This window comes from Mesoplodon bidens, assembly GCF_964165515.1.
Source record: "Mesoplodon bidens genome assembly, chromosome: 5".
Classification (NCBI taxonomy): Eukaryota; Metazoa; Chordata; class Mammalia; order Artiodactyla; family Ziphiidae; genus Mesoplodon; species Mesoplodon bidens.
Window position 1 is genome coordinate 144,565,198 of NC_138161.1, and position 69,260 is coordinate 144,634,457.

At 52.3% G+C, this 69,260-nt stretch overlaps 1 protein-coding gene across 3 annotated transcripts; it reads left to right on the forward strand.

The window, feature by feature from the left end:
• Window positions 1-10,321: 10,321 nt before the first annotated feature.
• On the forward strand, window positions 10,322-54,598 carry KY (kyphoscoliosis peptidase; the record flags this gene model as incomplete). 3 transcript variants are annotated; one of them, XM_081235210.1, is made up of 11 exons in its annotated part: window positions 10,322-10,457; window positions 13,726-13,788; window positions 18,042-18,104; window positions 28,192-28,266; window positions 30,031-30,093; window positions 33,272-33,354; window positions 37,371-37,479; window positions 39,768-39,885; window positions 47,893-48,081; window positions 49,645-49,835; window positions 53,703-54,598. In XM_081235210.1, the coding sequence occupies 11 exons, from the start codon at window positions 10,322-10,324 to the stop codon at window positions 54,596-54,598; spliced, it is 1,986 nt and encodes a 661-aa protein (XP_081091336.1). The 3 variants fall into 3 exon arrangements, with proteins under 3 accessions (XP_081091336.1, XP_081091337.1, XP_081091338.1); XM_081235211.1 differs by lacking the exon at window positions 18,042-18,104 and having other exon boundaries at window positions 28,192-28,290; XM_081235212.1 differs by lacking the exon at window positions 18,042-18,104.
• Between the last annotated feature and the right edge of the window lie 14,662 nt (window positions 54,599-69,260).

The following is a 69,260-nucleotide window of genomic DNA, read 5'->3' on the forward strand; positions in this document are numbered from 1 at the left end:
ACTCTCCTCGCTGGGGCTCTATTAGGTCCTCACAAGACCCTGCCCCCAGGAGGAGGACTTGAACCAGAAAAGCAAACAAAGCTGAACACTGAACTGGCTGAGGTGCGGTAGGTCTGGCCTGAGCCTACATCCGTGCAGAGAGGGTCCAGGGCCAGGAATCTTCCAGGAGGACCCTGAATCTGGAGCAGCCACCAAGGGAGGCTCCAATTCCGTGTCAAACAGATACGACCTGGCATCAAACTCCAGCAGTTGTGCGTGTGCCCCCATGACCTCCTGCTGAGTACCACAGGAGCCGATCGGCTTCGTGGTTCCTGTCCACATGCACAACTTCAGGCAACACCGTCCCGAAGTGAACTGTCAGATGGCACGCTCTTCGATTGTCCTAGACCGATTCGCTTCAAGCTCTCGCTCTGATGCTTTGTGATAGCAAGCATACTCAACCCAGCCCTGCTCTTCAGGTTTTATTCATGTTAAACAGATGCCCTATCTGAGACCCTGTCCCTCATCTCCAAAATGCATGTTGTTGAGATAATTAAGACAAATGAGAGCACTTAGCACAGGGCCTCGCAGGCAGTGGATATTCAATGCATATTTCCTTCCTCCCTCCCTCCCCACCCCCTCTTCTTCCCTCCCTCCTTCCCTTTCCCTCCCCCTCCCTTCCTTCCTTCCTTCTTTTCTCCTTCCCTCCCCCTCCCTTCCTTCCTTCCTTCTTTTCTCCTTCCCTCCCCCTCCCTTCCTTCCTTCCTTCTTTTCTCCTTCCCTCCCTCCCTCCCTCTCCCTCCCTCCCTCCCTCTCTCTCTCTCTCTTTCTTTCTTTCTTTCATCTTCCCCCCAAAGCAGAAGCTAGTGACCTTCGTTGACCCTCCTTCAGCCCTGTCTCTTCTCCTTGTCCTGCAGCAATATTCTTTCTGTCGCTCCTCTCAGGATCCTCTTAAATTCCACTGTTTCCTTCATACGTGGATCTGCACACTGTTTTCTAGGTCGACTACAAGAGAGACTCATTCACCTCTGTGTGCCCACCACACCAGACTCAAGGCCTGGAACGCAGTGTCTGGTTCTAGATGGAATGCAGGAATTGGCAATGGGATGGGGCTGGAGGAGTGGGTGAATGAGGGGGATGGGTCTATGCTACCCTCAACAAGACCAGAGTTCTTGAGATCAACAGCTGTATCCTTGTCACTGATCACTGCCTCATTCCAATGATAGAGTTCCTGACACAGAGTTAGCATAGAAAAAAAAAGTTTTATGGTTTATAAAACGGATAATGAGTCTTACACACGACTGACTATCATTTGGGGAAAAGTGGAATGTACTGGAAAACAACAGTAAACCTTGATCTAGGACACTGAGTTTCAATCCCAGCTCTACCACTTCCCAACTGTGTGGCCTTATCCAAGTGCCTGCACCTCTCTGAGCCTGCATTTCCAAATCCTGTGAAGTCAGGATAATAGTTGGTACCACTCAACTATCTCCTGAGGCTGCAAGGATTATATTGGGCATGGGTTCCACTCTGGTCCTTTTGAAGACCCTGCCACCATGAGAGCCTTGATAGCCAAGCCCCAAAGCTGAACATCCATCCCACCTGCTCACCGGAAGGTAGAGTGGGTCCGTGGGGAGGGGACCAGCAGGCTGCAAGAGGTGAGCCTGCTCCACTTTCAGGCTTCTGTAACCAGGGATATGCATAATCGCCCTGACCTCAATCTTTCTCTGTGAATTATGGAAAGAGAGTTCTCTGAAAATGAGGCATGTGCAAAAAAGTTCCACCAGGCTCCCCACCCTCCCCTCATTTCATCCTTCCCAACTGAATAAGGACCATGGTTTGTTAGCTGTTGCCTTCAGCTCGCCTTGTCCTGTGCCTGCACACGTGAGACTAAAAATACCCATGTCTCCTATTAGAGGCTCTGCCCAGGAACAGGAAGGGCTGGAGCCCGCACTGACACTGAAAACCGGCTCTCTTGTGCCCCCTGGGATCTAGGCCACTGGGCCTGTCCCGCTTGGGGCAGATGGGCACCAGCTTCCTCCCGACAGTCCCCAGGGATCCCCAGTAATGATCAAAAGGCTGTCCTGACTTCATGTGTGTGTGTGTGTTTTTTATTTATTTATTATTTATTTTTGCTGTGTTGGTTCTTCGTTTCTGTGCGAGGGCGTTCTCTAGTTGCGGCAAGCGGGGGCCACTCTTCATTGTGGTACGTGGGCCCCTCACTATCGCGGGCTCTCTTGTTGCGGAGCACAGGCTCCAGACGTGCAGGCTCAGTAGTTGTGGCTCATGGGCCCAGTTGGTCCGCGGCATGTGGGATCCTCCCAGACCAAGACTCGAACCCGTGTCCCCTGCATCGGCAGGCGGACTCTCAACCACTGTGCCACCAGGGAAACACTTCATGTGTGTTTTTGTTCAGATATTCCAAAGCCATTTTCTGGGAGTCTCCTCACCACCCCGTCAGACAGCCTCCCACCATGAAGCACGAGGGCTCGTCCCCAAGGGACACGCCTCACCAGGAGCACAGCTCTGGGCCCCGCAAGTGGCCCACCCAAGTCTTAGCCTGCTCCCGGAAAAGACATCTGTGCCCTTTCTGTTAAAATACGCAGGACGGCAAATGTGTGAGGCTTGGTGTGAGCACCGGGCCCGTCTAGAAGCCAGAGTTGGTACACTGGTGAAACTGTGTGAACAGATTTCTTGCTCCTTTGTTTCTCTGCCAATAAAACAGACACAAAGGCATCAGCCCAGGCTTGGGTTAGAGCGAGGACGACATGAGTTCACGGAAGTAAAAATGCAGAATTCTGCTCGGAAGTAGGTGACGGCGGGTGGACGAACTTTGAAGCAGGAAGTAGGTGTGAGGACGCCTTGCTTCCATCGGAGAGAGAAGCGGATCGAGGAACATGCAGGGGGCATTTCAATAGCTCGGCAATAAACACTTGGTGAAGCTGAAGAGGTAATCTCTCCATGGGCTTTCATGTGCCACTGGATACCTCTCTTGGCATGGCCTGAGATATTTTGGAAGTGATGATGAAAGACAAATTGATTTTCATCATATCCATCCACAGGAAAAGGCCAAGAACGGCAGCGAGTATAAAGACTCCAAAATTTAAACTACCTGGAACTTGGATGTGGTCCTTCCCACAGGTGCATCTCATTGTATGCAAGAAAGGGGGTCGGAAGGAGCCGTGGACAGAAAAACAGGGACCAGTGATGAGGGTGTCATGGACAGAAATACTGACAGGGAACGGCTGACGGGCCATCGGGGAGAGACATACCAGAAAGGTTGAGAACGGAAACCGTGTTTAACAGAAATGTCACAGCTCTGGCTCCCGGCTGCGGTGAGGTGGGGCGGCTGCGTGGGACTGAGCAGCGCTGTCAGAACCAAACTCTCCCCAGATCCGTGCTCCAGATGGTTCCACCAGGAGCGGGGGAGGTGCTTTGAGAGCTGCTTGTCCTAATTTAACCTCCTTCTCCTCCATCCCCTGAGGGTCCGAGGGAGACACAGAAGAGCAAGTGCTACCAGTCTCTGGACGGCTGGTACCCCTCTGGGCTAAAGGGAGAGGTCTTGCTGGCTGGGAGCACACATTCCACCCCATTTGATTCAAACATTTATCGAGCACCTCTTGTGTGCAAGACACATAGGAGGCACAGGAAGGGGGACTCAGGAATGAGGAAGACCATGAGTCGGCCCTCAAAGACCTTAACGTGATCCCAGCGTGGCCACGACCTCACCATAGACTTTGCTATGAAATAGAAAAGCCCTAGGTAGTTTGGAAGAGTATTCTTTTTTCAAACTAATATATAAATATTTGTGCCATTCCAGTAGGAAGAAGGAACTAAGGATTCAAACTATTTAAGGTTTAATGATTTAACACACACACATAAATTTATGTAAAAAATATTGTTCAATCTCGGTGGTAAATTTAAAATGAAAATTAGAAAGAGTTACCATGTATCAATTTTATGATGACAAAGGTTCACACAATGACAGTATTCACTGCTTGTGACGGTCTACAGGGAGGTGGACGTACACAGCTAGTGAGATTGTAAACAGGCACGATTTCTCTGGAAAGTGATTGGACATTATATCTATCTCAAGCCTTAAGATAGTCATAACCTTTGACTCAGTAATTCCACTACCTGGAATCTACTTCTAAAGAAATAATCAGAAATGTGGTCAAAGGTATAAGCACGCAGATATTTATCAACATATTATTTATAAAAGTGGAAAATGCAAGACAAACTAAAAGTTCAACAACGAGAAAATAGAAAAATGGATTATGGTACATTGGTATAGTGGGTGATGAAGCAGCCCTTTAAATTAGGTTTTGAATACCTTTTAGTAAACTATTCACTACCCGTGTTGAGACCAAAAAAATCATGAGACCAAACTCTATATGGTGTGATCCCAGTTTTATTTTTTAAATAAGTATTTACACATATATATGTGTGTATATATGTATATACGCACACACATTTATTATATATGTTGTAATAATTATACGTTGTAGTTGAAGGAAATGCTAAACAACAAAATGTTTAAAAGTGATTTATCCCTAGATGATGAGATTGGGTGATTTTATTTTCTTCCCTATATAAGGCTTGCATTTCCTAAATTTTCAATAATGAACATGAGTTTGGCAGGATGGCTTGTTTCACAGACCCCTCTAGGGAGCCCTGCAGGGGGTGGTCCCGCGCTCACCTAGAACGGTCACCTGTGTGTGAGGGTTGAGCTGGGTCTGCCCTCCAGCTGGAGTGGAGGCCCCTCGTGTCACCTGCCTGCTCCACCAGTGCCTGGCCCCTGCCCGTGCTCCTGCTCTGAGCCTAGCTCCCCACCTCACCTGGGCACTTCGCACCACACTCGCAGACGCCCCGTCATCACACAGCCCAAGTGTGGTGTTTGACAATCTTTTCACACCAGCATCCCCTTACCCAGCAGCCTCTCCAGAAGCCCAGCCCACAGTATGTACCCTCAGGCGTCCCCCTCGTGAACACCCCCTGCTCTCCCTTCCCTGCTGACAACATCCATCCGGCTCAGGTGGGCGGCAGGAGCCCCACCCACTGCAGGCCTCCCCTCATGCTGCGCCCCTGCTGCTCTTGGGCTCCTCCCTGTACCAAGGCATCAGCCAGACCACCCTGCTCTCACTTCCTGAAGCGTGTCATCTTCTCTCTCACCTCCAGCACTCTCCCGGCCCCCCACCCCCTCCCCCACAGGCTGTTCCTCAGCCTGGAAAGTCCTCGCCCTTCTTCTGGGGCTCTTCCGACTCCGTCACCACCAAGAACACTGTTCGGATGTCAGCCCCACCTCATAGCCTTCCTGGACCCTCCTCTTTAGGAGGACAGGTACCCCCTCCCTGAGCGCTTACTGTGTCATTTCATCATGATGGCACTGCCCACAGTAGGGTCTCAAGAACAAGCTGCAGCCGGTGCCAGGAAGCATCCTCAAGACAAACCCAGCAGACATGGCAAGGCTCCTTTACAGATGAACCGTCCTCTCTGCAGCACACCTCCTAATGATTGTGCAAATGGCAGAACTCTGTCTCCGTCTCCATCCCTCACAGCTCCTAAAGGCTGCTGAATGTTCCCGACCACCAACTTCGGTCTATTGCCACTGCCACCAGTTCTCACCCACTGAGATGGCACAGGGCCTAAGAAATCTGTCCTCAAAGGCCCAACTCAGGGCTTGAGCTCAGAGAATTTTCCCAAGAACCTCAACAGATGTCTTGGGCTCCTGGCTCAAGCTGTGTTCATTATGACCATTGAAAGCATCTCCCCTGCAGGCTGACGGCTGTTCTTCCCCTCGGCTGGGATGCTAGGCATCTCACAAACATGTGATGGTCTCGGGGGCAGGGGGTGGTTCAGCATATGAGCTTTGGAGTCATACAGGGTATGGTGTCAAGGGTTAGGGCATCAGTGCTATGTATGAGACACTGTGGGACCTTGTATAGGTCTCCTTAGGTCCCTGAGCCTCAGTTTTCTCATCCATAAAATGGAGATAATACAGAGGCACATCCCATTGGATGCACACCGTGTTCACAGAGTATAGGTGTTGGGGGACGGGGGGAAGGAAGAAGAGCTATGCTGAGCCACACTCCGCTGCACAGATCTGAAGTCAGTAGTGCAAGAAATGGATTCTGTGGCTCACTGAGTTTCTCTGCAATGGCAGAACAGCGACAGAGGACAGTGACACAGGAGGGAAGGCAACTTCCTGCTCCAGGAGGGGGTCAAGGAGGCCTCCAGTTTCTTCTGTCCCCGCTCCCCAACTGTGGAACCACACCCATGAGACCCTCCTCAGACCAGGACACACAGGGGTCTGACCAGAACACAGGAAGCCACTATAGCTTTCTTTAATTAAGCTATCGCTAAGCACATTATCTCAACTCCCTCACCCATTTGACAGATGAGGAAGACTGAAGCTCAGAGAGGTTAAGTACATTCCCCAAGGTCACCGCGCTAGGAGGGAATCTGGAAGCATACATTTTCCTGGCATAAGTGCTCCAGTGGGAATTGACGGGTTTTCTAAATTTGATGAGTGTGGGACCAGAGCTGGGATAATTTTCCAAGTCCTGTTAACTATCGGGATGGATACAAAGAGAGGCACCACAGAGAGCTGGCATCCTCTAGGACGTCCAGGAAGTAAGGTGCCCAGGAAGGCTTCAGGGTGGAGGTGAGGTCGCACGTCAGGCCTTGAAGGATGGCTAGACTGGACTTGCCAGGGAGGTCTAAACAGTCTTCCAGGAAGAAATGAAAGCAATAAGGAAGACTCAGACGTAGAAGCAGCCAAGCCGGGCTGGTCACGACTCCAGGAGAAGCCCACGAGGTTTCTGGGAAAGACGTCTGGTCCCCCGTGCGGCTGTTTGCCCATCTCAGGGGAAGCGAGCGCGTTAAGAGGCGGGGACTTGGTCTGCTGCGCTTCCCCGAGTCTCCCCACCCTCAGTGCACCCCTCCCCACTGCACCCATGGAGAAAAGCATGCTGTGTCTACAGATTGCTGGCTAAGAGCCTTCCATGGGTTGGCTTGCCTGTTAGGTCTCTATAGAAAAGGGGAAAACTTGCCTCTTGGAACCTCTAAAGAAGTAAGAGTTAGGACAGGTGGTCCCTGAGGAACTACTATGTTTGAGGAAAAACAATAACGTGAGTCAGAACACAACCCCTTCTGGCAAGGGCAAGCCTCCTCCCATCAACCACCCCCCACCGCCAAAATAGCAAAGTGGGCTCGGGGTTCAGAACCACTCAATTGACAAATCCCCCCTTCAAGCAGAGGGGTGACAGCAATGTGGGTGACAGCTGGATGTATCTGGGTATTAAATGTGACAGAGGATAAGGGAGACAATACGGCCATTTGACTGCTCTTTGTCTTTCGGTGTCCTGAAATTTCCAACTCATTGTGATTAAAATAATTAAAGTTCTGCCCTAGAATGGAGATACCCCCTGGCTTGTCAGATCCTAAGACGAGGGTGTAGATTAATTAGCTGGGTCAGAATACTGAGGTCCTTGAATCCCGTGTTGTTCAAGCTGGTGGCAGGATGGGGGGGCGGGGGGTGCAGAGCCAAGCCTGGCAGCAGAAAGGCCAGATGTGCTCGGGGAGCAGGGGGCATGGCCGTGGCTGCGGCGCGTGCGAGTTGGCAGCGAAAGAGGAAGACATGGGTCTGTAGAAGGAGGCTGGACTAGGGTGTGAGTCATAGGCCGAGTGCCTGTTCTGTGTCCCGCTGGTTGTAGGAACAACTGGAGAGGGATTTTAAGCAGAGGGTTAGACCCTCTGACGGGTAACTCGTAGCCTCAGTCTTCAGTCCTGCGCCCCCTCCCCTTTCCCCATACATCCAGATGCCCTCATCCACATCACCTTCCCCGTGGTGTCTCCCTCCCAGCCCAAAACTGATGAGGCTCTGGATGAGGGTATGGGTCACCTGAGACCGGGAATGGGGGAGGGAGGGGGTGAGGAAAGCATCTCTTCTTTCTGCTCACGCTTCTGGCAGGACCAGAGACTGAGGGCCGTGGGTGGGAGCCTCGCAGAGTGGGTCCACGTTCTGGGCAGCATCAGGATCCAGGAGCGGCAGCATCTCCCAAAGCAGTCAAGGCAACATGGCCCCTATATTTACGGGTTTTTTCCAAGGCAGTGTTCTCGCTGTATTTTTGTCCCCCAAGAAACATACGTCAACAACTGGAGTTGTTCTGGGTTGTCACACTGGGAAGAGGGAGCTCCTGGCATCTAGCTAGGTAGATGCCAGGGATGCTGCTAAATATCCTACAGTGTACAGGACATCCCCCTACAGCAAAGAGTTCTCTGGCCTCAAATGTCCATAGTGCCATGGGGGAGAAGCCCTGCCCCAAAAGATCTGTTTTCAAGTATTCTGGAAAGGCAGGGTGTCCCAGACCATCTTCCTGGAGCTCAGGCTAGCACCACCACCCTCCCCCCTGCCCCAGGTCATCATCCCCTCCCCCAAAGGCAGCTATGGAAGGTATGCCATGGTGAGTGAGTTCCTAAAATGACACTCCCAGCAGGACAGTAAGCATGGGGGATGGAACACAAATGTCTGCTGAGGGGGCTTCAGCTCCCTGCCCTCCCCACGCAGCCTCATTCAGGTGCTGCACAGGAGCTTCTGTTGGGATCCGCACCCTCCAAGGACTTAGCCCCGGTGGTGAGGTGATGCTGGGACCAGAGAGCTGCCTGGGCAATCTCCAAGACCCCAGCAGCTTCAGATAATGAATAATCCATAGTTCTTACTTCCCTAGTCATCTAGAGAGCAAGGCTTAGCCAGCCTCCCAGCCCTGTGTGTGTGTGTGTGTGTGTGTGTGTGTGTACATGCCCACATGCAGACAGGACAGGGAAGGACAGGGCTTGCTGCATGAAGAAACTGCCTTGCGAGTCATCACCTTTACTGGTCCTGCGCTCAGCTCTCTCAGGACTCCAGTCAACACTGCCGGAAGCCAGTGACCGCTCCTTTCATCGGATGCCCGGTGGGCAGTGGGGTGGCGGTGATACAATGGGGTGGTGGTCTTTCCATGTGACTAACCTGTGAGCCACAGTCAGCGAGGAAAGATCTTCAGGGTCTGAGAGTTCAGCTTTGTGACCCCCAGCTTTGTCACTTCACCTGTCCCTTTCCTCGCCCTTAGAATCAGGTAAGAATGCCAGCTACCACTTGAAGACCACTTACAAGGCTCCAGGCACCTCACATGCATGTCACTGTTACAGCAGGACCTGCGTTATGCCCATGATACGAGTGACAAAATGAGGGGAAGTGGCTTGTCCAAGGTCACAGGGGCAGCAAGTGTGGAACCCAGGCCTGTGCCATACGGTCTGCCTCCAAGAGGTAGCGGGAGGTCTCAGCGGCCACACAAGGTAGAGTCACTTCACTCCACAGCAAGGAGGGTCCCAGAGCAAAGGTCTCCACGCCTACGGTATTTCTTAACGGTGGAAACTCAAGTTAGGGGACTGACCCCAGCCCGGTAGGCCCACAGTGCCAAGGGCTGCCAAGCAGATGCGCTGTAAACACTCCTGAGTCCCAGAGCCAAAGGCCCTGTTGCCGCTGGCTGGGCAGGCCAGGCCTCGCTAAAAATAGACGGGCCCTCAGGTCCAGCTCCCTGACTGCCAACCGAGGCCGGCCGTTCCCTACACCCAGCCTCCTCCTCTCCCCCTCCCCCTTCCCCAGCGGGCTAGAGCCAGGCTTCTAGAAGGTACAGAGATGTTAAGACTTTCACTCCAGACCAGGCAGGGCTGTTAGGCTGACGCCCAGTGGGCAAGTTCCAAGTTCTGGTGGGGCCATAACGGGGGAGGGGGTGTCCTGACCCCAACGCCCCACACATCTCCCTCTAACGAAGGGAGCTGTCAACCTCCAAGCCCACCCGGGGAGGCAGTGGAGCCAAGGCCAAAACTTGGCCAGTTTCTCCACATTTTGCAATTGAATCTGCAGCCCCCTTGCCGTTTCTCTTTTCCTGCACTGATTCCCCCTGTTCACAGCACTGTACAATTTCTGTATTTGCCGCGGCTTTCGGAGATCTGCTGCTGGCCGTCCCAGAAAGGCCCCGGGGAGCGCGGGATGGGGCAGCGCCCGGCCGGCAGGGGCGGGAGACAGGGGCGCGGGGAGGGAGGCTCCGGAGAGCGGCCGGACGGGAATTTCCTTTCAAAGGTGACTTACGGCCTCTTCATTAGCGTAGCGCCCTCCCGGGCGGGCCCTAATGGCGAGTTTGGCAGAGTCAGCGAAACGCGGCGCGGCGGCCGGGCGGCAAGGAGCGCCCTCTCCCGCACCCTCGCCGTCTCCCGCGCCGGGCAGCGGCGCGCACGAGCCATTTGCAGCTCAGGCAGCCTCGCGAGCGGCCGCCGCGCACTGGCCGGAGCTGGCGGCACCATGGAGCTGAAGAAGGACAGCAACGCCGTATCCATCGACATGCTGCTGATCGTGCACTCGGAGAAGCAGCGCGCCGCACAGGGCGCGCACTCGGACCGCCAGGCGGACCCGGGCGCGCCTCCGCAGCGCAGAGGAGGTAATGCGCCCCCAGCCAGGGCCCCGGCCCCCAGCCCCTGGACCTCCTCGCCCCAAGGCCCGCCTGTTGGGGGGGCGCGCCCCCGAAAGAGGTCCCCGAGGCCGACCCGCTCCCCAAGGCTGGCTGCGCCTCCGCGCTGCGCCTCTGGCATCCCGTGGCAACGCGCAGCCCCGCGATTGCCCCGGTTGACACCCAGTACAGGCCTGCCGTGCTTCCGTCCCCCCGTGAGCAGGTTTCCTCCTGGTCACTCTTTGAAGGGTGCAGATCAGGTTGGAAGATGCCCTGGAGGAAAGGGACCTCGGGCCTGACTCCTGTGTGCCCGAGGCCTGCTCCCCACAGGCAACATTGCAGGGCACAGGGGACCCAGGGGGATTCGTGTGCTGAGTCAGACTTTGAGGTGGGACCCTCCCTTGGTGTCCTTGCACGATTCATGGCCTCACTGTCCCCTTTCTTGAGCCCTCTCCCAGCCTCCTACAGTAGAAGGCATGCCAGGTGTAAAAGGCACACAAGCTTGGGTAGGGTTAGACTTGAAATCTGCTCTCCCCACTTTGGCTTATCTGTTGATTCTACTTGTCCTAGAGACTTTCTGGGGAAGGGTAGACTGGTAAAATAAAGCGACTTTTCATAGAATGATTGTGGAAAGCAGGGCTCTGGCCTCTGTACTCTCCAGAGAACGGGACACAACGTGAAGAGAGTAGAGATGGATAACAGTGGCGGTTAAATCAGCCCCTCATACATCTGGGAACCCCCTGGTCCTGAGTCTCTGAGGAAGCCCTCAGGAGCCCTTGAGGAGGCTGGTGTGAGGGCACACTAGACACACTGTGTCCTGGTTCTTGGGGAGCGAAGCTTCACAGCCCTCAAGGTAAAATGACCTGCCCCATCTCCCTCCCAGCTCCAGAGCTCCTTGAAGTCTGTCCACAGCTCTTCTGTCCCCAGAGCCCCTATGCACACTGAACAGGCACCTTCCACCTACCCTGCTGAAGCAACGGTGCCATGCGTGGCTTTGCCCCCCGCCAGCCCCACAAGCTGCAGCTGCCCCGTAGCTCCTGGTGACCTCCTGGGGAGGCAGGCAGGCGAAAGAAAAGAGATTCTGGAGAGCTGAGAATGTTGGCAGGTGCCCCAGTCTCCCAAGGGATTTGGGGCCCAGGAGTTGTTTGGGTTAGTTGGTTCTTTAGTTCTCAGAGCTGCCTCTGGGAGAAGGGGAGATGGCCCGTGCAGGGGTATTTGTAATGAGGAAACTGGCAGAGGCCGTTGGCCTTCCTTGATAGAAATGCGGCTGCCCCTACTGCACGGACTGCGGTCCGGAAAGCCAGAGGCCCCCCACGAGGCGCAGCTCCAGGTTAGTGCATGAGTCCCCTCCTCTCTCTCCCTCTCTGATCACATCTCTCCGAAAGGCTCTGACACTAGAAACAGAGGGCAGAGAACACAGAGAAGGCCCAGAGACCGGGGCTGCTCAGAGAAGTGTCCAGCCCCCGGCATAAAGCCTACATGAGGCCAGACAGATGCACTTCACACTCGTGACCGTGACTCAGGGAAAGAAGACCGCTGTTTGCTGAGCCCTCTCTGCTGATATTTTTCTCCAAATATTTTCCTGACAGACATTTCTCCCAGGCGCTATGGCAGCGGAGAGACCTGTGTCACTTATTGACGATCAGACAGTTCTGCACCAGAGCAGGGAAGAGGGAGTGTGTGTGACCTCCAAAGCCCGCTGGGCAGCAGTGATGTCCAGGAGACACCTGGCTAAGCCAGCCTGCGGGCCCACTCCTTGGGACAAGCTAAGGAGGGGAAATGCTGGACAAGACTAGCTTGTTCCAAGGCCTCCTGTTGGTGCACAGAGATCCAAAACCCACCCCTCCCCCACTTCCAGGCATCTCCTCCAGTCTCCTCCCCGCTCCAGGCCCCCGGCTGGACAGGGAATCTTCCCCGGCTCTGCAGAGGAGGGCCCGAGCTCTGCTTTGAGAAAAGAGCAAAGCTCGGTTACTCTCACATGCAGAGGACTGAGTAAGGTTGTGACCAGGCGGCTTTCTGTTGTGTCCTTGTGGCAGAAAAGAGTCAGAGGGACAAGGAGGCATTGAGCATGTGCACTGGGAATTTGGGCTGCAAGGCAGCAGATACTCCCTCCCCTTTCTTGCAGGGCCCTAGCATTTCCCCGGCAGTTTCCTTAGAGCCGCACTTCTCCAAAACATGCCTAGAAGCTCTCAACTCCTATTGTATATTCCCCCGGCCATGGAGGAGGTAGCCTAAAGCTGCCACACCAGGTCTGAAAAAGCTTCAACGCCTTAGGTTTTATCCCCAAAGTGGATGGGATGTGTGCATTCCACTCCCCAAGTGTCAGTGAAGTTTCCGCGTGGTAAGGCCCAGACACTGACTATGGAGAGCTCTGCGGAAAAGAAGGGTGTCAAGAAAGGACTGGGGGCGCTCAGAGTGGTGGAAGGGGTTGGAGACCCAGACTGGAGGCTGGGCTTCCAGGAACATGACCATAAGCTGTGCAGAATGGCTGGTTTGGTGAGGAAACCTCCGCTGCCACCAAGGAGCCCGAGACGCTCCTTCTGCGCCAGGAACTTGAGATTATTGCAGCTGCTTGCGCTGCCAGGACGTTTGCCAGTTCTGTGCCAGGAACCCGACCTTGCAGCCATCACTTCCAGCCGCCACCAGAGAGAAAGAGAGAGAGAGAGAGAGCGGTTCCATTCGCTTCCCTGTTGCCTCACTAGGTCCCAAGAGAGAATGGGACACAGGTTCATTTCAGTGGATGCCTCGGCCACACAGGTCCATGCTCTAGCTGCAAGGGAGGCCGGGAGAGCAGGCAACCATCACGTTCCGTTCCCATAGGGATCCATCAGTTTCCATCCTTGCCCACCCCCCACCCCACATCAGGACTCTAAAAGTAGGAGATTCACCACATACAGAAGTAGGCAGGAAACATGAATGGCAAATGTCTTCACAATAATGCTTCCATATTTATGCAGTGGAAATGTGGGAGTGACAAAGGGGCACCTCTGTTGTGAAAATTCTCCCTGAATGATCCTGATAACCAACCCGCCACCCTTGGAAACTACCGTGGTAATATTTTTTTAATGTTTTGAATGTGGAGGGTTGCGTTCATTCCTCCAAGTGCACTTCATTCGTGGGCAGCCTCCCTCGGATCCCGGGAGAGCCAAGTTCCACCAGCCCCGCTTTAGCCCAGATCAGTTTGCAACTGGTGCCTCACACACTTGACCTGAGTCTCCCCACCGCAGAGAGCCTCATGCCGGTCCTTGTTACTTCACAGGGCTTCAAGGTGTTGGAAACGGAATCCGGAGATGGCAGAAATTAGAAAGAAATGACCTACATGGTAAATTCTCTCATTTTCATTTTGTTTTCTTTCCGATCTCTGGAATTCAACACACTGAAAAATGCCTGGAAGCATTGGGTTTCACTTGTTTGAGGACTAGTCTAGACATCTAACCACTCAGACAGTGGCTGCTTGTGATGCAGCCAGGCCTCTGGGGCCACTGTGACCCTGGAAAATTTTCCTTGGCAACAGGTCCACCAATTTCCTGGAGGGTGTGGGGGGGGGGGGCAGACGGCGCAGTGCTATAACCCTGAGCACCCACTTGTTCGCTGGCTGAGCTATAAAGAACTTGGCATCATTTGGGATGGTGGGTTTAGGTGTGTTCCCATGGGAGGTGGGGCTTCCCAGGTCATGCGTCCCATGCATCTTGGGGCACCCATCTTTTGAAAATATTTCTGAACAGAGAAGACAGCGGCCTGCCTTGGGTGGTGTACTCAAGGCCTTGGGAGATGCCGCTCAAGGGTTCTGTGGCTCCTGGCCTGGGATCCAGAATACAGTAAGATCTGAAGAAATCAGCTTCCAAAGCCTCTTTATGGGGCCAGGTGTCTTTCCCCCTGCAGGCCCAGGATTTCTCTGACCATGCCATGCATGAACCGTTATACTGGGCCTTATTCTGTGCCCTTATTGTGAGGTTTGTAAGCCCGGCCTCCAGGAACAAACACTGTGGAACTGCACTGTGGGCATGTGAGAATTCCAGTAAGAATCAGGCCTCCATTCCCAGAGCCCCAGTAGGGGATTCAGTCAGATTCCAACTGTGTGAGCCCCAGGATCGGATGACTGACTCACCAAATGCCAGTAGGAAGGGACCCACCCCCCCATGACGCTCCACAAATGGGGAAACAGGACCCCAAGCGAGCAAAACAGAACACCTATGCTCTGCCGTCCTCCTGACAGTAACAAAAGGGGACGATGAACTTCTAAACGTAAATTCATTCATTCATTCCCTCGGTAAAGGTCGACAGTGATTACTTTGTGCCGGGAAGGGTTCTAATTGTTGGAGATGGACGGTTGGGAGCGCCCGTCCCCCTGGGTCCATGTTAGAATGATTGCGTCATAATGCCGTTCACCACAGCCGAGTCTCAGCACCCTGGAGGTGAAGAGCTCGCCTGTGTCCCCTGCACTGTGCATGGAGATAACTCATCCTCAAGACACACCCCCACCACCAGGGACCACCCTCTGAGTCCTGGCTGATGGGCATGCATGGTGTGGGATGGCTTCCTACACCTTGATACGGGGCCATCAGATGGTAGACGCACCAGTTCCAGCTCTACCTAAGCAGACGCCAAGGTTAGCGAAACGGTGCTGTGGGCTCTTGAGAACTACAGTAAGAATCAGACCTCCAGACACCTGACAGCCACAGAAGCACATAGCAGCCCACGCAGGGAGGCGTGCTCGGCCAGTGTGCGGGTGGGTGGAGGGCAGGCGGGCCACATGGGAGGAAAGAGACACTGCATCTGTGTTTGTCGCAGCTCTTACTTTGCCTGAGTTGTCGGCAATTCATCTTATGGCTTCTCGGCCATGTTATTAATGTTATCAGTCCTCAAGAGAGGAGTGAAATATACTGGATTCATCCTCTTTTTACCATCTTCGGGGTTCCTGGTTTGGGGTAAGTTTAGTGGAAAAATATAACAAAACACAAAGAGACACGATAACTCTTACAAGACTCTTTTTTTTTTTTTTTTTTTTAGTTTCTGCTTTATAACAAAGTGAATCAGTCCTACATATACATCTGTTCCCATATCCCTTCCCTCTTGCATCTCCCTCCCTCCCACCCTCCCTATCCCACCCCTCCAGGCGGTCACAAAGCACTGAGCTGATCTCCCTGTGCTACGCGGCTGCTTCCCACTAGCTATCTATTTTACGTTTGGTAGCGTATATATGTCCATGCCTCTCTCTCGCTTTGTCACAGCTTACCCTTCCCCCTCCCCATATCCTCAAGTCCATTCTCAAGTAGGTCTGTGTCTTTATTCCTGTGTTACCCCTAGGTTCTTCATGACATTTTTTTTTTCTTAAATTCCATATATATGTGTCAGCATACGGTATCTGTCTTTCTCTTTCTGACTTACTTCACTCTGTATGACAGACTCTAGGTCCATCCACCTCATTACAAATAGCTCAATTTCATTTCTTTTTATGGCTGAGTAATATTCCATTGTATATCTGTGCCACATCTTCTTTATCCATCTTCCTTAAGACATGAAGTGGGTCTTAGTACAATGTACCAGCCGATAAAGAGAATGATTATAGTTCTTGCAAAACCACCCAAGAACTGAGAGTTTCAGGTAAGTGCAGGGCTGGAGAGAGGCCACACAGAGGCCTTGAGCCTGGGAAAGATGATGGTTCCACCACTCCACCAACATAATGCAATTTAAAATTTACTAAGTTAAATTTTATTAATTTTTTCGAGTGGCATGCTTGCATCCGTGCAGAAGTTAAAATTCCAGCTTCTTCTGTGTTTTCTGATGGTGAGGTCCTGGGTACATACTTGCCTTGCTGGTGCCCAGAGCACCCAGCCCTGGTAACTGGATGGCTTTCATCTGAGAAGGAAGCAGCTGATGGCTTGTGCTTGGTGGAGTGTGCACCAATGTGGCTGAACGTGGGGTTGGTCCAAAAGGGCACATGTCCCCCCCTCTTTCTGCACTGTGCACTCCTTGGGCTGGGGCGTTGGCAGGGTGGGGGGAGCCCGAGTGCTCCAAACTTTTCCAAGCAGCAGGTGTTTGGGCTGAGCCACCAGCTTGCCCGGCAACGGGCTTCCCCTGCTGTGATTGGCTGCTTTCCTTGGTCCTGGCCGAAGTCTGCCTAGCAGCACAGGGACTTACGCCCCACAGCTACAGGGAAACCAACTGTGCAACCCTGACTATAAATAGCCCACAGCAGCTATGCCAGCCAATCGTCCTCCTTGAGGATTCCCTTCCCAGATCCTATTTCTTCCATAAGCCAGCCGAGCAGAGATGCGGCCAGCTGTGCCCGCAGGAGGCAGCTGCCCTGTCCTCGCCTGGGTCTGGCCTGGAGCTCCAGCCCAGCATACAGCATCATCCTGGGTTGGCACACACAGCGGTCCTGGCCCTTAGCCAACCAATCGACCTCCGCCCGGGGGCGCTGAGGGTCCTGCCTGGGCCTGCTTATAGAGAAGGCTGGAGAGGATGGGCTTCCCAGGGCAAGACCCTGCCAGGAGGATGGCAAGTCCAGCCCAGCTCAGTGACCCACCCACCCATCCACCTTGACTGGTTTCTGCCTGAGCCCAGGCATGGGAAACGCTGAGTGACAGATCTGGCTGGGTACACAAGGGATGTCATATGAAGGGAACCAGGTCAGGCCAGTGCCCCTGAGTGCCTGCACCAGGTCCAGGCACAGGTGCCAGTGGTCACTTCCAGTGACAGGCCCAACAGCCTTTCTGCAGCCCAGTGGGAGACCAGGGGAGAAGATGGCAGGCCAGGGTGGTAGTGGCCCTTCCCCCACCCCTCTGAAGCAGAGGTTCAAGGGCAAGACCAGGCCACCACAGCAGCTGTAAAGGGAGAGATGGAGGGAGGGCGGTGCTTCCTGTAGGAGGGGCAGATAAGCCTGTGGGTCCCCCCCACCATGGCCTATGGCAGCAGCTGGGCGTCTCTCCACAGCAGCCTGGCTCCACTAGGCTCTGAGGACAGCTCTGTGTCCCGGGACATGAATATGACCAGTGCATGGAGAGCATTCACCCTGCAGAACGGGTGCCCTGCACATGTCTGTGAAACTGAACCAGACTGCAGGCACTCCAGCTCCTAGGCTAGAGCAGGCGGTAGGGTACCCCCCCCCCATTCCTCTCAGAGGGAGGCAGGAGGCTGGAGACTTGGGTTCAAGTCCCGCGTCTCACCTGGCTGTGGGGTCTTTGGCAAAGTTAACCAGTTGAAGCTGCAGGCCCGTAATCAGGATAGGAGCCTCCCTGGCGGCTCCAAAGAAAGGTGTGGAGATGAGCAGGGCATCCCTCTGCACTTTGGGAACTGGGCCCGGCTGCAGCAAAGTCAGGAGCTGTGGTCACTTAGCCCATGGGAGGCGTCCCCAGCTTCTCTAGAAAAACCCAGCCTCTGCCGGCACCTGCCGCGAGCGTGAGGCTGTGCGTACACGGGCTCCCGGTCACGTGCCTCTGCGTTCAGGTGTGCGACTCTGCTGATTCACACGTGTTTAGGCTGAGCCTGGCAGCTCTCTCCTCTGCCTGGGGAAGAATCCACCCCACCGTGGGCCCAGTGGTCACTGCAGTTCCCTCTGTCTTCCTTAAATAGGAAACCTGGTGGAGAAGCAGCAGCCCCAGCAGCCCCAGGTCATCACCTCCTACGACAACCAAGGTAAGGTTTCGCCACTGCCTGTGACCTCTCCCCCAGCTCCTGTGTGCCCGGATCCACTGTCCTGGCCAGAGACAGCAGGTGCGGAGCCCAGACCGTGGGGAGCGGGGGCCTCTCTGTCCTGGGGATGCTGGAGCACGCTTCCCCTCTCCCACATCCCATGGAAAACAGTGAGAGGCTGCATGTGTCACGGAGCAGAGAAGTAAAGTCCTCGGGCTCCGGCATCCACTGCTGCCATCATCGTCACCCCGGTTGTCGTCACTACACCTAACATTTGCTGAGTGCTAACTTCACGTCAGGCACCCTGCCACACCACGTACATGATCTTTCTCATGTGAATTATGCCTCACAACAGTCGTATTTGATTGGTACTCTTACTATCTTCATTTCGCAGATGAGTGTGCTGAGGCTTAGAAAGGTTTTCTTTCGTCCAAGATCACATGGCCAGCAAGAGTCAGAGCGGGAGCGGCCTGACCCCCTCCCTGCCCCCCCGCCCCCCCCCCAACCCCCACCAGGGCCTCAGCTGTTCCACTTCTCACAGCTCTGGTTCTCCTAGAAACCGGCCTCCCCCTACTGGCTCGCCGTGTGCAAGCCTTCCCTCCCACCGAGTCACAGCGGTTCCCTGGCCTCTCCTCCTGAGGCTGAGCCTTCCAGGCCCTTCCACCCAGGGACAAGTTTAACTCGGCAATGGGGAGTGAGAGAGGTCTTCCTCAAGAATCCTCACTTTGCCAGGACAGGTCCTGGGGGGTCAGGGAGGGCAGGCAAGGGCAGCCCCGTGCGGACTCTGCAGTTGACTGGATCTGAGAGCCCGACGGGGTAGTGACGGGATGGCTCCATAGCTACAGCTGGAGGAGAGGCCAGGTTAGAGACCTCCACTCCCCCCCTTCACTAACCTCCCCTCCTGCCACCTTGGTTTTTCTGCTCAGGGCTTGGTGCCTGAGAACTCTCGTAGACTCAGCCCCAAGATGTCACCACTGGTGCTCTCAGCACTGATGCCCTAATCTATAAGGGTTACGTCCAGGGTGCAGTGCCGAAGGAGGATGCCCTGGAGGATTCGGAGGTCCTCGGGGAATCGCTCTCTGAGACACCGGCTGACCCACCATCCCCAGGGAAAGGCACTGGCAGGTCGTGAGGAAGGGCCTGTCAGCTCAAGTTCCCAGCAGGAGGTGGCCAGCTGTCCTTGCAATCTAGGTCAGTATCCATTTAGGGCAGAATTCCTGGGACTATGGCTGCAGGACAAACCCCAGGGTACTCAGTGGGCCCACCACAACCTGCTACCCCGCTGAGCACCACAAGGACAAACCCAGACCCCCTGCTCCTCTGAAATGGACTAGCAGCACAGCTCACCCCAAATAAGAGTAAATGATACCTCACTAGAGTGAGAGTGGATTAGCAGCCACTTCTCTCGCTTGGTTCTGGCCGCATCCCTGATGGGGTCATGGTGTTATCCCTCTTTACAGAGGAGGAGTCTGAGACTGGGGATGCTGCAGTCCCCGAGCGGGGTGCTCCTGTCAGACCTGTGGGGTGGGACTAGTGGGATGGGGCCTGCCACTCTCCAGAGCCTCACCTGGCACACCACACCCTGGCTCTCATGGGCCACTCACAAGCCACCTCCCGGTATCTGAGGCTTCCAGAGGGCAGGAGGGAGGGTGGCCTTGGCATCCGACAAACAGGACAGGGTCCACTGTAGGTTGGGATAGGATGGCCACCCCCCCCCCCGGGTCTTAAGGGAGTCTGGACCACAGCGAGGGAGAGGCTGCCCTGCTCTGGGCCTGAGCCAGAGTCCACACTGACACTGATCCGTCCGTTCCACAAAAAGCAGCTCTGGATGCCGGCACTGGGGATCCATCAGAGAACACAACAGACAAAGGCTCCTGTCCCCGTGGAGCTGACACCTAGCGAGGGAGACAGATGACCCTAACAAGAAAAATGCAAGGTGTCAGATAAGGCTGGGGGAGAAACTAAAGCAGGAAGGGGAATGGGGGGTGGTGCACATGGGTGTGTATTAGTTTCCTACGGCTGCTGTAACACATTGTCACAAACTTGGTAGCTTAACACAAATGTATTCTCTTTAACAGTTCTGAGACTACAAGTCCCAAGTCAGCCTCACTGGGCTAGTCAGTCTCTCGGTTGGCAGGCAGGTTCCTTTTGGAGGCTCTGGGTAAGAACCTTTTCCTTGACTCTGCCAGCTTCTAGAGGCTGCTGGCACTTGCCAACTTGTAGCTGCGTTACTCCAATCTCCACTTCCGCTATCACATTGCCTTCTCTCCGTAAAGTAGATACATTCCCCTCTGTTTTATAAGAATCCTGGTGATGATGTTGGGCCCACCCGGATAATCCAGGATTGCCTTCCTGTCACAAGATCCTTAAGCAAATCACATCTGCAGAGTCCCTTTTGCCGTATAAGGTAACTTTCACAGGTTCCCAGAATTAGGACATGGATAGCTTTAAGGGCCATCAGACAGCTACCACAGGGAATGATTTAAAATAGAGTGATTGAGAAAGGCCTCTCTGGGAAGGTGACATCTGAGTAAGGGAGGTGGAGGAGCAGCGGGTCATGCGGCCTCCGGGGAAGAGCTCCCAGCAGAGGGACACCGGGTGTGGTAACTTCATGCAACAGGTGACGGGAAGATCACTGGAATCTTGGATCTTCATGCGGAAGAGGGCTGCGTAGGATTCATCTGCAATGGGTGTGTGGGTTGAATGAGAGGGGAACAATCACAGGAGCCCCAGTGACCTCAGGCCCCGAAAGTTATTTGTGACGAATCAGATTTGGGTTGAGGCCTCATCCTTCCAGGTCACCCACCCTCATCCCCACGCAGACACTCTGGGCCTTCTTGGATCACTCATGCACTAGGCTCCAACTGCCGTGTTTCCAGACTTGTGACATCCCTGTCGAGCTCCATTCTGCAGAAAGAATCATGAACAGCCCTGGGTTTTCAAGAGCCCAGTGGAAGCCAGGGTCAGTCAGGGCTGCAGGAGATGCCCCTCAGCACCCCCTGACGGGTGCCCCTGAGGTCTTGGCCCTGAGCTCTGCACTCTCTGTCATCCCACGACTAGAGCCACTGCAGTACCCGGTGCGGGATCTACAGAGATGGACTGTCCCGGGTCATCATTCAGCTCACTGTTCCTGGGATGTCAGAGCTTACGCTTCCTGCACTAAAGCTGACTGCCATACTCTGGGTAGAAACCTCTGTTGAACACCCAGCCAGGGGCTGTTTAAGGGTCGTTTTTTTAATAATTACAAATGCTTTAGCTGAGGGTTTCTGACTCTCAGCTACTGCAGGAAAAAATTCCAAGGCAGAGGATCCAGGTTGTAAAGGCGGCAGCCAGTTACGGAGAGCATTAAGGACCGCCTTAAGTCAGTGATGGCAAACATCTGATGTGAATCCTGCAGCCTCCACACGCTGATATACACCCACGTGTGTGTGTGCACACTCACACACACACACTCACATACACACGCACATACCTGACAATCTTTGCTAATTGATAAGCGCTCCAGGCAGCCACTTCCAATCAGTCAGAGTTAATGAACAGCACGAAATCTGTTTGCCATCTCTGCATTAGGAATTCTGAGCAAATTAGGCCTCTAGACAAAGCCTGATTCAAAGCCGCAGAGACCTGGAGATAAGCCCTCGCGTGGGAGGACTCTCCTGACGGGGTAGAGGGCAGGCCCTGGGCGGCAGGCCAGTGGACGGGCTTGGGCTTGCCCGCTGCAGCTCCACGTCTGCGAGGGTGGGGAGACGGAAGCAGAGCCCGGAGCACCTGGGAAAAGGGCCTGCGAACCACTTCTCAGATGTAGCAGAAAATAATCGCTAATACACTTTTACTAAGACAGCCAAAGTTTCAGCTTCAGAAACTGCTGTTTGGGTGACAACGGGTAGAATTGGGGAGGGGTGCCAGGAGAGAGCCAGCCAGGTGACCCTAAATCCCAGGAAGGGGCTGCTTTGGGTTTAGATGTGACTAAGATTACTGTCGTGGTGTCTGACTGTACTTAGGGTTTAGATCTCACTTTAAATGGTGCTCCAAATAATGCTCCACTGTTTATTGGCCAAATAAGTTTTTCTATAAATTAAGAGTTTTATTTGATACAGGAATGTTGTAGTCAGCAAACTCTTAGCACTTCACACCTTTAGGAAGCATGGGTACTGTGACCCTGCGCACCTGGGGACAGCATGCCCAGACCCAGGCCCACGTGGAGCAGAGAAGCCTCCCGGAAGGGCTCTTACACAGCTGTGAACGGGAGCGGGAATCACACTCCCACACCCATCAGGGAGGCGGGGCGGGGCGCAATAATCCCCAGGAGAACGCTGGGCATCAGCCCCTGTCCGAGAGGGGAGAGAGAAGAGACAGTGCAGGGGGCAGGAGGGGATGAGAAAAGGTGATGGGTGGAGCTTCCGCCCAGGGCGAGTTCCCAGTGCGAGACCACCTCGGCAGGGCTTAAAGAGTCTTTTGGTTTTCGGCTTGCTCATTCTCTGACAGAGCGACGTGGCTGGATTGGAGTGGTTGCAAGTACCCGGACGTTAGGAGAAGTTTGGGGAAGAGGTTTGTTGGTGAGCCCTAAACCAACAGGTGGGTCAGTTTTGCAGCTTCCCTCCACTTCTGGAGATTGTTGCAGCTCAGCATTTCCCAGATTTTGTTTGATAAAATCGTACCGGGTCCAGTAGACTTCTGCAGGACTTCTCAGAGAATTGTGTGTTGCAAACTACAAAAGGGGAGAAAGTGGGCATTTTTCTCACAAGGAATCTGGCAGCCAAGTACAGCTTGGCACCCACTTTGAAAACTGACTCCGAGTGTCTCTGGGGGAGAAAGTGCAAAGGCAGAGGTGAGCAGGCTGTGCCTCGTGCATCGTGGGAAGACACACAGGCAGAGGTGGCTGCCCATGGCGATGGTACCCGATCCTGTGACCAGAGCTGAATGATGCTTTGAACTCTGAAATGCTTAACGTCTTGTCAAGTCACAGGCCGATTTTCTTTGACGGTGAATGTGCTAGAAACTACACTCAAAATGAATATTAACCCCTTTAAAGTAATCCCTCGGGAGGCCACATTGTATCTTTGAAAATTGTTTGAGAATTACCCTCTTTGGCATGCAGAGCAAGTTCATGAGCTACACAAGAAAGTCAGTATTGTTATTCTGTGAAAACACATTTAACAGGCAAAGGGTTAGTAAAAAGAGCTCTTACAAAATCAACAGGGAAAAAATAATGCATCAATAGGAAAATACGTGATTCACTAAATAAGATTTAAAATGGCAAATAAGTATATGAAAAATACTACACTGAAAATTGAAGAAATACACAAAAACGATGAGATGTCATTGTTCATTGATAAAACTGTAAAGGATTAATAACAATCAAATGTCAGTGAGTGTATTGGTACTCTATTTTTACATTACAAACCACCCCAAGGCTCAGTGGCTTAAAACAATTACCAGCTTACAAGTCTACGGGTTGGCTGGATATTCTCGTCTGAGCCACACCTGGCTGATCGCAGGTCTTGGCTGGGCTCGTTCGTGTGTGTGCTCCGTTGGCTGGAGAGCAGCTGGTCTAGGGTGGCCTCACCTGAGATGGCTCTGCTCATCCTCCAGGAGGCTAGCCTGCGTGCAGTCACATGGCAGTTGTGGCTGGAATCCCAAGAATGCAAGTGGCAGCTGCAAAGTCTCTCGGCCTAGGCTCCGAGCTCGCACAGCATCACGTCTACCACACGCTAACTGTCCAGATCACATCATCAGGCTGGGCCAAATGTGAGGGAAGGAATAAAAGACCTCTTCTTGGGAAGAAGAACAAAGTATTGTGACCAATTTTGCCATCAAACACAGCAAAGATGAGTAAAATAGGCATCCTCTTGCACTGTTGAGAGGATCGTAAACTTAAAATCATTCAGGAGAAACGTTTGTCAGTATCTAACAAAAGCCTTAAAAATCTCCATACCTTTTGATCCATGTTTAAGAATGTATTTGGGGCTTCCCTGGTGGCGCAGTGGTTGGGAGTCCGCCTGCCGATGCAGGGGACACGGGTTCGTGCCCCGGTCCGGGAAGATCCCACATGCCGCGGAGCGGCTAGGCCCGTGAGCCATGGCCGCTGAGCCTGCGCGTCCAGAGCCTGTGCTCCGCAACGGGAGAGGCCACAACAGTGAGAGGCCCGCGTACCGCAGAAAAAAAAAAAAAAGAATGTATTTGAAGGAACTGATGTGAAGAGTGTGTAAAGCAGTGTGTATCAGAATGTTCATCACGTCACTGTAAATAGCAAAACATTCAGGAAATGTTAACTATCCAACAAAACGGGATTGCTTATAATGATTATAAACCATTTATAGAATAGAGTATTATGCAGCCATTTAAAATGATGACTTGTGAAGGTGACTATATTCACTGACATGTAAAGACTTAAGTGAAGAAAGCAGGATTCAAAAAGCATGGTTATTATAATCCTGCTTTTCAGTGTCACCTTCTATTTTACATCTTTCTGTGTCATACAAGTTTTTGTTTTGTTTTAATTCTGCTTTGACTTTGGTGTGTGGTTGGTATTTTAAAATTCTTATTTTAATTTAAATTAACATACGGTAAAATTGGATTTTCTGGTGTGGAGTTCTATGAGTTTTAACACATGCACAGGTTCACGTCACCACCACCACAATCAGAATACAGGGAAGTCCTGTCACCCCAAAAAGTCTCTTGTGCAGACTCTTTGTAGTCACATCCTCCCATCATGCATTCCTAAGAGAATTGTTGAGAAGTACAGCTTGATATGGATGTACCACAAGGTGTTTATCCATTCACCCATCGAAGGACATTTAGGTTGTTTCCAGTTTGGGGTGATTATGAATAGAACTTCTATAAACATTTGTGTATATGTCTTTGTGTGAACATGAGTTTTCATTTCTCTGGGATAAAAGCCCAAAAGTGTAATTGTTGAGTCATATGTTAAGTACATGTGTTGTTTTATAAGAAACTGCCAAACTGCGGTATCATTTTACAATCCCACCTGCATATATGACCTTGTCAGCATATATAGTATTGCCACTATTTTTTTTATTATTGGTCTTCTAATAGGTGTGATATCTCATTCTGCTTTCAATTTGCATTTTCCTAATGGCTAATCATGTTGAACAACAACAAGATGTTGAACATCGTATTTGGTGATATATCTATTCTTTTACCCATTTTCTAATCGGATTGTCCTTGCACTTTTGTAAAAAATCAATTTGCCATATTTGCGTGGGTCTATTTCTTAACGCTGTTATGTTCCATTGAGCTATATATCTATCCCTTTGCCAATATCACACTGTTGTGATTACTCTAGCTTTATTATTTATTTTTGGCTGCATTGGGTCTTCATTGCTGCGCACCGGCTTTCGCTAGTTGAGGCGAGCGGGGGCTACTCTTCGTTGCGGCGCGCAGGCTTCTCATTGCAGTGGCTTCTCTCGTTGCGGAGCACGGGCTCTAGGCGCGTGGGCTTCAGTAGTTGTGGCACATGGGCTCAGTAGTTGTGGCTCGCGGGCTTCAGGAACAGGCTCAGCAGTTGTGGAGCATGCGCTTAGTTGCTCCGTGGCGTGTGGGATCTTCCTGGACGAGGGATCAAACCCGTGTCCCCTGCATCAGCAGGCGGATTCTCATCCACTGTGCCACCAGGAAAGTCCTATAGTACATCTTAAAATCAGCTGGAGTCCTCTTAATTTTTTTTCAAAATTAGTTTGGTTATTCTAGTTGCTGTACCTTTCCATCTAAATTTTCTGAGTTTTTGGTAGATGCCCTTTTTCAGATTAAGAAGTTCCCTTCTATTCCTAGCTTCTTGGGAGGTTTTGTTGAATGGATGCTAAATTTTGTCAAATGCTTTTTCTGCATCAGTTGATATGATTATGTGGGTTTTCTTCTTTAGCCTGCTAATATGGTGAATTACATTCATTGATTTTCAAATATTGAATTAACCTTGCATTCCCAAAGTAAACCACACTTGGTTGTGGTATGTTATTCTTTTACTATACTGCTGGATTTTATTTTTCTAATATTTTGTTGAGGATTTTTACGTTTATGTCCATAAAGGATATTGGTCTGTAATATTCTTTTCTTATACTGTCTTTGTCTGGTTTTGGTATCATAAAAGGATATCAATTATTTGATACTCTTCTGTTTTCTGAAGGATCTTGTGAAAAATTGTCTTTGGTGTTAGTTCTTTTTAAATTTTGCTAGAACTTGCCAGTGAAACCATCTGAGCCTGGTTTTTGTTTGCTTGTTTGTTTTTGGAAAATTTTGAACTACAAATTTAGTTTAAAAAATACATATAGGAAAATTCAGGTTATCTACTCATTGGGTGAGTTTTGGTAGTTTGTAACTTTCAAGGAATTGGTTCACTTCATTTTAGTTGCAGAATTTCTCTTCATAGAGTTATGTGTACTATTCCCTTATTATTATTTTAACATATACGGGGTCTGTAGTGATATAACTCATTTCATTCCTGATATTGGTGTCTTGATTCCTGATTTGTGTCTTACCTCTTTTTTATTTGGCCACTCTGGTTAGAGTTTTATCTATTTTACTGATCCTTTCAAAGAACCCGCTCTTGGTTTTGTTGATTATTCTATCATTATTTCTTCAAATATTTTTTTCTGCACCACACTATTTCTCCTCTCTTTCTGGGATCTCAGTGACATGAACATTAGATCTTCAGGCATTGTCACACAAGTTCCTGAGGCTCTGTTCACTGTTTCTCTCTGTTTTTCTTCAATAATTCCTATTGATCTATGTTCAAGTCGCTGACTTTTTCCTTTGTCATCTCTATTTTGCTATTGAGCATATCCAGATAATTTTTAAACAACTATATTTTTCAGTTCTAAAATTTTTATTTCTTTCTTCTTTATGTCTTCTACATTTTCCTGATACTTTGTATCTTTCCATTTATTTTAAACTATTTGCCCTCACTTTTTAGAGAATGGTTATCATGGCTCTTTCAAAGTCTTTGTCTGATAATTCCAAAATCTGTGTCATCATGGGGTTAGCATCTGTTGATTTTCTTTTCCTTTTTAAGTTGATATTTTCTAGGGTTTCTCTATACTGAGTAATTTGGGATTGTAGCCTTTGCAATGCTATACAGATCTGCCCTGCACATGCACCACCCAGCAGCCAGTCTGGGCATTGGTCTACCCCCTAGTTTAGTTCTCAAAGACTGTGATATGATGCTTAGGATGAGATCAAAGCATGCACAACATGAATGAGGTCCATCCATGAAGAGGTGACCACAGGAGTTCATCCATAACTTTATGGAGTTGCTTTCTTGAGCTCCCTCCTCTTTATGACCCACTTCCCAGTCCTCTGGCCCAAAAACTGGGGTTTTAGTTTCCCCACTCTTCTGGGTAGTTCTCACAATTCTGCCTGCATCTGGAACCAATCAGCAGAGAACAAAGAGAGAAAAAAAATCAAGAGTATTTTCTCCCACACTCTTGGGCATTATAGCTTCACTGGTACCTCCCCTCAAAGACTTAGGTGCCTGCTGGGCCACCAAACTCACTGCTGCACTGATACCAGCAGAACTTCCCTGGGGGCTAAGTCAGGAGATAATGGAAAAAGGGGGTAAAAAACAAGAGAGATTTCCCCCACTCTGGCTCTTAGAGTTTCCCTTTCTCACTCCACAGGCCAAAAGAAAGGGCTTCTCTTAGAGCACTTTTTCTCTGCATCCATTGTGCACTGCTGGGTTTGGGACTGCCTTTGAGTCCAGTCTAGGTAATACCATTGGGGGTGGGGAATGGTCAACTCTGCCAATTTGATGATGCTTAAAATTCTAATCTTCCTTCCCCATTTGCCTACCATTTACTTTGCGGAGTCCTCAAAGAGTTGGCCCATGCATTCTTTCCAATGCCTACAGTTGCATTCGGTGGGAGAGACAAGGTAGAATTTGTTTACTCCATCTTGCCCAGATCTGGAACCTGTCTGCTTATTTCTTGTTTTTTGGTTTTGTAAACAAAAATTATTTGCACATTCCAAAGAAAGCTCTAAAACCAGTTGTGTTTTATTGATCAAACATCTGTCATGAGACATTGCACCCTTTCCTGGCAGCGTCTGGCTGAGAATATCACCTCCTATTCCTTTGCAGGGACACAGCTGACTGTGGAGGTCCACCCTCGGGATGCCATGCCCCAGCTGCTCAAGAAGTTCCCCTTGGCTAAACGTACGTACGTACAGGGCTACTCATGTGTGAAGGGCTGGCAGGGAGGATTGAGGGTAGCTGGAAGGGCCAAAACCCAGCCTGGACACCTTCTTGGGGAAGGAGAGGAGTGACCTGGGCCTACACACTGGGAAGAAGCAGAGACACGACAGCTTCATCCGGGGCACTCTCTTCTCCACACTCAGCAACCCCTGCTCTTAAGTCTCTGCCATTAGGTGTAACACAAGGCATTTAGCTAAAGATGAATTTCATCACAAGAGTGCCGTTGTTTTTAGACACCATTTATTGACTGCCTAAAAAGTGGCATGCACAGTGCTAAGCACTGTACACTCAATAAGTTTTTAACTCTTTGATACGCACCAGTATTACCCCCACCTTTTAGATCAGCAAAGGCTCAGAGAGGTGAACTGACTGCCAGTCACCCAGTTAGGAAGCGGATCAGAACCCAGGTCCTAATGAAGCCTGTACCCTTAACCACCGCACCTGGCTGCCTTCTGTGCTGCGCACAGGCCCAGGCCCAGGCCCACGACGTCTCCTCCTCTCCCTTCTTGGTCCTCTCCCTGCATCTCTCCATCCTGTGGGTAAACAGGGGCCTGGGGAAATGCCGGCCAAGGAACGGAGGCTGCGGAACAGCCAAGGCTGAGGTTCATGAAGTGAACCTTCATGTCTGCTCGTGGGGAGACGGGGGCCGAGGCAGCTCCTCCAAGGCTGCCTGGTCCTGCAGCCCTCAGCAGCCAGGGCCTCGGGAGGGCAGGCAGGTGTAGAGAGGTCAGGCTCTAGGAGTTGACTGGCTGGGTTTGGATCCCAGCTGTGTGACCTCAGGCAAGTGGCTTAACCTCTCTTTTGGGCTCAGTTTCCTCATGTATAAAAGGAGGAAACTAATTCAACATCCCTCGTAGGATTGTCATGAGGTTAAATGAGATAGTCAATAACGCACAAGCCAGGTGTAGTAAGTACACAAAAAATTTGGCTACTCTTTTGAGCCCCCATCACTCTACCATAGAATGTAGGTGGAAACAAAATGTGGGTGTAAGAAAGACAAGACCCACTGTTTCTCAGAGTAGCCTATGTACATTTGCAACCTTCTGTACATTTGAAGGCCTACAGTGGCCTTCAAGGGCAGAGAAGAACTTGCCTTGGCTTCCCCACCTCTGGCTCCTCCTGGCTCCATGAGGGACCCACATCTTCCTGACCTGGCTTCAAATCAGCGGGAAATTCTCTCCTGTTGCCTGTGGAGTCTAATAACAATTGCTGACCATTCTGCCTTAACAGTCCTGGATTTATAGGATTTGGTTGTCCTTGAACCTTCCCGAGGAATAACTCCCCTCTCCCCGCTTTCATGAACTGCCCATGGTCAGTTCTTGTCCTGGGGTCATCTGGTAGTGAATTCACTGGTGTTCTCAGGATCCCCAGCTGTGGTCCAAGATGGCAGGAGTGTCCAGAGGAGGGAGGAACATGGAGCTCCAGGCAGGCCCACTGAATAATCGCAAGGCTTGATGCCCAAGCAAATTCTCCCTCTGCTCACAGACTGCACTTCTCTTTCTTGTCATCCCCTCCCTGGCTGCCAGTCCTCCATATTCCTCAGCAGGAGGCCCGGGGCAATCCCAGCAGCAATTCCGTGGTGGGTGGGGATGGGAGCAAGAAGGCTGTGGGAGGGAGAGTGAAGAGGAGAGGTCAGAAACAAGGACACCCACACAGAGAATCGTCTGCGCTTGCATTTCTATTTCTTCTGAAGGGTCTCTACTTCTGACCTTTGGGATATTGTAGGTTTACAAGGCGATAAAAATGGAAACACAAGAGCCCGGCAGCCTGGAGGGAAAGACGCCCATGGTAAGTTGCGGGGCCTTCTTTGGAGCCATTCTCTGAGGCGGTTAAGTTGGTTTAGCCTCATGAGCCAATCTGCGCTCAATTGGAAATGGCTCCCTGGAGCATTGTGCTGGGAGTCTGGGGCCACCTCTGGGCTCAGGGGACAGGAGTATCATGATTGATTGGCAGCGTCTGCCATGGACACAGGTAGAGAAGTAAAAAGCTCACGCACCAGATGTGATCCCAAAGCTAAAGCATAAACCCCACCAATAACAAGGCAGCCCGTTATGGGAAACATTAAAAACAGAATTCAGAACTGTATTAACTTTAAATGGAATGCCAAGCATCCGTAAGGAGGGAGGCAGGTGAATAAGCAGAGAGGGGCAGAGGAAGAAATCCCGAATGGGTAATAGACGGCCTGGGTTCGAATCCTGCTTTTGGTCCTCACTCACCTTCCCTGGGCCTCAGTTTCCCCCTCGGCTCAGACCAGATGGCATCTAAGGTTTAGTACAGTTTGGTACATCTTCCCATTGTTTTGCTTTAAAATTAGAATAACTTAGTTAATGCCACTGGTATTTTAAATGTATTTATGCAAAATCATATTCAAATATTATGTAATCTGCTCAGAAAGTAAATTTAATGAGGCATAAATCATTATGGATATTCTTAATGTTCAGATATTGTAGAATGGAACCAAGAAAGGATAAAACTTTCCTAATAATAGGGTTTTTCAGTCCCATTTTAGAAACAGCATCCTTCTTTGAAATGGGGGCGGGGAGACCTCATTTGCAGAGCTGACGCTTGTTAAATGTGTAAGTCCACTTCATATCCACTTAGGTCACCGTGACGGCCCTTGTCAGAGGATGGCAGGAACCAGAGTCCGTGGGGGGAAGAGGGCACCAAGAAGGGGGGAAGCTCGGCAGGGCCTCCTGTCGTGTCCCCCCTCCCTTCTGAGGGTCTGGCTGGACGAGGGCCGCACGGTAGGCCACCCGAGATAGGCCCTGAGGTAATCTGAGTGATGGGAGGTGAGAAATCCCAGCTCTGGCACCAGATAGTCACTGAGCCGCGATGGCGCTGGGCTTCTAGGGAGCTCCAGGGTAAGACTGTACAGGACAGAAGGCTGGGGGCAGGGGGCATCCAGGGAGCCTTGGTGCTTATTAGAGGAGCAGAAAATGAAGAAAGAAAATGCTGGGCTGCTGGGCGAGGCCACAGCCTCACCGTAGAGTTTGCACAGCCTGCCTGCCCACCACGCACCCTGTCCCCTCTTAGGAGAGGAACAGCCTCGGATCCTGGATGTGTCAGAGGTCACAGGGACCAGCACCTCCCCCCACAACCGACCCCCTCCACGAGGACTCCTGCAGGGCGTCAGCAGGGAGGGACCGAGGGAGCAGAGAGAGGGGGCCAAATCCAGTGTGAGGCTGAGAAGGGAGAAGGCCTGGGTCCTAACAGGAAGGGACCCACAGCAGTGGGGAAGTGCAGAAGGACCCGTGTAGCCTGCTCCTGACGGCTGAACTTGACTGGAGGCTGGGAGCTCCTCTGTGGCCAGACATTGACCAGCTCCCTGACCAGCTGGCACTGCCTGACATGCAGTGCTGGCCCAGGGAGGGTCGTGGAGCAGCTCCAGCCAGCGCTGGTGGCGTCCCCACCCTCTCACCACACCTCTCAGGTCTATAGCACCAAGGAAACCACTGTATGCATCTCGGTGGGAATGGCGACACTCTCCAAAATGCTGTCCCCCGCGGTTCCACAGTCTGAATTCCAGCCCTGGTTCTGGCTATGCAGCCTCTACACTTGCTGTTCTGGTCTTCCTGTAGCTCACGCAGTTACTTGAAGACCTTTAATAAATTATTTTTCTGCTTAAACTGAAAAGAAAAAAAGGACTCTCACAGTCCACGAGGGTTGTGTGGGTACATGAAGGCGCAGCCCCGCCCCGGACACAGCGGCTTCACACCCCTGCTCTGCGCTTGCCTGCAAAGGACCCTCACCCTGCACCCTCCCAGGGAGAAGAGTGCTGCTGACTTTACCACGTGATCCACCGTCTCTTTCACCCACCCAGGTGCCCCAAAGATTGCGCCGGAGGCTGGGCTGCTGGCTTTAGCACAGCCCAGTGAGAGGGAGGTCACTGGACAAGACCCCAGGCCTTGTGCAGCCCCACCAGGCACTTTCCCATGTTACTCTGCTCTTCCCAGGCTTGCTGTCATGTCCTGGGGTCCCGCCAGCACCCCTTACTCACCCAGCACCCAGAGGTTCCTGACATAGCAGGCTGGGAGTTGATCCACTGGAGTCAGGGGATCAGTGCCCCTTTGGCCCCATCTGCTTCTCACCCCCGCCCTGTCCTCCTAGCCAGCTTGCCTGATTTTGGTCAGCCTGGCTCAGAGGGCCTTGAATAAGAAAGACCCAGCCAGAGCCCAGGCTCTTCTCCGGGCTGGGACAGGGGTTTGCTGCCCGTCCACCCATGGGTTGGTCTGACCACTGGTCAGTCAGCCCTGCAGCAGCTGCCTGGGGCTGTCCTGTGTCCTGGCTTCCCCTGAGAAAGGCTGTGCGTAGAAGGGTGATTCTGAGGCCCAGCTTCCCTCAGGGGCCCCCCCACTGTACTTTGGGCACCTGTTGCCAGAACTCTTAACTTTCTTGGGGTGCAAGTGGTCAGTCTCCAGATAACCATGGGCAAGGGAAGAAGCCCGTCTGGGTGCCAAACGCACCTCACCCTACGGAGGTCCAGGTGGCCCAGGACCATCGTGCCCTCTCCTACACCCGGGTGCCCTTCACACTACCCTGGGCACCGTGGCCAGGACATCAGTGGCGAGCAGCACTGCCTGGGTGCTTCCCACAGAGCATTCATTCCTGGGAAAGCTAGCAGGGAATTTGCAGGAAACTATGGGGTGGGGAGAAGGGATTCTGTCCTCAGTCCGTCTGGGGCTGCTGAATTCATTGAGGTGCAATCAATCACTTTCTTTACTGCTGACTTCTGGGGTCTGCTTACCATCCCTGTGAGTCTCCCAGAGGACTAGAGGAGTTTCCACGGTTCCCAAACCAGTTGGACCGAGGAACCCTTCTAAGAGATCTAGCTCTTGAGAGCAGTGTTTCAGTCTGGGAATCATGTTGAAGGTCAGGCAGTCACAGCTCCTCAAAAAGACAGGGAGCCCTGGGCCAGGCAGTCCTGTTGGCCAGTCTCAGACCCTGACCAACCTCCCTGTGTTTCCAGCCTACCCCTGGGATCGCTCCAGCCTGAAATCCATGCCCCTGGACCTGCGGCAGTTTGAGAAACTGGACACCTATGCGTCACAGGTAGGAGAGCCGGGCCCTCTGCCTGCGATGGTCACCCCCACTAGGCGGCTTGGAGTTTCCCAAACCAGAGCGGCAAAGGCTCTCCCCAGACCCCTCCTGAGTGTATCCTGAGTCCCTTGGATGGGTAGTACGGAGCTCCTTTCCACAGCATGTGGGAGGGGGACAGAAAGCCCCCAGACAGAGGCCATTTCACCCTCCTACCCCACCCATGGTCCTGAGGCTTTCACCCCAGGCTACACACCCCATGCCTCCCTGTTGGCAGGCGCCTCCAGCCAGCCCTGTCCTGTCCTCCCCTGCCCACTGGGGCACTGCTGCTGCTGAGCCCCGCCAGCCCCAGCCCATGAAGGAAGGGACGTGAGGATGGGGGTAGGACCACAGATGCAGACGGCCAGCACCCACATGACCACAGCAGTCCTCACCCCCGAACACGTGGGCGGCTGAGCTCCCACATCTCTGGGCCTGGGCACATCTGGGGTGGGTGTGGGGAGGAGCAGCTACAAGAGCTGATGCCCTAGGGACACACTGGGGTCCTGGGAGCCAGGCAGGAGCCATACCACAGAGAGTCTGATTGGAGCAGCTAAGGAGCTGGACCCGTTGCTAAGGTCAGAGGGAGCGATCCTAGGCCGATAAGCCGGGAGATCGTCTACAGTCCTAGAAAAACCACCCTGGGGCTGGCACCTAGTGGATACTCGGGAACCTTTTTTGCTGAACTGATGAGTGATGATAGGAGCTCAGATTAGAGAGTCTGATTCAAGGCAGGAACATCAGTAGGGGGTGTCCAGCTGTCCTGGCAGGAGGAGGCATCCCTGGATGAAGCGGGGACACTGAGAACGGAGAGGAGCTGGAAGCAGAGGGGAAGGACCCCTCCCCAGTGTGTGTGCAGTGAGGTAAAGGTGGGGCAGGCCTTGCCCAGTCACTGCGCTGAGTGGTGGAGGGCAGGCAGGGTAGCTTCTCGGCGCGCGGAGCGAGGGAGCTGGAGCATGTGTCGGGGGGTGACAGTTTGTGTGGGGTGCAGTGGGCTCTGGTGCCTGTGGAGGTGACCCCTGGGCAGCTGGACAGCCGAGCCCGGAGCTGTATCTAGCCTGGAGAGGTCTGGGCCGGAAACCCTGCTTTGGGAGCCGTCAGATTCAGCTAAGAGCTAAAGCCATAGGGAGGGTGCCCTCTTGGGGAAGGCAGGGCCAGGAGCCACCTGAGGCCGGGCGAGACCAGGAAGGGTCAGTGTTCTAGAAGGTGCAGGCATGGTTCACTCTGACCAGGCGAGGCTAGACAGGCTCCCTTCCACTGCTCAGCGCTGAGGCCCTTTGTACTTCCAGGGGGGCAGCTCAGAGGAGGCTGAAGGCCTGGGCCAGGCTCCGGCAGGCTGGAGGGCAAATGGGGGCTGGAGGGGGAGGGAGTGGAGGGAAGACCCCACAGGAGCCTGGCACGGACGGGAGACTAGATGCGGGCAGTCCTGAGAGAGAGCCTGGGGGCGTTTTGAAGAGACGCGGCAGACGGGAGAGGCTGGGGCCGCCAGGGCCGGGAGGAGGAGGTGAGGATGCGGCCTGGCTCCGAGGCCAGCAGAGGGCCCAGCTGAGGAGGAGGAGGGCTCGCGGGTAAGGAAGCCTTGCCTGGGCCCTGTTGAGTCTGAGGCCTGGTCATCTGCATGACTGAGGGAAGAGAAGGCGGGCGTCCAGAGTCTGTGCAGGGTGGGACATGTCAGGGCTGCCAGGAGGGATGGACAGGCTGCTGGACAGCCTCAGAGAGCAGAGTGGGGACCAAAGGGCCAGAAGCCATAGAACCGAAGCTGGGGATTAAGTCAGGAGTCAGCCAGGCTGTAATGTGGGCCTGCAACGTGTGCTTCTAGGCCCTGGGAGAGGGACAAAGACAGGACTGTGGTGTTGGAGCAGCTGGGCGAGGGGGCACGCAGAGGGGCCTGGCGGTCTCCCTGTGCTCAGAGGGTGGGTCCTGGAGCTCCTGTGTGAGCGGTGGAACCGTCCCAGGGGAGAACAGGAGGACCTAGGGTGAGAGCTGACCGAGGTGTGGTCAACCATTGCAGAGGTAAGCGTACAGGTGCTCCTGCTTCTCTAGAAAGAGTGAGCGTGGCCAGGGCTGCCTTTCCAGCCACCCCAGCCCTGTTTCCTCCCGAGGATCCCTGCAGAAAACCTAATTTGCTCTTTTTTTATATATTATGGTAAAACATATGCCATATAATTTGCCATTTGAATCGTTTTTAAGTGTACAATTCAGTGACGTCAGTTACATTCCCAGTGTTGTACAACCATCACCACTGTCTACTTCCAAAATCAGCCCAAGCAGAAACTTTGTACCCGTTAAGCAATAACTCCCCATTCTCCCTCCTCCCAGCCCCTGGTAACCTCTAATTTATTTACCGTCTCTATGAATTTGTCTAGTCCAGATATTTCATATAAGTAAGAATCATACACTGTGTCTTTTTGTGTCTGACTTGTTTCACTTAGCACTGTGAAGTTCTGAGAACTTCATTCCTTTTAATGGATGAGTAATATTTCATTGCATGGATATACCACATTTTGTTTATCCATTCATCTGTGATGGGCACTTGCATTGTTTCTACCTTTTGGCTATTGTGAATATTGCCCCATGAACACTGGTGAACAGGTATCTGAGTATCTGTCTGCAGTTCTTTTTATATATATACCTAGGAGTGGAATTGCTGGGTCATATGGTAATTCCATGTTGAAATTTTTGAGGAACTGACAAATCGTTTCCCACAGCAGCTATACCGTTTTACATTCCCACCAGCAATTTACAAGGGTTCTAATTTCTTCAAATTTTTGCCAATTTTTTGATTGCCTTTTTTTTTTTTTTTTTTTACTATAGCCATCCTAGTGGGTATGAAGTAGTATCTCACTGTGGTTTTGATTTGCATTTCCCTAGTGACTAATGACATTGAGCATCTTTTCATGTGTCTATTGGCCATTTATATATTTTTGGAGAAATGCATATTCAAGTCCTTGGCCCATTGTAAAATTGTGTTGTCTTTTTGTTGTTGAATTATAAGGGTTCTTTATATATTCTGGATATTAAACCCTTATCAGGTATATGATTTGCAAATACTTTCTTCCGTTCTATAAATTATCTTTTCACTTTCTTAATATTGTCCTTTGATGCACAGAAGATTTTTATTGTTATGAAGCCAAATTAATCTATTTTTTCTTTTATATCCTGTGCTTTTGGTATCATATCTAAGAATCCATTGCCAAATCCAAGGTCAACGCAATTTACCCCTATGTTTTCTTCTAAGAGTTTTATGGTTTAAGTTCTTATATTTAGGTCATTGATTATTTTTGAGTTAATTTTTATATATGGTATGATGTAGGGGTCCAACTTCCTTCTTTTGCATATGGATATCCAGTTGTCAGTTACCATCTATTAAAGAGACTATTCTTTCCCCATTGAATGGACCTGACACCCTGGTCAAAAGTCAATTAGCCATAGACGTATGAGTTTATTTCTAGGCTCAATTCTGTTTCATTAGTCTATATGACCCTTATGTCGATATCACACTGTTGTGATTACTGTAACTTTAAGTGAGTTTGAAATCCAGAAATCTGTGTCCTCCAACTCTGTTCATCTTTTTTCAAAATGGTTTTGGCTATTCCAGGCCCCTTAGAATTCCGTATGAATTTGAGGACTGGTTTTTTCATTTTTGCAAAAAAAGGCTGTTGGACTTTTATAGGGATTGTGCTAAATCTGTCGATTGCTTCGGGTAGTGTTGACCATGACTAGGGGCTGCTACAGCGCCCAGATGGCCACTTGACTGGCCCCAGGAGCTGCAGAGAGAAGATGTGAGGGCTCTAGGGCCAGTGGTTCAGCTGGTCAGCACTGCCCACCACGTCCAGCCCCGCATCAAGGTTGCCCTAAGCCCAGCCTTTGAGCCTCTGGGCCTCTCCTTTTCTGCCCAGAGGAAGGGCAGTGCTGGCTGCAGGTGGCAAGGCACCGGGCTCCCCACAGCCCTTGTCTGGGCCCTGACGTAGCACCCCCCTCCCACTTCCCAGGTGACAGTCAAGAGCGGCCTGGATGCGCTGGTAAGCGACCTGCTCCAGGAGGCCCACAGCGACCTGGAGAGGGTCCGCGCCATCTGGATCTGGATCTGCCACCACATAGGTAGGCCTGCCAGTGGGGCCACTGGCTCTGGGACCCTGTTCCCAGAGGAACGTCTCTGGGCTTGACTCCATCACCCATGTGTGTGGAGGAAGAGGGAAGGTGGAAGAGAGGGGCTCTCAGATGACTGAGTTCGATAACCAAGGTTAACTCACTGTGTGCTAGCGGTCTCCATGAAGGGTGCATGGGCGGGGATCCCACGTGGCCCTGTGCCCACAGCCAGAGCTGAGGCCCCTCACCCAGCGGCAACCTTCCCTCAGTCCTGCCTTCCTGGGTGACCTGCTCCATAGAGATGAGAACCCAGGGCAGAAGGTCATCTCCAAGAAGGAGGAGGCTGGGGATGAGCCATAGCTATTTGAAAAGTTACCGCAACACCAGAGGTTTCTCAAAACACCCGCGCCAGGAAGAGTGGGCACCCCTCTCCTGGCTCCCTGCTCCCACAGTGGGGGCCTCGGCCGCTGCTCTCAGCCTGGTCTCCAGGTTCTCAGAGCCACCCCAGGGGACCTGGGCCTGCGTAGCTGCCCACAGCTCTGCATGGGACAGCCTTGAGAGTCTGACCAGCTCAAGCCAAGCCCACAGGTGGCTGCTAAGGGGAAGCTGGACCCCGCAGTCCATGGAGGAGCTGGCTGGTGGGATGGACTCCTAGTGACTTCCCTGTGACATAGAGACCAGCAGGGCTTCCCTGACCTGCTGCCACTGGGCTTTCTCTTTGTCCTCCCAGAGCAGCAGTTAGGGATGCCGCTTAGAGGATGAGTTCGCCTGACACAGGTAGAGCATCTGCCACAGGACCTGAGGAGCCGCTCCTCCAACTCCAGCCCCGACACTCAGCCTGGGCTTCAAGGGGACAGGATGGGAAACAGGACGTCCGTCAGGACGTTGTTTGCTGCCCCGCCCCCCCCACGCACACACACACACACACACACACCACCCCCCACACACATGCACACACACACACAGCCCACCCCACACGCACACACCAAAAACACGCACACCCACCCACAACCACACACAAACACACCCCCCACACACACACAGCCCACCCCACCCCACACACGCACACACACCCTGCACACACACAGCCCACCCCACCCCACACACGCATGCACACAAACACACAAACACACCAAAACATGCAACCCACCCACAACCACACACACACACTACACACACACGCACACACACACACCCCACATACACACAGCCCACCCCACCCCACACACGCATGCGCACAAACACACACACACACCAAAAACACGCACACCCCACCTCACCCCACACACACGCACACATACACCGCATACACACACACGCGCGCATACACACATCCCCAGACACCACACATGCACACACACATGCGCACACACGCGCACACACACACGTCCCACACACACACGACACACACACCCGTAACACACACACACCACCCCACCCCACACATACACAAATGCACACACGCACACAGACACACCCCACACACACGCACCCCACCCCACCCCACACACGCACACACCCCCCGCACACACACACATACCCCACACACGCGCGCACACACCACACACACCACACACACATGCACACACACCCACATGCACCCCACACACACACACACACCACCCCACACCACCCACACACACATGCGCACGCACACAACACACCCCACCCCACACACGCACGCACAGACACACACACACACACACACACACCACCCCCACCCCAACACACACACCTCCTTTGTGCCCTCAAAGGCCACAGGGATTCAGCCTCAGGGCCTCCCCTATGCCTTAAGCTCTACTGTTACTGAAGTGACAATCTGTCTTCTTTATTTGGGACCAGTTTTAATAGTAGCTCAGTTCGTGCCCTGCAGGTCAGTGTGAGGCCTTGGCCTTGGGGGCTGCCACAGGGATGGGTGAGCAGCCTCACTGGCCCTGCCTGCAGAGCTGCGTTGTGGTGGGGACACGCGGGCAAACCCCAGCCCAGTGCTGTCTTGGTCCCTCCCCTCCCAGCCCCTCCTACGAGGCCTAAGGAACCAGTGGCCCCTCAGCCAATGCCTTGCTCTTCCGGCCCTCACCCACACACAGAGGGGACATTTGCCAGATAGTACCTGGACTGGGGCCCTGTTCCCTTCAGTCCACAGCGGTTTCCCCCCGGCCTGAGGGAGGCCAGCCCAAGTGATGCTGGAAGTGCAGTGGAGGGCAGGGGCGGTGCCGCAGATGGCGGACCCCTCTCTCCTCTGCACCGGCCGGTCGTCTCCAGGGACCTGGTTCCTCACGGCCTCCTCCCCTGCCCTCCAGAGTATGACATCGAGGCCGCCCAGGAGAAGGACCGCCAGGCCTTCAAACCCACCACCATCCTGCAGACCCAGAAGACCAACTGTGACGGCTACGCTGGGCTCTTTGAGAGAATGTGCAGGTACACAGGCGTCCCGCGCTGACCACCCTGACCCAGCCCCTCCCCCTGCCAAGCGCCCTGAGCCTTCACCTCGTGCCAGGCCTGAAACCCGAGTTTGCAAACTCTGCTCTGAATCCAAGTGAGTCCTGAAAAGGTCAATTTCTCCCTTTTTAACACCAGCATAATTGACTTTGTACCATCTGTCGGGCTTCGGGATACATTAACATAATGGCAGATGAATGCACAGAGATAATTTGGTTATAAAAGGCCCTTTTTCCACCTTCTCCCATCTCTGTGCAGCTGAAGGTTAGAAGAATGGCAGATCTGGGAACGCGAGGACAGTGACTGCGGGCGCCAAGAGGACTGTGAAAGGCTGTCCTCGGGGCTGGCACAGGGGCCCCCTCGGGGGAAGCAAAAGCTCCCCCACCCGAAAAGATTTGTCAGTTGGAAAAGCTGAATAACTAGGAAGCAGCTCATCTCTTGGAGCCTCTGGGCTCCGTTTCCATTGCTCCGGGAGGGAGCACCTGGCCAGGTTGCCCAGGTGGGTGAGAGCAGGCGAGTGGCTGCTCTCTTTGTGTTTGGAGACGTCACTGCAGGTTCTAGGTGACCTGGAGACACACTCAAGGCTGGGGGAGCCCCGCCGACCCGCACACCTTCCTGTGCCTGCTCTCTGAGGTCTGCCGTGTTCCCCGGGAAACAGTCAGCCAGCCCTGGGGACCACTGAAAAGCCCATCCCCAAGGGTGTAGACAGACTGTGCCCACTGCCCCTGCAGCCCTCTGGGAGCCGGTCTTCTCAGGCACCCAGACATCAGCCAGCCAGGACCGCAGGGGGCAATTAATCAAACCAAGAGTAGCAACAGACACTTAAGAGTCCACGGGCGGGCAGGCATTCGTGATGTGTCGGTGCTGTACAGCGGCCACAGGATGTCCTGCTCCTGGGGGACACGCATCCCACTCCCAGCCTGACCCCCAGCTGTCCAGCCTCCCACGCCCAGCAAGCACAGACATGCTGCTCCACCCCTCCTGCTCACCGTCTGCTCTTAGAGGGGCCCACGGCGGGTCAGGGTGCAGAGGTTCAACCCATCTCCCAACCCCCGCATTCCCACCCCACCCCAGACCCAGGCACCCCACATGCCTTTGGGCCTCTCCAGAAACCGGGGTCCTCACCGGCCCCCTGCCCAGGCTCCCAGGCCCTGGGTTCCTGAACCAGGCTAAAGGCTTACACTGCCCCATAACGTCCTCCCAACTGTAGCCTCACCTCCCTCCCGGCCTTGCCGCCTCCACCGCTCCCACTTCCAGTTCCTCAGGCTCTTTCTGCTCTCCTCTCCCTAATGCTCTTCGGGTCCCGCTGCAGGATGGCCCCCCTCCCCCTCCCGGGGTGCCGTCAGCACACCTGTACGCCAGCTCAGGTCTTGCTTAGGCTTTTTTTTAACTAACTTTTGTAAATTAAAAATAAAACTTAACTATAGATTTATAAAGTGCATAGAAACAAAAAGAAGAAAATTAAGTTACCCTGAATCCTACCACTTCGAGATGACACTTGACATTTTGTCATATTGCTTTCTGGACTTTGTTCTATCATGTAGGCTTTGCCTGTGCTCATTTCTTCTTATAGTTCTTATAGGTCTTCTATGTCTTCACATGTCTCCCCCGACCCTTTCTGCTTTCCCTGTGAATACACATCTCAGAATCCGACACACAGTAGGCCCTCGATGACAGGAAATGGCAGGATGTTCCTAGCAGACTTGTATGAAACAGACCTTCTTCTCTTTTTAGATAATGGAATAGCCCTCCCTCTGGGTTCAGCTCTGTTTGTGCCTAGCACCTTTCAGCATTTTCATCTCAATTTGCAAATTTGAAAACACTCAGGGTTTTAAGTCATAGAATATATCCTTCTTCATCCAGTAGAAGCCTTCTCAGCATGGTATGGAAGGAGTACCAGATTTATAGCAGAAAGAGTTCCAGGCCTCAGTTAGTTTACCAGCCCTTGATTTCCAGTCCTTAATGTACCACTTAAGAGTTTTGTTCCTTTTGGAAGGCACTAAGCCTCTGGGAGCCTCAGTTTTCTTATCTGTACACTGGGGACTTTATTGCCTCCTGGCAGGACTGCAGCACTAAGTGAGAACAGGCAGTGTGGAGTTTGCTAACCTGACTTGGGGATTGTTGTTGTTTTTAAATCCTCCCTGTCTTCCCACAGTATTGGAGTGTCTTTGCTCTGTAGAACTTTCCTACAGACCCACATAGACTCACACAGGCTCAGAACATTGACATTGGCCTTGAGTGGAACCGTCAGCCCTTTTGGCCTGGTCCAGATGCTTAACAACGGCCGTATTCCGGCCTGAAGCTGATCATTAAAACACATCCCAACGTTTTGCATCATTTAAAGCTAGGTTCCAACCTGGCAGTTACCATGTGAAATACTCTCTGCATTGCCTGGGACATTTAACAATAGCTCACAGTTCGCTGAATTCCTTTAACTTTGGCTTTAAAGATCAGTAACCTGGTCCATGCATCTTTCCTAAGTGCCCTTCCCTTTAAAATAACTGCTGAAGGTTTGGTAAATTCATTACCGGACTCCTTAATAACTGAAGACGTGTAATCCACACTTGCTGATTTACCCCTGCTTAGTTGTCAAGGTGGCCTCTTAGCAAGAGTTGTATCCACACGGCTGGCATTACTTCTGCCAGTCCATTCCACCTCCCTGCAATGGCCTCATTAAAGACTGATTTAATAAAGTAATTTGGTGGGGAATTCAGATATTTTTGCAACGTCATTCATTTCTTCATTGTCTTTCCCAAGTAACCACTATACCTTTTTTGTTAGCACTGTTGCTTATAACTGCTGGACCAGTTTCTTTCTGACTTTCTCTCATCCAGCACTGAGGTCTCTCCTTTTGCCTCAGTTCCCCGGCAGCCTTCATGAATTTTGCTTCATTTCCTTGCGAGGGTCAAGCTTAATTCCCCAGAATTCTACCACTAAGTCAGCCTCCAGTGCAATTTCTCCCTGTTACCACCGCACTAGCACCACCAGCTAGCAGCTTTTCCAGGGACTTCTGATAAGGCCAGGAGCTTATTACCAGTTTGAGACTTTGGTGCTGAGGAGACTCCCGTTGTCACCAATCAGATGTCAGTGCGTTTTCCGTGCATCCTGCAGCTGTCACAGTGGCGTGCCGCTGTGTGGCATCATGCCCCAGACCCTCCCAGAACATCACTTGGTTCCAAAGGCCCAGAAGTCAGGATACATTAAATAACCTTAAATTATCCTCACCATATACGGCCTCTGAAAGGGGCATCTAAACTCTCCCATCCTTATAGATACACCAAAGGAGTATTCTCAGAGAGATGAACTATGTCACTATAGCAAACCAGCCTTTAATTTCACTCTGTATACCACCCAGCAGTTTATAGATTAAAACAAATCTCGCTGTACAAAAGGGCTGGAGCCTATTGAACTGTGCATCAGGAAAAATGAGTCCTGGCGCTGCTTTGGCCCCTGGCCTACTGAGTGTCCCCAGGCAAGTCAGCCTCCCTCTCTGAACTGCCTACTCCTCACTTGTCAGAGAGGAGGCCGCTGAAGTCAACCTCAAAAGGCTCTAAACAGGGCTTTGGAGTGAAAATTATTACCGTGATTACAGTTACTGACCTTGCTGTAAGGGTGATGGTATAAGAAAAGGGTAAGGGGACCGACCATGTAGCAGAAATATGAAGACACCGTCAAATTTACAAGAAATCAACTACATAAATTGTGAAACATAAATCATGGTTATTCATGTCCTGCTGTAGTACAGAAATCACAATTTTTTTGCCAGTTTAGAATTTACCTTTTTTTGGATTTATATAATATACCTTTTTTAGTTTTTATTGAAAAACAATGATTTTCAATGTTGGGTTAGTTTCAGGTGTACAGCAAAGTGATTCAGTTATTCATACATATATATATATATATATATATATATATATGTGTATATATATATATATATATATATATGTTCTTTTCCATTCTCTTCCATTACTGGTTATTTCAAGATATTGAGTAGAGTTCCCTGTGCTGCACAGTAGGACCTGTTTTGTTATCTGTTTTATGTATAGAAGTGTGTATATTTTAATCCCAAACTCCCAATTTATCCCTCCCCCACCTTCCCTTTGGTAACCATAAATTTGTTTTCTATGACCTTCTTGAGGACCATTTCAGGAACAGCAAGGCCCTAAAAATTCTAATTCACACATTTGCCCAGTTAAACAGGCCCTTGGGCTTAACGTTAACGAAAGCATGTTTCCTAATTTTACTGTTAGAAATCACAATGTTTTCATCAAGATGGGAAAAAAGAGCATGCTTTACTGCATCTCCTATAGCCTTCCCACCCTCCCTTTTTTTTTTTTTTTCTGTGTGGCTCAGACATCCTGGAAGAAGTGGTCAGAGGTGAGGAAGCCCACTATGGTCAGGGGCTGATATGTGCAGGGTACACCGCCCACCCCAGGCCGCTCAGCCACCCTGCTACCGAGGCCCGGATCGTCTCTGTTTAAAATGACAGTCACATTCTGGATCCATCACCTCCTCAATAAAACCACTGGTGCTGGGATTTTCAAAACTGTCAAAAGTAAAAACCAAGATTCTGCAGCCTGAGGTTATTAGATACATCTCCTTGGCTGATGTTTGGGGCCCTAGGATGGCTGGTTGGGGTTCTTTGAGAGGCGGAAACGTTTCTCGTCCTCTGCGCTTATTCAGTGCTCTCCCCGAGCTTTCCAGCAAATTCCTGCTCCTTTGGGTTCCCTGAAAGGGCCATGCTTATCACTAGCATTTTCGTGACGGTTCACATATCTGCCCCCTTCCGACTATGAGCACATCTAGGGTGGCCAGTGAGCTTTATGTTTAGAATATTACAATTTATTATGTTATAGTATTTATTACATTTTGGAATGATATGATATGTGATATTATCCCCTGGTACCTGCGCCTGGTACAGTGCTTTGCACAGAGTCTATACAGTTGGTGATCTTTTGATGACCTGAGATGGTGGTGGGTCATCTGTCTAGCAACCAGCAGCTAGGATTACTAGGTCCACCTCCTTGCATGGGAGTTATGGATTATTAACAATAATGCTTTACATTATGACTTCCCTGTCCAATTCATCTAGCACATTGCTGCCAGGTAATAAAATATCCTCATATCATAGTCAAGCATGGCAGGAGCTCACAGCTGAGGGGGTTTTTCATCTTTACTCTGCCCTAGGCATTCCCCACGGCCCTCCCAGCTTCTCCTCAGCCTGTCAGAAGAGAATCAACCCCTAGAGATCATTTAATGCCAACCTTCCCTGTTGCCCACAGTAAGCATGGCAAGGTCACACTGGGGTGAGCCCCGCCCTCCCGGCTCAGCCCAGTCACCGCCGCCTCCAGCCCCGAGCCCTCTGGGAGGACAGCTGGCCACTCGCTTCTCCCCACTCCGGCCCTTTCCAGGCTTGGGGCGGGATGTTCACTCTTATTCCCCTACTTGGTGCTCAACTCTGACCTCCACGTCACACCCGTGGTGGGAGGATACCTCTGCCCGGGGACACGGCTTCTCCCAGGAGGACCGTCCGGCAGAGCTCGAGCCAGCCATCTGCCCACATCAGCACCAGCCCCATCTTTCTCACAGCACCTGGAGGCCGCCTGGGCGCTCAGCACCTCTCCTTCCCGCCTTGACTTCGCCCAGAGCGGAGCAGACACCCTCCCCTCCCGCAAAGCAGCCCCTCGTGTAAACACTGCTGTCCCAGGACCCCACACTCCTCCACATCATCCTAGAAATTCATATGCACCGACGTTCTGGGCAAGAAAGGACAATAACTCACTAAAAGTGTCATTTTCAAGTAGTATTTACGGATTCTTTTCCAATTCGAAAAGTAACGCATAATCATTATTGAAAATTTTAAAAATAAAGAGAAGCTTAAAGAAGACAATTAACATCACCCCTGACCCCACCACTGAGAGACCAGACGACTTGTGTGCCGTCTCTCTCTGCCCTCCCCCATCTCTTGTTTTCCATGCATGCACGCGTGCACACAAACACACACACGCGCGCACGCGCGCGCGCCTTGTGCTGATGGTGGGGTTTTATAGGCTCCTGTCAGTTAGCAGCGTGTCGGGAGCATCTCCTGCCTCGTTAAACGTTTTTCACAACATTCCTTCTCCTCGTCCACTCTCTGAGTCTACGGAAGGTGCCCCCATACCTCGCACGTACCTCAGTCCCAGCCTCTGGCCTGGCATGCGACCCTCGCCCCGCCCCTCTGCCGGCTGTTTCCTTTAAGACTCTAAACTCACTCAGGTCACACAGGCTGAGAACAAAGCCCCTGGGCCTCATCCCATTGCAGCTAAATGAGGAGGGGGCTCTCCAGGCATGCCTGCTGCACTTCCCTCCCCTGGGGTCCTGGGCCCACCCCCTCCCAGGCCTCGGGCCTCTGGGCGGCCCTTCTGATTCAGGGAGTCCGTGTAGGCTTTTACCAGCAGAATCCTGACATCCATCGGAATCTGGTTTCTCTCGTTCTCTGCTCCCGCCCCCCAAGTGCTCCCGAAATCCTCCCCACGGGCCCAGCTGGTCTGTTCCCATGGATTTCTTAGGCAGCCTGGGAGGCCTGGACGTCCTTTTGGCAGGCAGAAGGGTGGGGGGACTGCAAAAGTTCCCAGCCCATAAGGAGCCGCAGCAGAGCAGGCTTGCCCCCGGCAGGAGAGGGGAGCTCAGGCCGCGTGGGCACGTGCGCGGCCCCCATGGCAAGGTGGAATCTGGTAATTTGCAGGCTCCATATTTTGCCTCACTAGGTCTCTCAACAAATGATATGTAAATAGAGATAAGTCGTACTTAATCCAATATTCTACTAATTGTTAATTAAATGGTCGTTTTTATACGGAAAATTTCCCCATTCCTATCCTGTGTGCATGGCCATTTCACCCCATTAGCCTGAGGCTCCATGGCCTCGTGTTCAGAGCAACTGAGGCTGTAGACCTGCTCCCGGAGGGACGCCCGAGGCCGCTTCCCTGACTCAGGCCGGGTCGACACCCGGAGCACAGCCCCGGTTCGTGCAAGGGGAGGGCAGAGTCAGCGGGAAGCTCGTGCTGCGCCCCATTCGATGGGCCATCACGAACATCTTGGATATCACGGGTTTGGGCGTTGATTACACCAACCTTCCACAGTGAAAGCAAAGTGTCCTGAAGAAGGACCACCTTGTTCTAAGTCACACAGAGGCCAGATTAGAGCTTGCCATTTGGTCCCCAGAGGTGACCAGCGCCCATTGCCCCACCGTGCAGGTCAGCTTGGTTGTGAGCAGTGGGGGAACACACTGCCAAGGGGGTCTTGATAAAAGCTCGGGCTGACCGCTCAGCATTTCCACTCCCAAAGTAACAGCTACAGGGGACTCTGAAACCGTGGCCAGGGCGATCAGTCGGCAACTGGCCTTAATGCACCTTGGTGGCCCTGGCAGTGGGCCAGTCCTCCCCCGGTCAAGATAGGGACCCCGGCTGGCCTGCCCCAGGGGTCACCGCACAGGTGTCTGCGGGCAGGACGTGGCGGTGGAGGTGGGCTCAGTTTCTCCCACACCCTCACGTGCAGCGCCCTGCCTGACGCCCCACCCGTGGCACCTCCACCCAGCTCCCCAGCCACGTGTGTCGAGTCGAGAGCATTGGCATGCCCCTGGTTTCTGTGTCCGCCAGGCGCCCCTCACTGTTCCGCTACTGTCCTCCTGCGGCTGCCGGCGGAGCCCTCAGGCAGGCTCTGGGGAGAGACATTCCCAAGCGCTCTGTAGAGGCTGAAGGGGGAGCAGACAGCGGGGACCGCAGCCAGGCTGCGCCGGAGGGACCAGCCAGCCCTGTGTCCCCCTGTCCCCCGGCTCTGCAGACAAAAGGCTGTGTGTGTGTGACTGGGCGAGAGGCAGGGAAGAGGAGAGGCCCGGAGGGACTTGTGGACAGCAAATGCGCCTAAGGCTTGGGGCCACAGACAGACAGACTTGTGGTGCTGGACGCAGCCCCAGCAGGAGCCGCCTCTCAGAGCCCTGTCCCGCCCCAGGATCGCAGGTGTGCAGTGCATGACCGTGCCTGGCTACTCCAAGGGCTTTGGCTACCAGCCGGAGCAGAGCTTCTCCGGGGAGTTTGACCACGCCTGGAACGCCGTGTTCCTGGAGGGGAGATGGCACCTGGTGGACAGCACCTGGGGCAGCGGCCTGGTGGATTCCACCACCTCCAAATTCACCTTCCTGTAAGTGCCTCAGTTCTGCGCGGTGTCTGGTGGGTGGAGATGGAGGAGGCGGCAGGTGGAGAAGGCCGGATGGAAGGGGAAGGAGAGCTGGGGGGCCTCCGTGTGCTGCTTCCCGCTCCCACCCTTCCTCTGGCGGAGGGAGTGAGCTACCTCCGGGCCAGTGATAAGGGCCCAGGCCTTCCTGTCACCTCGCGCCCCACTGTCTAAATCCCCCCTCTGGCTCCCCAGCGCTCCCTCCACCCAAGTGCTAAAAGCACTGTGTTTGCCCACAGGCCAAGTGCAAGGAAAGGCCGGGCTGAGAAGCTTCTCTCAGTGTCTGTAGGTTCCCCTCAGGGCTTGGCCACTGACTGTGTTACAGTTGCCAGAATTCTCTCCTACTGCTTCTCGCAGGCACCGGGGTTCCTCCTCCTGCTCTCTGGGCTGAATGCAGCTGAATCCCACCTCTGAGAAAAGGGGTCTGGTTTGCGGGAAGGGGTGCTGGGGTGTGCAGGTTCCCTGTGGCCACAGCGGGGCAGGGTGGCCTGGGTACTGGGTACTGGAGCGCATCTGTCTTCTGAGGCTCCGGCCTTAAGCTAAGGCCATAACATTCGTGCTGGATCTTGATGTGCATCAGCAGCTCAGATGCCTTTTCATCCAGAAAAATGAGAGCACGGCCCCATTCGTGCAGTTAAAATCCTGACGGTCCGCACGCGGGGCCGATACAAGTGCATGCACGGAGCCCGTACATGCAGGACGCGTTCAGTTACACCCCTGCTTTGCTGCATCAGCTCTGGGCGCTGCTCACCTTGGGTCGAGTGAAGGCTCACCCATGTCAGATGAGTCCCCTGTTCTTCTCCTGATCTGTATCACTGACCTCCAGAGAGCCGTGTCTAGGCAGCCCCAGGGACCATATCAGGGCCTCTCACCTGCACAGCTACTCACATCAGGTCACCATGTGGATGGAGCTGGTGCACCACACTTTCCCTCCCTGCCCTCCCTCCACTCCACTGGCACCTGGTCTGTGGGTCATGGCTTTGCTCCCTTCAAATCTCTTTGGCTTTGAGAGCAGGGGCAGCCCTTTCCCCGCCTGGTCACAGCCCCTCCTGGGCAGTGGCCTTCTCTTAAAAGGGGCCTCAGGGCTTCCCTGGTGGCTCAGTGGTTGAGAGTCCGCCTGCCAATGCAGGGGACGCGGGTTCGTGCCCCGGTCCGGGAAGATCCCACATGCCGCGGAGCGGCTGGGCCCGTGAGCCATGGCCGCTGAGCCTGCACGTCCGGAGCCTGTGCTCCGCAACGGGAGAGGCCACGACAGTGAGAGGCCCGCGTACCGCAAAAAAAAAAAAGGGGGGGCGGGGGGCCTCAGATCCTGTCTCACCTCCTATTTATGGAAGCAGCCACTGAGGGGGCATCTTCAGCACCCACGTTAGGGCTGGAAATGGTGCCTCTTCCCCCTGGTTAGTGGCCGGGACCGCCCTAAGATACGTCGGCCCAAAGAAGGCCCCAAAGACCCCCCTGTGGGCCCCCCACCCCTCTGCACACCCGGGGCTTCTCCCCTCACGTGACTGCTGACCTGCCTTCCCCCTCCAGCTACAATGAATTCTACTTCCTCACCCACCCGGCACTGTTCATCGAGGACCATTTCCCGGACAACAAGAACTGGCAGCTGCTCAGGCCTCCTCAGTCTCTGCGGCAGTTTGAGAATAACATGTATCACAAGAGTGAGTTCTACAACAAGGGGATGCTGAGCGCCCACCCGCAGACCTCCATCATCAAAACAGGTAACCCGGGCCCGCGGGGCTGCCCTGCCAGGGCCCAGCTCGCTGGACGCTGTATATGGGGGCTGTGCAGGGGCAACAGAGGCAGCCCAGGCCGTCAGGCCATCAGGGCAGGACGCAGCCTCAGGTCACCTGTGTGGGGACAGAAGCCCCTCCCACCAGCATAAACCAAGACAGGGATGCGTAGGGGGTCCGAGGTTTCCCTGGCCTGAGGGCCACGTTCTCAGCCTGGGGTCGGGGCACCAGGGCTGGCGGGCCCGAGCTGGGGGAGTCTCTCTCAGCTCACACAGCAGGGAAAGGACTGCCTCAGAGCTGGCTACACCCGCCTCCCAGCTCAGGTGCCCGACAGATGCTCCTAAACTTCTGGCAGAGAATGTGTGTTGGCCCGGCTGAGCCAGGCTCCGCGTGTCAGTGGCCTAAGCAGCTAGTGGGCGAGCGGCGGGCGTGTCCCAGGACAGCGCGCTGGGGGCTGTAGTAGGGAGGTAGCCACCGAGCTGGGCGCTGGGAGCTGGAGGAGAGCAGGCATCACGGGACGTGGGAGCACGTGCTCCAGGAAGGACACGGCAAGGCCCCCAGGCCTGAGCTCAAGCACCCCAGACGACGGCCGGGCTCCAGGGGTGCTGCCTGGCCTCTCAGAGCTCCCCTCGCTGCCTGGACGCCGGCCGGTTCTGCCCGCTGCCCTGTTTCCTTCCCTCCTGAAGGCAGGACCAGCCTCTTCAGCTGGGCGTGCCGGACCCCCGGCCGAGCTGTCCCCAAGGCTGGCCTGGACTGACCTTTGTTCCCCACCTCCCCACAGCGGCCACGGGCAGCCAGCTGGGTATGTTTGGGAACTGCAAGGCCTATGGGGGGCTGGGCCCAGGGGTGCCAGAGCCACAGTCAGGGCTCAGCCCAGCAGGATCAGTGCACCCCCCACACTTCCTCCAAAGACTGCCTACGGGCCCCATCTCTGCCCCTGGGGACCTGTGTGCTCCCAGGAGAGAAGGCCTGAGCTCACCTGGTGTGAGCACAGCGGGGTCTGTGGGAGGGTCTTTGGGGGACCCCCACCCCACACTCAGGGCTATGGGGGCACCCACATTAGTCCCAGCTGACTTGTCCCTTCCACCTCACAACAGTCTCCTTAACTAGGCTGCTGAGCTCGGGAACACTTTTTCTAACACTACAAATACCTGGCAGCTCCCACTGCTAAGGTAACGGCGTGAAGCTGCCGTCTCAGGAGTGCGGCTCCTCCACTACGTCAGATGGGGGACTGCTCCAGCTGTCACGGGCCACGGGGCCACAGGGAGGAATAGGCCAGGTCACACCAGCGTCAAAACAGTGCCCCCAAGGGGTCTGCCTTTTCAAGAGACAGAGAAAATGTAAACACTGGGTTTCTTAATATATAGTAAACCTCAAATGTGATTGCATATTCATGAAGCATATTTATAGAATATTTCTTTGCTGGAGCTAGTTTTCTTAAGATTGGGGATGGGAGGAAAGCTGAGAGGAAAACTGAGGTGGGCAAAATGCAGGGAGGAGAGAGTGAGAGGGGGCAAAGGAGGGGTGAGAGGAAGAGCAGGTCACAGGCTCCAACTTGGTCCCCAGGGGTCTCCAATCCTTTATTTCAAGTCTTCCCAGCCAGTCAACTCACCTTTGCCAAGAACGCCCTGGGCCAGGCGCCCCGGCCAGGCCTGGGACATGGCAGGAAAGGAGGCAGGCGGACGCTTCCCTGTGGCGCCCCCAGGGAGGACAGACAGAGGTTACACACATAACCAATTCATTACTACGGTGCTGAGTTCCCTGGAGGAGAGGCAGAGCCAGGAGAGAGGCTTCCAGGCAGCTCAGCCTCGCCCCAGGGCAGCGGGAAAGCTTTCTTTGCAGTCAGAACGTTACCCTGAGGTCTTATCCAGGTCTGGGGGACAACGGTATGGGGAAGAGCATGTGTGAGGGCCCTGGGACGTGAACGGGTGTCCCCCGGGAGGATGTGAGGGAATACCGTGTGGGCCCGAAGACGGTCCTGACTCAGGCAAGGCAGGAGGGGACAGGCCTCTCCACTGGCCTCCGGTTTGATGGTGAAGTGAGCCCCGGAGTGACCGGGGGGATATTTTCAGGAGCCCTCGGGCTGCCATGTGGAGATGCTGGGAGCGCTCCATGCATCAAAGGTGAATTGCACGGGGACCACACAACCGACTGTGGTGCAAGATGGAGCAGGACAGGGTCCATGAGCAGCTGAAGGCTGAGACAGCTTCTGCCCTCTGAGCTGGCTTAGATTAGGAAGTGAGGGGAGAGGAGGGATTCAACCGAGAGAGGTTGATAACGAGTTTGCTGTTCTTGGTCACTTTCCTTTGGAGGTCACCAGGTCCCACGGTGGCTGGTGGCAGTGGAGAAAGAGTGTAGACAAAGAAAATAGCACCTAAGCACAAAGAATACCACAGTTAGTGTACGGAAAAGGGAAGGGATCAGGTGGTGGTCAGAGGGTGGAGAGAGGGCCAGGCTGGAGAGGGTGGTGGATGCAAGGCGAGGAGAGGACTTCCAGGAGGGCATGGCCAGCGGCGCAGATCCTCCAAGCACACTTGAACACTTGGAGAATGGGAACGGAGGCCAGATTTCAGAGAGCTGACTGGGTGGAGGGGAACTGCAGTGGGGAAATGTTTGGGAGAGTAAGGTAGGCGAGTTGGCAGTACCTGGGAAGGCAGGGAAAGTCTTCCAGATGGACGAGCCATGAAGAAGGAAGCGGGGAGGCTGATGGAGCCCCCATCCCGGTCCTGCTGCCTGTGTGGGGATTCTCACTCACTCCCAAGATGGGAGGTACCACTGAATGCAGTAGCTGAGCAGCCTGGAGTCGGGGGCCTCGTGGCTGATTAGACAGGAAGTCTCAGGGACACTTGTCCTAGAGCCTGGGCATGGCTTTCTGCCTACCCAGCAAGAGCACTGGACCCCGACTGGGGACAGGCTACTAGGGAACATGGATCAGACGCTAGTCTGTCTCCTTCCTTTGCGCTCATCCACGCACGGGACTGGGGAGGTGGCTGGGCGGAGCAGGTGATCAGCTTCTGAGCGAAGGTGAGGCTCTCAGAGAAGCCCGCTCCCTCCCTGTGGCCCTGCGAAGCAGGGAGGGCCAGGTAGGGGAGTGCTGGTGGGCTGCAATAACCGGAGAACTCAGCCCCTCTCCCCGACAGCAATGACCGGGACAGAGGAAGACAGCGCTGGAGGGCAAGGAGCGGGGAAGGTGGGTGCAGAAGACCCTCCCTTGCACTCACTGACCCCATTAGAGATGTGCAGCCTGGGGTGGCGGGGGGGGGCGCACAGGGAGAGTGGGGGACACACAAGGAAGCAGCCCTGCCCCTTGAGCACAGCCTCCAGGAGGGAAGCATTCCAACCCGTTTTTAAGGTGATGTGTTGACATGACAGCTGTGATAAGGGAAGGCCCAGATGCTGGACGGAGCGGGGTGAAAGCAGGACCTGAGACATGGAGGCTCTCCAGCCAGGGTCTTGGGCCCTCCTTGCCCCTTAGCCCTCTCCCCTGCCCTAGAATCAGGTTAAGGCTTCATGCAACACTCATCCGATACGAATCAAATGGGCAAGGCGAGCACATACAGCTGGGGGCAGATTTTTTTCTTGAGACCCCCTCCCACCCAGCTTGCAGCTCTCGAAGAGAAGCACCTAGAGCGGGTAGGGGAGCCCCTTCCAGAGGTGTGCTGCTTCCGGCTTGTATCGTGTTCAGTCAGGTCACACTGGTGACGTAAAACTATCGCGGTGAAGGTGTTCACACCACGGAAATGGGCAGACGCTATGTGTCAGCGCTTTCCCCCCAGAGACCCCGTTGTTAAACATTCACCAGCGCATCAGCACAGGCCGGACCCCTCTCACCTGACCCCGGCTCTCGCTCCACAGTGAACGGGAAGGTCACAGTCACCATCGAGAGCTGCGCCCCGACGCTGTTCATGTTCATGCTCAACGGCAAGCAGGAGCACGGACTGCTGAGCTTCAGGAAGAACGGGATGAAGCTGGATGTGTACCCTCCGACCGTGGGCACCCACAAGCTGCAGATCTTCGCCAAGGGCAACTCGGAAATCTACAGCTCAGTGCTGGAGTACACACTCAAGTGCCACTACGCAGACACCGGTGTCCGGCTGCCCGCGGAGCTGCACCAGCCCGTGGGGCCCAGCTGGTTCTCAGAGCAGATGGGCATCACGAAGCCGTCCCACCCCGAGCCCGTCATCTACACCAGCGACGGGCGCTGCTCCGTCAGCTTCGGCGTGGAGGAGGGCATCAGCGTCCTGGCATCGCTGCACGGGGACGATGGCCCCGTCACCGAGGAGACACAGCGGCGCTACATCTTCCAGCTGCAGCGGGAGAAGCGGACGGAGCTGAAAGTCCAGGTGCCGCACGCCGGCAAGTTCGCGCTCAAGATCTTCGTCAAGAAGAGGCAGGAGCCGGGCAACTACGTCTTCGTCTTCAATTACCTCCTGTGCTGCACCAACAGCAAGGTGAACTGGCCCGTGTTCCCCGAGAGCTTCGGCAACTGGGGGCAAGACAACGAGCTACTGGAGCCCCTGTCGGGCGTGCTGCCCGCCAACCACAGCGTCCCGTTCAAACTGAAGCTGCACGGCGTCGCCAAAGCCCTGGTAAAGGGGCAGGACACGTGGCCCCTGACCCTGAACCGCGAGGGCTACTGGGAGGGCAGCTGCAGCACAGCCGGCTGCCAGGAGGTCTACGTCATGGTGCTGGAGAATGCCAACCACAACTTCTACTCCTACATCCTGAAATACGAGGTGGACGCCCAGTGAGGGCCGGGGCCCCGCCACCCCTGCCCTGGGCAGCGCACAGAGCCCCAGACACCCCTGAGTCTGCATGGAATCCCTTCTAGGCCTCCGCCTCAGTCTCCCTGCTCTGCCGCGGGAGCTGTGATGTTTGTGTTCTGGTGGCCGAGGGGATGGAGGCGGAGGCCCTTTAGAAGACAAAGGTGCTACGTGAATCTGAGGTGTTGTGAACTGTACACCACGGCCCAGACGCCCCCTTCTCCTGCTGATGCTGTCCTTGTTGTTATCTGGCTGGTGTGGGAAAGCAGGGATGCTGCCCGGGCCGAAAGCTTTTCCCACGATGGGGAGAGAGAAGAGGGCATGCTCTACGAGGCTGAGTCATCGTGAATCCTAGAGCCACTTTCAAGGAGCATCACAGTGTTTCTCACCAACTCCTGGACCCCAGGGGAGGCTGGACTGCCATCTTTTTCCCAGACCTGACTGCCTTCCGCATTCCCGATGCCACTTCTTGTTCTTCCAGGGTCCGAGAAGGAAGGTGTGGAGAGGAAACTAACTGCCCCCCAGCTGACTGGGGGCTGAGGGCCTCCACAATCCCTGTGTGTGCTGGGAATGTGGCAACAGAAAACTTACGGGAGACTCCAAGGCCAAGAGCAGCCAGTGCCCGCTCTTGGTGTCCTGGGTAGGGGCCAGGAGGTGCAGGGAAACATGGCAGCCCTGCCACCTGAGTCTAAGGATGTAAGACCTCCGACTCTGCTCTCAGAGGGAGTAATTCAGTCCACTCTGTCTAAGAGCAATTCACTCGGCCCCTCCAGGCCCTCTCAGGCCCCAGCCTGCACCCTTCACAGGAAGCCCCAGGAGGCTGCTGGGCCCTTGGGGAGCCCTGACGATAACCCTAAATAAAGACTCGGGGTGAAGTAATGAGAATGCCGCAGTGCCAAGGGGCCCCCACGATAACAGGGCCCTGCCAGCCCCAAGATCCCTACCACCAAAGCCACACCTGGGGGGACCTCGACCTGTCTTGGGAGCAGTTTCTGTGCTGATCGCTATCCTATGCTCCCTCTTCCCTTTCTCAGACAAGAGAGACCCCCAGGGCCCGCCTTCCGTAGGGACAGTCCAGAGCCCCTTACTTGCTCAGGCCTGAGAAGCATCGCTGCCCAGCCGGCCCGTAGCAGCACCTCGGGCCAACGTTGCCATGGCAACAGCAGAAAGGCTGGCTCCAGCAAGGGCAGCAGGAAGGGAGGGATGGAGAGGCCCCAAGAGGCCCTGCGTGGCCACTGCAGCACCATCCCAGCACATGGAGACACTGGAGGTGGTTCCGCCTGCCCTCCTGGCTTCTCCAGCTCTGCAGCCCCTGCCTATCAGTGCCTCAGCCCCTGAGAGCCAGCACTGCCCAGCACTCTCCTCCCCACACTGTCGCTCCAAATGCCCGGGCTCAGCTACAGCCAGGGCCCTCGGGGATCCTCACAGACTCCTGTGCCTTCATCCTCACATTTGTATATTCAACAAATGTTCGTGGAGCACTTAATAAGCACCAGGTATGGTGTCAGTTGACCTTTCATGCTGGGGCTACAGAGGGAGCCAAGGGGCCCTGCCCTCGCCATTCCAGAGCTCAGGGTGGGCGGCAGCAGCCCCTCTGGCCCAGGCCTGTTTCACGTTCCAGGCTCCTAACGCTTCAGTCCACCCTCCCCCTAGGATCTCTCCCCTGACAACCCCCACTGTCACCCAGTATGGGCCTGGTCCAGAGAGATGTTACTACGGGGTGCCCATCCTCCACCAGGCGGGGGGCCCTGGAACTCAAGGGCAGTACACCGTGGGGGGCCAAGCTGCCCTGGCCTGTGTCCAGCCGTCCTCTGATAGGCTCTGCCACCCGGGCATTCAGCACCGTGTCACTCATGCCTGGAAAATGCACAAAGGCCGCAGACGCAGAACCGCTGTGCACCACAACAGGGAAACAAGGGGAGTTTCTACACCCTGAAAACAGCCTTTTCTCGCCCCTTTGATTTTATGGGCTGAAAGAAATGTGCTGTGTTTCATCAAAATAATAAGTGCCTTCTATGACTCATGTCACTCCCTGGACCCAGAGCTGGCTGCTAGTCCTGCCGAGAACCACATGCATCCTTTACAAAACAATAGAATGAATCTGTACATTCTAGAGCACACAAAGGATGCCACCCAGAACAATAGGAGCTGTCCCTAGACGGAGACGGAGGCCCAGCCTCTCAAAGCGCTGGGGAGCATCAGCAGCCCTCCCTGCTCGTTTAAACAGGCACCCCCGCCCCTTGTAAAGACAGCTGTAGGCACAGTCAGACGACACGTGCATTTCTTCCCACTAAAGTAAAAATACATGAAATGAAATCCAATCTTCATGAATTTTTACACGCATGCTGCTCAGGGTAGAATTCGGGCTGCATTTCGAAGTCTTTTATTCAAATCCCTATCTTTGTTTCCCGGTCGAGGCGTTCCAGAGGCCAGCGGAATGGCACGGGCGCCCCCTGGTGCCCGATGTGCGGAGCTGCGGGCGCTGCAAATCCCCTTGAGGCTGAACCTATCACCGGCGTTTTTACACAGAATTTGAAAAATGCAGCTGAGATGTTTATGTTAAATTCACTGCTTTCTCGTGGCTTCTCAGCGCTTCCTCGTGTATACATGGAGCACGTCGTTGCCACGCACAAGTTGTGAGGCGACACTGGGGCCTGCCTGGCATGGTGAGGCGACGTGAATGTCATAGGATTGGGGAGTATTTTGCCCGGAAATCCCGTAGGAGTGGATGGAACAGCTTGACCACACTCATTCCTGCGCCAGTGAAGGATTGGAACTGATCGAACTCAGAGAGCTTTTGCCGCAAGTCCCCAGAGGGCATGGAGGGTCGTGGAGGGTGCGGGGAGTAGGATGGGGCAAATGGGCTACAAACACAGCCGCAATTAACTTCTTTTCAGTTTGTTTCGGAAGCGCCACCAGCACAACTGGACTCCGTTTTCAATCTGATTGTGAGCATTGTGTGTTCCCCATATGTTACATTGTCCCACCAGGGCGAATCCCTCACAGCCTGCTGAGATTAAAAGGAAATAAATAGATTAACTGAAGCATGAAAGATTTAGGCTAGACCTAACAAAGTATTTCCTGTTGTTAAGCAGGAGGGACAAGTTGCCAAGAAAGTTTGTGAAATCCTCTTCTTAAAGGACGGGAAAAATAGAAAAGTTTTCCCAGTGGTCTGGGGTCTTTGATGCCACACTAACCCGAAGGACTAGATTCTTTCCAAACCAGTTTAATCCTTGAAATACGCTCGATCACCCACAGCAAACAGGGGACCAGAATGGTATGGTCGCGTCCTTTGCTGTTGGCTAAGCATTCAGAGGTTGTCTGCATCTGTGTCCCCCGTCAGTTTATCTGAGGTCGATCATTTCTTTTCATTTGGATGAGTAGTTGGAACTCTGAAGAGGTGATTAGTTTTCATAACGTGTGCATTGAGTTGTGTGGGCCACTGGCTGTTGAGTATGCTTTCCCCACATTGTTGCTCGTGTTGTTTTTCAATAAAATTTATATTCATTTTTATCCAACAATGTAATTATCGATCCATTCTTATCACTGTTCTCACAAGCGGGGGGAAAGAACAGGAAAAAACACTTTCATGTTCAAAGGGAACGCTAGGGAAAAAAAATCAATGTCCCAGCTATTTGAATATGATGGTGAGATGCAAATAGAATGTCAGGCAAATAGCTATTTCACATTAAAGGAAACATAATTAGGTTAGCTCCAGCCCCTCTCCGGCTCACGTGCCTTTGAAGAACATGAAGGCAGTGTTCGTTTCATTGAATCTTGTTTAACTTGAAATTTTTTAATTCGATCCAAGTTTCTGTTTTTAGTGGGAGAAAAAATAATGTTCCAAAAATGTCTATCAGCCTACTTTCTGTTGTTGTTAATATATATAAATATATATGCCTTGAAATACATATACTTGCAGAAACTTTCCAGCAGGTTACCTAAACAGATTATTCATAAATTAGACATTTAGGGAAATGTAGAAAATGAAAATCTAGACACCTCTAAGAAGCTGCTGTAACCATGGAGACCATTCTCATAGCTGTCGTGTGAAGGACAGAAAGAATTCGTGTTCCCAGATCTGGCCTTGTCACGCCCCTCACTGCTAGACCCACAAACACAAGCCCCAGCACGCCTCTCCTTACGAAGGAGGCCCACGGGTGATCTTTAACAGCATGGTAAGGGAAAGTCAGAAGACACAGTTTCCACATAATAGAAGGGGGGACTCTCAAATTCTTAGACCAGTTTGAAAATGCCAGCCCCGAGGCTGCAGTGCATGACCTCTAAAATCCCTTCCAGTCTAGAGAGTTTGTGATGCTGTGTCTCCGTGAACAGATGCTGGCAGGCGGTAGGTCTGGCATTGTCAGTGGCGGAACATCTGAAGGGCCCTGCTGGGTTAAGAGCCTGCCCTGTAGCCCCCAGCAGACTGCGCTGCTGACTCCTCTCTTGCCTGAGGGCAAGGGGCTGGAGAAAACCCAGCAGAGGGACCAAAGGGGAAGCAACAGCTCCTGACAGGATGTTCAGGGGCTCTCTGATTTCGTGAGCAGAACTAAAGAAAACTAAGTCAGGCGGCAACTGGGATGCCGTCTCTTGGATGTCCCACCCGCATCCCTGAGTCAAAAGATACTGAACCAAAGTCACTTCTCTCCCCCAGAGTACCTCCACCTCCTCCTGGGCCCCCAACAAATGCATCCCCATCCCCTAAGTCAAACTCATGGTGGCCGCTAGTAACTCCAGCATCCCCTTCAGTGAGGAAATCTGGTCCATTCTGCCGTGTTCCATATTGGGAACAATCCAACGCCGTGCGCACTCCTTTGAGCAGCCTTTGCCATAATTCAGGCCCTCCTCGTCTCCCGGTGACACTGTGTGCTTGCTTCCTCTGATGACCTGAACCTCCCCCTGCCCTGTGACTCTCCATGCTTCCTCTTACTTGAGCAGCAGGACTAGTGTGTTGGTTAAGATAAGGTGTCCATGAAAACCTTCCAGAAGTTCTCCACCTCTGGAGAAGGCATAATTTGGTCAGGTGTTGGTGGCAAATGTAGGTCTTCAAACAAAACCTGGTTTTAATAGGGAGGCAGGTAAAATCCCAGAGTCTCCTCCTTTTCCTGGACTCTGAAGAGGCAAGGTGCTGAGGACGTCTCTAGGGGACAGTGTGGAGGATAGCTCTTAGCACCACAGCCAGGGGAGACCTCTGGCAGGTGCAGCGGTGGTGGCTGCAGGTGGTCACCCTGCTGGTAAGGGGGATGGCAGAGGATGGTCGGGGACCCTCTGGCCGTGAATAGTCTTATGGAGCTACCTTTCCTTCATCTAACGATGTTTCCTGCCCCAGTTTCTCCCCCAGGGCCCAGTCTGAAGGAGGCTCTATAACCTAAGCTTGGTGCTTCCGTTCAGGAACACAGGTACCCTTGGAGGCACCTACCGGTCCCACCCAAACAAGCCCAGCGAATAAACCTTCCTACAGGAAAGCTTCTAAAACCCCAGGAAAACCTGTTGCCTTAGGAAAGAGCTGCAAAAATGGCACAAAAGCATAAACATTTTTTACTGACAAAGCCTCAGTATTTTCAGGCCTATCTTCAGGGGGGTTGATGTCTCAGAAAACAATGGTCCAGTGAACACTCAGAGCTCCTGGCTCTTTGAGCAGCATTGTCCCCAAGGCCAACCCTCTAAAGAGAAGCGCCTACAGGATGAGACATAAAAGAGACAAAATGCCTCAAGGTCCTTGTGTATCCAGTGGCAAAGCTGAGTCACAAGGGTTTGAGAATGAGAAGGAAACCTGGACTTAAACCGGCTCTCCACATGTTTGGTCATTGCTGCCTGGAGCACTGGGTTAAGAAGGATTCTGAGGTCCCATCGGGCTCAGTAGGAAAGAGTATTGTGATTAGCTAGTGATCCATAGACACTGGACTGAAGGGTGAGGTGCACCACGCATTTGCCAATCCTGACCAAAAGGCAGCCAAACTCAAGCCAAGACCAAATGATACAGGAGATTATTCAGACCAGTGGGTGAGCGCTGGCTTCCCAGCAACTTTGCCCACTGACGGACAACCAGTCACCTCCCACCATAGACCCGAGGATGTTGCTCTGGAGGCGTCCTGACCACCTCTGGGCTCCAGGAGGTCGCCACCCAACCCACCCGCGTGGAGCGCACACACGCATGCAGACATAGTGCTCCAGGAAGGAGGAAGCACCCCGAACGTGTGTGTTATTTCATCTCATGATGAAACAGTACCTTGCATTTAGAATAAGCAATCAGTACGTGTTTGAAGTGAACATCAATTTGTCCTTTCAAAAACGAAATTATAAATCACTGGATTTATTTACATGGCTGTTGACCCAAAAGACTGTTGAGTCATCTTCTTTTTCCCAACTAACTGAAAGCTATATGCTGGACGACGAGCTCCTTTGCCCCTGTGGGAAATGTGGATTTAAAGGACACAAAGGTTGCCACCTGGCTGGACGTACTCCTGGTGTTCACCTCCAGAAAGCAATCAGGGCAACCGGTCGATCGGAGGAGTGCCTTCTTCCCGGGGGAGCTGCCGCCCTAGGCTTGTGCTCAGATTGCTCTGTTTCCACTGGGGGGACGGCTGAACGCCTCCGTGACACGAGGAATCAGACATAATTCCACCCCAGCTGTGCGGGGACCGGGCAAGGACGCCCCCTCCAGGGTGGCAGGGAGGATGGTGGGGAGGGTTGTGCCATGAGGGCAGAGCGGCAGCCACACCGAGAACGGCCAAGAGGAACTGGGCCACAGGATTCATGGAGAACAGATGTTAGGAGTGGGGGGCCCCTGGCAGCTCCCATATGGACAAGGACGAGGAATGTTTATGTAAAAGAAATGACTGCGGGATGACAAATTGTCTGGTGAGCGCTCTGCCGGTCTGTATCTGTATTAGTGTGTATGTGAACACCAAGGGGGTCTGAAAGTTAACACTGGTCATTTCATTATACGACAAAAAATTAAATGTAGCCAAGATACCGCAGGCATCTGGGGGCTGCTCCCTATCTTTTGCGATCAGCTTGCCCTCAGGACTGGGATGATGTGTGCAGGCACTGTGAACCCTTCCGTGTCTGCTTCATCAGCCTCAGATCCCCCTCCCCACCTCCCAGGAGAAATGCGGTGGAGAGAACCTGATCTTGGGAGGAAATCGACTTTGTCTGTGAAAGCTTCACTTGACATGTTTAAAGCTCAACAAGAGTGTTAAAAGCCCATTTTAAAAAGAAGGCAATGGGCTTCTTTCTGGAAAGATGGCCACTTAGCCGCTGGTCACTGTTTGAGCAAAAGCTGCCTTGTGCGGTCAGGAGCCATTAATGCAGGACTGAAACCTCAGTTTCGCTCTGCAAACATTGGCTTGACTCGGGGTGGGGGGGATGGGGGGGGCGGGCTGAGGATCCCCAGGGACCCCTCTTCGCAGAGCTCCTGAGGCCAGATCTGTGGATGACACCGGGATGGTACCAACCCTGCAGTCAGCCACCCGGATTCCAACCCAGCACGGCCACCTGTCACTGCTGTTGGCAAGTTACTGAGCCTCCTGTCTCAGTTTCGTCAGCAGTAAAACGGGGATAATCATAGCACCCACCATGTAAGCTTCTTATGGGGTTTGAATGAGTGAAAAAGAACACAGTGAACACAGTCCCTGGCACATAGGAAGGGCTCAGTGAGACTCAGCTGTCATCACCACCACGCCACAGTTGTCACCAGCATCATGAGGATGATACTGATGTGTTGTGTGTCGCTCCCTGAAGAATCCGAAGGTCGCAGGCCCCTCATAAAATCATACCCGTCACTGATTCCAGCCTAATAAGAAGAAATCCAGTCTCCAACACTTGGCCACTCTGCCTGTCCTAGAATCTTCCAGAGACCAGGAGCTTTGCACTCCACAGGGCAGCTATTACATTATTGGGCACTTCTGCTGAAAGGTGCATTGTGAGAGCAGTTGACCAATCCGCCCACTGGCTGCTGGATGTATCTGTTATAGTCCAGGACCACCATGTGGCAGGAACCCTGAGTCACCAGTACAAGACCCGTCTGATGCATCCCAACCCCACTCTTCCTTCACCGTCTCCCTCTTCAGAGGATGAGGGTGGGAATTCTTGCTTTATCTCAGTAATGTTTAGTATACTTTTGTAGAGTCTTGCATATCTTTTCTTAGATATATTTCTAAGTAAGCACAGATGTATTTTTCATGATGCAGTAAAAGGTATCAATTTTTAAGTTCATTTTCTACTTGTTTTTTTCTAGTGTACAGAAATAACAATTATAGTACCTGAAATCATGCAGTGTGTTCTTTGTGGATGTGTACAAATACAAAAATATGGTTGTGTCCAGTCAGAATGGCCATCATCAAAAAACCTAGAAACAATGAATGCTGGAGAGGGTGTGGAGAAAAGGGAACACTCTTGCACTGCTGGTGGGAATGTGAATTGATACAACCACTATGGAAAACAGTATGCAGGTTCCTTAAAAAACTACAAATAGAACTACCATATGACCCAGCAATCCCACTACTGGGTATATACCCTGAGAAAGCCATAATTCAAAAAGAGTCATGTACCAAAATGTTCATTGCAGCTCTATTTACAATAGCTCGGAGATGGAAACAACCTAAGTGTCCATCATCGAATGAATGGTTAAAGAAGATGTGGCACATATATACAATGGAATATTACTCAGCCATAAAAAGAAATGAAATTGAGCTATTTGTAATGGGGTGGATAGACCTAGAGTCTGTCATACAGAGTGAAGTAAGTCAGAAAGAGAAAGACAAATACCACATGCTAACACATATATATGGAATTTAAGAAAAAAAATGTCATGAAGAACCTAGGGGTAAGACAGGAATAAAGACACAGATCTACTAGAGAATGGACTTGAGGATATGGGGAGGGGGAAGGGTAAGCTGTGACAAAGTGAGAGAGAGGCATGGACATATATACACTACCAAACGTAAGGTAGATAGCTAGTGGGAAGCAGCCGCAGAGCACAGGGAGATCAGCTCGGTGCTTTGTGACCGCCTGGAGGGGTGGGATAGGGAGGGTGGAAGGGAGGGAGATGCAAGAGGGAAGAGATATGGGAACATATGTATATGTATAACTGATTCACTTTGTTATAAAGCAGAAACTAACACACCATTGTAAAGCAATTATAGTCCAATAAAGATGTAAAAACAAAAAAACAAAAATATGGTTGTGAAATGTTAACACTATCACCAGGATAGCACTTGCTTCTGGGGATAGAAGAAAGGGCAAGAAATTAGAAAGGATCACAGAAAAGTTTTCGGTAGCCTTTTATGCTAGGTAAGTTTTGAAGCATATATGATGAAATGCCGGCATTTGTTAAATCCAGGAGAAAACAAGTCACCCATGCCACCATCTAAGAAAAAGAATCTTTGCCTAACCCAGGGTCATGAAGATCTTCTCCTGTTTTCTTCTAGAGGTTTTATAGTTTTAGCTCTAAATGGAAGTCACTCTCTTCTATGAGCTCCGTTCTCCCTGGAGGATGGAAGGAGCATGTGGCAGACAGCCAGCTGCTGTGGCCTCAGTGTCCCTCGGAGCTCTGCAGACAAGGGAAGGTGGCCTGTCCTCCTGTGGCCCCCCCCAACCCCTGTCCTAGAGGCCTTGGCTGTGGTGATGCACACTGGCCCCAGGTCATCCTTATCACTTCCACACCGGTGTGGGTAGAGTACAAACCTTACTGTTCAGACTGCACAGTGTTAATCGGCGCCACCATTTAAAAATCAGGGAAATTACATGAAAATCTGACTGGCAACTTTTCCCGAGAAGCCTGTGAACAGCTCCACAGGGAACGGAGCTGCAGCGCCCCCTTTGGATGGGCTGGCTGCCCAGGTCCTCCTACCCCTCTCCCTCCGACCATCTCCCAGACCCTGAAGCCAGGGTCAGCTGCCTGCCCCAGAGTGGATGCTTTCCTACAGCTGCCCCCCTCAGTGACGGATATTACTTGTGAGGCCCCATCAACAGCTCTTTGATTCTCTTCCCTATTCAGCATCTCACCTGGCCTCATGACAACCTCACTGAGGGAGTATCAGAGTCCACATTCTGCATATGAAGAAACTGCCCAAGGGCGTACAGCTGGTAAGTGGAGACCCAGCTTTGAGGTTTCCCTCTCTGCTCTCAGACTCATTTCACTCGGCCCATCCCCCTGGGCACTGGGGCCTTCTTTAAGCATTGGTGATGCAAATTGCTAACTGCACAGGTGTGTTACTAGACCCATCACACACACTTGTCAGAGGTTCTGGGAGCAAGAACGGAGCTGGGGTCTGTGTCACCAGCATCTTCAGGGAATCACAGGAGCTCGGACTTCTAAGATGAGGAGTTTGCTTGATTAAATATTTGATGAATGAATTAATAAATGGATGAACTGTCATCTGAGTAGCCCACATAGGTTTAACTATTAATCACAACACATTTTAACTGCAGAAATATTTTAGCTCAGGCATAAAAGAAGAGAAGGAAGGGTAGCCTACAGTGCACCCATGTCAAACCCTCCCTTGCCACCGAGGCCCCCTTCTCATTTAAGGGAAGACTTCCCATGAAAAGCATAGACAATAATATTTGCACAACCCTCTGGGGTAAACTGGAGAGGATTTAAGGGTGTCTATACGAGACAAAATTCATTACATTTTCTCTGCAATATGTAATTTTGATGATAAAAATAAAATGCAAGTATTAGGAAAGACATTGAATTTATGTAAAACTTCCAATATGATCTTTTCAAAATTTTTAATGAAAACCGTGAGCTTTCTTTCATGACCTTAACTTTTTTTATTGCAATATAGTTGATTTACAATATTGTATTAGTTTCAGGTGTACAGCAAAGTGATTCAGTTACATATTTTTTTTTCCGATTTTTTTTCACTATAGATTAATACAAAATATTGAATATTGTTCCCTGTGTTACGCAATAAATTCTTGTTTCTTATCTATTTTATATGTAGTAGTTTGTTTCTGTTAATCCCATACTCCTAATTTATCCCTCCCCCCTCCCCTTTCCCTTTTGGTAACCATAAGTTTGTTTTATGTCTGTGAGTCTGTTTCTGTTTTGTAAATAAATTCATTTGTATTATTTTTTAGATTTCACATATAAGTGATATCATATGATATTTGTCTTTCTCTGTCTGACTTAGTAGGATAATCTCTAGGTCCATCCATGTTACTGCAAATGGCATTATTTCATTCTTTTTTATGGCTGAGTAGTATTCCATTGTATATATATACCACATCTTCTTTATCCATTCATCTATTGATGGACACTTAGGTTGCTTCCATGTCTTGGCTATTGTAGATAGTGCTGGCAATGAACATTGTGGCGCATGTATCTTTCGGAATTAGAGTTTTTGTCTTTTCCAGTATATGCCCAGGAGTAGGATTGCTGGATCATATGGTAGCTCTATTTTTAGTTTTTTAAGGAACCTCCACACTGTTCTCCACAGTGGATGCATCAATTTACATTCCCAACAACACTCATGAGGGATCCCTTTTCTCCACACCCTCTCCAGCATTTATTTGTATTCTTTTTGATGATGGCCATTCTGACTGGTGTGAGGTGATACCTCATTGTGGTTTTGATTTGCATTTCTCTAATAATTAGCAATGTTGAGTATCTTTTCATGTGCCTGTTGGCCATCTGTATGTCTTTGGAGAAATGTCTGTTTAGGTCTTCTGCCCATTTTTTGACTGGGTTGTTTGTTTTTTTTGATATTGAGTTGTTTGAGCTATTTGTATATTTTGGAAGTTAACCCCTTGTTGGTCATATCATTTGCAAGTATTTTCGCCCTTTCTGTAGGTTGTCTTTTCATTTTATTTGGTTGATGGTTTCTTTGCTGTGCAAAAGCTTTTATGTATGATTAATGACCTTAACTTTCTATATCAGGATTTATGCTGGAAATTGTTACAAACAATTCCTAATTAAGATATTTTTAGCTAACAGTGTCTTTAAATTCCTTCTAGTCCACCTTGATGAGAAACTTTACAAAGCAGTGATCATTTTCTTTACAACATTAATTTGAAAACTACTGCACTACAAAATGTATTTAAAGACTCATTGCGATTCCTCTTCTATAACTGACAAATTTATTGTTGAAGTTTCTAGTAATTTATGGAGAGATTTTGAATCCAATGAAGCCTTTTTAAATCAGCTGTTAAATTATGAGAAACACTAGGTTAGGGAACTTCTGTTTCTCATTGGAGTAGTCATCTTGTAGCTGGCTTGGGGTGAGAGCCAGCAGGGTACACCACAGAGAACGATGATTATCTGACCATTGCTGGATAAAACATTTGCTTTGTTTGTAGGATTTAATTTTAGGCCAAGGGTCCAAAATGCATGTCCTGAGATTCAGAGACTACTGGATTGTTTTGTGAAGACAGAGATTCAGGACCGCCATCTAGAGTTGTACCCACAGGAACTCCGACTGGCTTCCCTGTGTTACCAACCAGGGTTCCTGGCCTCCTTAATCAATAGAAATTGGTCAGAGGCCAGACAAGAGATTCAGGCAAGGCTTTGTTGGGGCCCCTGCTGCAGCAGGAGGGAGCGAGAACAAGTAACAGTTTCCCTTCCTCGATCCCCAAGGGGCGGGGGTTCGGTTAGCTGGTTAGTTATATGGGGTGAGCGTAGGGTTTGGTCCAAGGGTTGGGCCGGAGGGGTGGCTTAGGTAGTCTGCCCACCGGCTTGGAGGTGCTGTGTGGGTTTTTGGTCTTTTTCTATTTTGTTGTTCATAATTCGCCCTGACTGCACATGCATGCAGTTATTTTTAGTCCCTTATCATTCTTTGTATTCTGTTGCTCGAGGATAGGTGTGTCCAGGTGCAAGCACTGCAGCAAAGGCTCCCAGGTCCCAGCCTGTCTCACCTGCACCAACTACCCTCCTCCTGTCCCTTGCCCCGCAGTTCCCAGGTGGCTGCCCTTAGGCTACAGAAGTCTGCTTGGGTGCACAGAGCCCCAGCTACCCCCGTGTTTCATGGGCTCCTTGTCCACAGTGGACAGCGGCACCCTCTGCAGCTCTGGTGGAGGAGACGTCCGAGTGGTCCAGCTTCTCCCTGACCACATGCAGCAAGCCCAAGATGCCACTTGTCACCCACTGGGTTTGTCACCTACAGGGACTGTGGGATGCTTGGCCAAACCTAGCTTTCCTCCGAGGAGCCCCAGGTCAGGAGCTCTGACCATCCCAGGCTTGACCTGGCTGCCCTAAATGCTAAGAGCATCCAGAGCCCAGGGTCCCCTGTAACTCAGGGGAATGCTCTGAGCTGTCGAGTGCATGGCACTAGTTCTCCGAGATGCCCAAAGTCACTCCACAAATAATAAAAAATAAGGTTCCTTTTGCATAAATTGGTTTGTGATCTCATCCATTTAAAGACTGAGTTCTTAGAATCACAGGTGACACTAAACACAAATACTGGCCCCACTACACAAGTGAACGTTCACAGAGAACCAGACTGACCAGGGACAAGGTGAAGCATCAATAAGCTCTAAGCCTCTAAATTCTTAACCTGGAGTCCATGGACCCCCTACCAAGGGGTCCAAGGAGAGAATTTAAGCTTCCATGAACTTGAGTGGGAAAACTCAACATCCTTATTCTCAATAAGCTCTAACTGAAATTTAGTTTCCATTCTATTAGGAATATTGGCCATAAACTACAGCAGTGCTCGCAGTACCTGGGGCTTTATTCCAAGAGAAATCACAAGTATTTTCACCTCTCACTACAGTTGTTGCAGACACCTCAAAATAGTATCTTCATGCATCATTGCTTCAAAACATAGTGGGCAATAGGCCTGTCGCTGGGTCTCGTTATTTAATGAGTTAATAAAGAGGTGCATGTCATACTTTAATCACAAATTTGTTTTTTCTTAGGTTTTGATAACTGAATGTCAATGTAATTGGTTTTCTTTTTAACATTATATGTTTCACTTTGTGGACTTAGTCACTATTCTGAGGGGTTCATAGGCTTCACCACTCTGCCAAAGAAGTCCCTGGCACACAAAACGTTAAGAACGTCTAAGTGCCTAAGGCCCCCAGCTCCCAGTGGTTTGGAAAGCACAGGGGAGACCATCAGGGAGAGGGATGCAGGGGTCGTGGCCAGTGGGAGGAAGAGAGGCAGCTCTCCCAATTCCACCCCCGCTCTGGGGGGATGACATGCAGCCTTTCCCATTCTGCTTTGGTACATTTCTAAGGAGCTCTTATTAACATTTTGAAAAATTTCAGGTGTCTGGAACACAGTTTGAGAAATGTGGATTTAAGGAATGACTTAACCTGGGAATATACTGGAATTGAGTGGTGTTGCTAAGCCATGTGTTAGTGTTAAAACATCTGAAGCAAATTAAAGAGATCTTCTTAGTCCACAAGCAGTAGCTCATGCAGGAGGAGGTAGCAGGTTGGACACATCACCCGTCTAGAACCTTCCCCATCCTTTGCTCATGGTCCAACTCTTATTCATATGAACAGGCTGATGCCAGCATTCCACACTGGGCTGAGGCGCCTGTCAGCCCAGAGGAGAATCACTAGGGAAGCCACAGGGCTCCTGCCCCAGCCACCACTCTGTCGGGTTACACGGGGACCTGCACATTGTAGCACATGCTCCTGCTGGGAGCAAGGGCTGTGTTCAGCCATGGCTGAAGGGACTAACTGGTAGAAAACACTTGTT